Raw genomic sequence first — 70,144 nt, 5'->3', positions numbered from 1 at the left:
AGCCCTCCCTCCTTTTTTTCCCCCCTTCTCTCTCTTCTTCCTCTAAAAGCCTTTGTGCTGAAAGAGCCTCAGTAGGCACGAATCGCCTGTCTCTCACAAGACTGTGTTGCAGCCTTTGCTGACATTGTTCTGTTAGCAGTGGTTTTTACCAGGCCAGCAGATTTCTAGCTACGTATAGGCAATGAATAGTCGATGATACTGACCTGCGAATATGTACTGGTGTCTTTGGGTGGTGAATCTGATTTGGAAGTCGATTGGAGGCTTACCACATTAGTGTGAAGCACAGTACCTGCCGGGGTAGTACTGCCCTTTGGCAGGAGTTGGGCCAAGATGGAGATACATTTCCAATAAAGTCAGCTGTTTTTCCTTACTGGTGCCGGCTCCCATAGATGCGTATAGGTACATAGAAAGTGTTATTCCAGCTCCTGTGGCCTCCTCAAGAGTTTGTGCGGGACACAAATTTCAGAGAAAGTTGGTGTGTCTCGGTTTTCCCTTAAGAGATGCACCATTTGGGTAATGCCGGGGGTCAGAATGGGCAAGGAAAGGTTTCCACGAACAGATTTATTTTTCCCATGTTTCTGTTGAGTAAATTCCGCGTCTCCTCCAACTTTGCTGCTGATGAAAAAATAAGTAAGGGCAGGGCAGGAGGTATAAGGATTTACACTCAAATTCCATCTTTGCCCAGCAAAAGGCCCTCAGAGAGTGTGCGGCGCACTCCTTTGCTTCCAGGTGCTTGTATCATGAACGAAGCTGGAGTTCTGCTTTAGGTTATTGGCTTTTTTCTTTCCTTGGGTTTTTTGTGGGTGGTTTTGTATTTTTTTTTCTCCTCACGGTGGAAAGGAGAGGGTGGAAGCGTGTCTCTGTCGCCCGGCGGAGCGGAGTGCCCGGGGCCGCCGCGGGTTGCGGGGTCACCGCCCCGGGCAGGGGTGGCGGAGGGGCCCCTCGGCGGGAGGTTCGCTGCGACAGCAGCTCGGACGGCGGCGGCCCGGAGCGAGGCGGCCGGGCAGGGAGCGGGGGAAGCCCGGCTTTCCCGGGGAAGGGCTGCTCGGAGGCGCGCCGCGGGGGCGAGCTCGCCGTGTGCCGCGGGGCGCTGCGCAGCTGCAGGCGCGGCTTTCCCCGCTACGGCGGGGTTCCCCCTCGCCTTTCCCGAACGCCAGACCGAGAGCGGAGCTCCACTTGTGCAGGCGTTTCGGCGGGCGTGAGTGCTGACTGGAAACCCCTCTGCGCTGCGGGCGGAGAGCCCCGCGGCGCTCGGCTCCCGCCGACATCGGGCTGGCGGGGCAGCACCCCCCGGCCCGGCCCGGCCCGGCCCGCAGAACCCGCGGGGCAGCGCAGCTCCGCCTGGCCAAGCTCCGGGAACAAGCACGTTTCTGGCCCCGGGGCGGGGGAGGTGGGTAGAGGGTGTTCCTTGTTTCGAGTAAACCAGCTGCAGTAGTTGATGGTAAAGCAGCGAAGGCAGACACAATGCTGCTGTTGTTGGTTTGATCTCTAACTGGGGATTGTTAGTCTGGATTTAACTCTGTGGCGAGGGGGGCGGGGGTTGGTGGGGTGGGGGGAAGGCGAAGGCTGTTTACAGCCAGCGCAAATAATGTGACAGCTGTTGGAGCGCGAAAAGCCCGCGCCTCGCTGGCACTCGCACACAAAAGCTCTCGCCGCGGCCGGAGCGGCTCCGGGGCCGCCCCGCCGCTCCCGGAGGCACCGCCCGGCGCTGCGGGGCCCGGCGGGGCGGCCCGGGGCCCGGCGGCATCCCGGGAGCGGCGGGGCGCCCAGCCGCGCTCCCCCGCCGCCCGCCGCGCCGCTTGGAGCAAACGCCGCTGGCCGGGGAGAAGCGTTCCGCCCCCCGGCCCCTCTTTCCGCCTCCGCTTGATTTACAAGCGCGGGGAGGCAGCTGGAGGAGCGGCCGGCTCCGTGCCCGGCCCCGGGAAATCCCTCCCGGCGGCAGGTTTGCTCCGGCCCCGGTGACTTTGGCGGGAGGTGTCCCGGCAGCCCCGCGGCAGGAGAGGGCAGCCCGGCTGAGAGCCTCGGCCGGCCTGGGGCACGGCGCGGCGGCTGGCAGCGCGTTTCCCTCACAAACACGTGTTGGCAGAGAAGTTATCGCTTGATGAGATGGCAGCGTACGACCCCTGATAACCCGGACGTGCAGGGATCCCTGGTGTAGGTCTTCAGTGGAAAAATCCTCGCGCATAAATTTCCCGAGTGGCTATTTTCTGCTCAAAGCCTCTGCATTTAAGCCCCTCGGTTTGTCTTCTGAGCGTAGGATATAAAATGCTGTCTGTTCTTGAAGTTTGCTCCAGTACCCAGAGTGATCTCCTGGCCCTTTCAGAAGAGCCTCTGGAAAGTCGAGGAAACTTGGAGAACTGGGTTCTGGCCTATATTTGTACCTGACATAATTTCACTACCTACGAGAACTGCTGTGTTTTATATAGCAAGTGACCTCCACGTACTATTGTCTTTTTGACGAGGTGGCTCTGGGGTGGAAAGCAGGTAAGAAGGGGAGATGCTTATTTCTTCCCTCACCCCCCTTTTTAGTCGTTTAGGTCGATGGGTTGTCTTTATCTATTTCTCTCCAGTCAATCTATTACTTTTTTTTCTCTTTTGGCCTTGACTGTCCCCTTGGTCCTTTATGGATTACACTGTGCTATTAGTGGCAAAAGTACACCAGTAGTCATTCAACAATTTTAGCATCAATTCCTATAAACTGGTGTTTTATATGACATGTGCCATTTTTCTGCGAGAATACTGCTTGCGAAACTAGTTTCGCCTTGGAGCAAAGGCGGAAAGATAAACAAGGCTGCATAGCCAAAACACTTCCATAGCCAAAACACTGGCAATTGCTGCCTCCTTCCAAATCTTTTAAAGTCACGGAGCAATATTTTCAGGATTATGCTGTTGCCTCTGACGAGGGAATGTCGGCGGCGTTAAAAAAAAAAAAAAAAAAAAAAAAAAAAAAAAGAAGAAGCTAATGCAAATTAGAGAAAAATAATTTTCTTTCAGCGATATGCAATGTATTAGTCACTTGTTATCATGCTTAGAGGCAGACCTCATTTGCGCGTCTGCCAACTCGTTCACATCTGCTCAGAGCTGTTCAGGGCATTTTAACCTTGGCGGTGTCGTGTCGTAGTCCCACGGATCAAGAACGAGTAATTAAAGCTCTAAGCAGCAGCAAAAAATTCATAGCCGCCCATCTGCATCGCAGTTGATTCGCTGCTTTGTTTCGGTGCGGAGCGCCAAGATGGGAAGGCAGGGCCGGTGGCGGGGCCTGCACGCCGCCTCCTCTCCGCCGGGGCACCGCTGCTACCGGCAACTTTATGCCCTTTTTATTTCCTGTCTTTTTTTTTTTTTTTTCTATTTTTTTATTTTGTATTTTTTTTTTCACGTGTTGTTCCGTTTCCTTTCCTTTGGCCCCGGAGTCTCCCGCACGCCGGGTCGGGCGGTGTTTGGCGCTCGCTGTGCCTGGGCTGGACAGGCTTTTCCTCCAAAGGTGTGCAGAAGGCGCTGGATGTGAGATCGGGACACGTTGCAGAGACGTTTAGTCGAGGTGCTCGTAATGCAGCTTTCGTAACTGAGGGCTCGCCAGCGCTTTCCAGAAGTGCTCGGGAAAGCATTTCCCATTACGGAGAAACGTTAGCGCCATAAACCCGACATAAACTTTGGGGCGAGGCTATTTTTTATGCATTGTTCAGCAGAAACCCAGCTGTTTGTCTGTTTGTTGTTGGGAGGAGGAGGGAATTAAAAAAAAAAAAAAAAAAAAAAAAAAAAAAAAAGGGAAACCCCCCCAACTTCCCAAGCACTTTTTCTTGCATGCGGTCGCCGAAGGTCCCCGTGTCCCGGCTCTGGCCTTGTGGCTGTGCAGACAAAGCCCTGCGGAAAGCGAGAGGCTTCCACGCCGGCCGCGCTAGGTAAAACGAGGGACGGAGGCACCGAAGTTTAATATTTGGCTGTTGTTCGCGGCCATTTGCTGCATGAGGCGCGGAAACACCGTGCCCCGGCGGGGAACGGAGCGGGGGGTTGGAGGAGCGGAGCGAGCCGCTCCCCATCCATCAGCCCCGCGAAGCTGTTGCTCCGTAAATGAGGGAACCACAGGCCCTGTCAGCCGCAGTTATGCAAAATGAAGTCGTCCGTGATCAATATCTCCCAACGTCCCCGACGGATGCCGGGGGGGCCCGCCCCCGCCCAGCGTGCGGCGGCGGCTCCGCGCCGGGGAGCGGTGTGCCGGGGTGGCCGGAGGGAAAGCAAGGGCGTACGGCCCATTAATCACTCCACCCCCCTGCGGGGGTGCGGCGGGGGCCGGGGGAAGGAAACGAGGCCGTGCTCCGGTATTTCTGCAAGGATAACGTTGCGGAAGTGAGCGCAGGCCTTCGCCCAACTCTCGCCGGAGCGCTGGGACTTTTGTATTCAGTGTCGGGGGCTTGCCCCCCACCCTGCCTCCTGAGTTTCCCGAGCTATTGGGGGCAGGGGAGGGCTCGCCGGAGCCCGGCTAATGACGAGCCCGTGGCGCTGCGCTCTCCCAGCCTCCCTCGGACGAACAATGGGGAACGAGCAGGGGGAAGAGGCTGGCTTGGTGATATTTTTCCTTTTTTTTCCTGTCCTCCCCCCAGTTGTTGTTTTTTTTTTTTTCCCTTTCTATTCCCATCCTGGAAAGCAAAAGCCATACGGAATAAAGGCAACAATGAAGGGTTCCCGGGATGCCGAGTGCACGGCGGGTTAATGGGCTGGGGGCTCGCAGGCCTGCGCTTTTCCTTCCCCGCGCCGGGAATGCGGCCTTAAATTACCTGAAATGCACATTTCTGCCTGGCCCCGCGGTGCGTGGGTGTGTGTGCTTGCGTGTGCGTGTGTCCCTCTCTCCCACTGCTGCCGCTGCTCCGCCTGCGCAGCCCGGGCTCGGCTGCTGCCTGTTGTCTCTGGCAGCGGCAGCGGAAACCTCGCTCCCGTGCGCGTGTGTGCGAGTGTGTGTGTGAGTGAGCGTGAGTGTGTGTGTGTCTAAAATGGCGCGGACGGCCCGGGGAGGGAGATGCCGCGCCGGGTGGGCGACGGCAGGGAGCCCGGGCTCTCTCCGGGGGGCCCCGTCTGCGCGGGGGCCCGGGGGTTCCTGCGGCTGAGCCGGTTTGTGGCTCCCTCCTCCGCCGTCGCCTCCTCCAGTAGCCTCGTTTCCCGGAGCGGCGGCAGGAATCCCCCGGTCCCGCCCGGCCGCCACCGCGGCGTGCGCCTGGGGACAGAGGCATCTCCCGAGCCGGGGGAGGGACGGGGGGCCCCGGGGGCGGGCGCCGTAGCGGCGGTGCGGGGCCGCCAGTGCGGCGGATGGGGTCGGTGTTTCCCGCGAATCTCTGGGAAATCCTTCATGCGGCGATGCACGAAGTTGGGTACCAGGCGCCTCACCTCCCCCTGCTGTGTATGGGAGCCCCTTTGCAGCCTCTCTGTTGCACCCCCGCGATGTGCTTTAACCGGAGGGAGGGAAGGGAGGGGAACGTGAGTGCCCCCGCCGTGCGAGTGTCCCGTAACCTTCAGGTATGGGCACCGCGGTGCGGGGAGGCAGCCTTGGCCGCCCGAGGCAGCCTTAGCCTCGGGGAGCGTGTGCATGGGGGTCCGGGTCTTCCCCCGGCGCTCCGCGGCAGGCAGTGCCGTGTGGGCTCCAGGGAAAGGCAGCCAGGGTTATTTGAAGGATCGCCAGCCATTTTAACTTTCCCTCACTGGCCTCCTCGCCCGCCCCCTTCCCCAGTTCCTAGGCTTATCATTAATTGAAAACTTTTTTTTTTTTTTCCTCCCTTTTTGGCTGCCGCCGGCAGCTGAGAGCGATGCAATGATTCGCCTCGCAGCATATGGGAGAGGGGAACGCGCCGCTACCGCGCAGCGCCTGTCTGTGCAGGGTCCAAGGCGTGACGGGCGGCGCGGGGGGGCCCGGGGCCGCCGCTCCCTCGGGCCGCCTGTGCCGGGGGCACCGACCCCGCCGGGGCCCCGCTGCACCGGGGGTGGCTCCGTGGGGCGCAGAGCGGGCCGGGGCGGCGGTGCCCGGGCCGGGGAGGATGCCCCGCTGGCGCTGGGGCGGGGTTGGCGCTGGCTCGGCGGCCCCGGGTGCCCCCGGTCGGCTCCGCCGCGCCGTGTTTACACGGCAGAAAGTCCCGGCCGCTGTTCGACACGTGACGGTGTGGGAGCCGCGGGAGGGGGGAACACGGGGGACACGGCAACGATGGGGGTGGCTGCGGCAAGAGCCTTAAAATAGTCGCCGACCCCCTTGTGCTGCCTGCGCGCTGCCTAAACCGAGATGCACTACTGTCGTGCATGACTCAATATGTATTTTAAATCGGTTTAGCGATCTCGCTGGCGCATTGTGCTTAGCTTTATGGTTAAATGAAATGCCACACGTCCCGGGTAAAGGTCAAACTTCTTCTCTAATCCGCGGATCCGTGCGGCGGCTACTTAGTCTGCAGCTTCCTCCTCTGGTTTACAAAACGTGTCACTAGCGGTGATGTCGTGTAGAGATTGCAAAAAATCACCCACAGTATATTTTATTTTATATATATATATATTTATACACACACACATATATATATAAAACGCAGCCAACCCTGTTCTCTTAACACTTGTCTAATATTAGATCGCTGGCTGCTGCCAGAGCTTTATACGGCGCATTGTAAGCGGTGCAGCAATACGGTGTCTCTGAAGTCTCCTTTCTAGCCGTGGCACAGGTCGTTGTTCCTATAAGTCGTAAATATGTAAGTCGGAGGTACAAGATAAACGAGGTACCTAAACACATTCATAAGCATCAGCCCGTATTTAAGCTTATAAATACCGTGCGAGCGCTGCCCTTTAAATCAAGCTCCAGATGAACGGGGCTGAGGGCTAATCGAAGTAGATCGCTACGAGTCCCCGATTACTTTTCACTTCTTTCTCAGGGATTTTCACAAATCTAGAAATGATCCTTCCTGTGGCCTGGAACCGGGCGGCGAGGGGGCGGGGGGAAGGGGGAGGTGATGGGAGGAGGGATCAGAGGTAATTTATTGCGTGGCTTTTAATATCCGAAAGGCTGGGTTGTTTGCCGAAGCTCCCGGCGCTCCGTCGGTGCCATCGGCTCTCGCCGAGGTTTTTTTTATACCCCGCGTAGCCCTCCCCGCCGGCTGCCGCTGCGCTGCCGCTGCTGCTGCCGGCTCCGTGGCTTGTGCAGTGGAAACTGGCAGGCTGCCAGGCGGAGCTCGGAGGTGGAAAAGAGTAAAGGCGCCAAAAGGGAACTCGTGCGCCGCTGCAATTCTCCTCCCGACCCGCTTCCTGGCTCGCTGCAGCCTCTGGGCTTCCTCCGGGCCACCCCTCCCCGCTGCCCCACGCCCCTCGCTGAGACTTTCACCTCGCAAGCTCGCCGCCAGGCACCCCGGGGGCATGGGGGTGGGGACGGAGGGGGGAGAGGAGGCCGCCCTGTCCCGGGTGGCGATGCCGTCCCCTCCTCTTTCCCCCGGAGGCACGGAGAAGTGGAGTCTTCCTCCTCCTCCTTCTCCCCCTCCCCGCGGGCATCGGGTTTTTCTCGTTTCCACGCCAGGAGCGTGTTAACAAAACTTTGCTGCTGCTGGCGTCAATGGCTGCCAAAAGTCTGTTGACGTTGCGAGGGAGACCCAAACGTTTCCCTTTTTAATCAGCTGCCCGAGCGGTGCGGTGTGTGCCTGTGCCTGCCTCTGCGGCGCGGGGCCGGCGGGGCGCGGGCAGCGCGGGACGTGGGTGGGTGTTCCCGGCTCGGCACGGCTCGGCACGGCTCGGCACGGCTCGGCTCGGCTCGGCACCACGCCGGGAGGCAGGTTAGTGCTCGCAGGCGCTTTTTCACAACTGGTTTCACACGGCGGCATCGCTGCGGAACCGCGTGTGCGTTGCGCGTCTCTCTCTTCCCCCCCCTCCCTCCCCGCGCCTTCCCTCCCTCTCTTCCTCCCTCCCTCCCTCCCTCCCTCCTCCGTGCATCACCGTCTATATTTAGCCGCAAATGGCTTTATCGGCCAGACACCTCCCGGAGGAAATGCCGTGCGCGCTCTGGCTGCCGAGCCCCGCTCCGCGCCCCTCCGCGCAGCGCAGCGGGGGCGGCCGGGGGGCTGCGGCGCCCTGGGGCGCGCTGGCGGTGGCCCGCTGGGTGACAGGAGGAGGGAGGGAGAGACGTGTCCTCGGTTTCCTCCGTGCGCTGGGGCGCTCAGCCCGCCGTCGGGGTTGCATAACGGGAGCGGCTGCGCCCACCCCCGCGGAAGCTGGGTATAAATAGGTGCGGTGCCCCCCACGCCCCCTCCACTGTCCCCCCCTCGTCCCCGCGGTGCAGAGCGCTTGTGGCGCTCCGGCGTTCGGCCGAGCCTCTGTGAGACGGTATCCCCGACAGGCAGCTGCTTGTGGGGACAGAGAGGAGGAGGGGGAGGGACGGGGTGTGCGAAGAGTTAAAAGTCTGCTGCTTGTTGCAATGAAATTATGGCTGGCAGTGGCGCCGCTGCTCGTTCAGCAGACCTCCACTTTTTAAACAGTTCACGAGAAGTTCAGGGCGGCGATGATTATAAGCGCACACACGCGCGCACCCGGGGCGCACGGCGACAAGGGGCGGCTTTGGGGAAGGGGCTGGCAGCCGTCGGGGGCGCGGGCTCTGACCTGCCTGGTGGCCCGGGACGTCCCATCGTGTCCCTGTGACTGGGCGGGTTTTGCCCTCGCTCGGGTGGTGGTGGCGGCGGCTGTGGGACATGGGGCCTCCAGATTACCCGCCTTCGGCTTGGGGAAGCTCTCACTCCCCCCGTGCAACTTCAGCATTTCGCTATCTGCGCGTGTCAGGGGATTGATGAGCTCTAGTTCAGGCACCTCGCCTTATCTTAATGATACATTTCCACCGAGGAAAGCGGGCGGGCGCAGGCAGCCCCTCCGAGGAGCCGTGGCCCCGAAGGGAAGCGGGGCACAGACAGTGGGGCTCTGTGCCGTCGAGGCCCTTCCCCGAGCCAGCGTCTGTCCCTTATAGATGAGGCATCGCATGGGGTGGCTACTAACCTTACGTAAAACCCTAAATCACTCTCTCCATGCTGCTGCTGCCTCTATTGAAAACATTACGAGCGGCGCATCTGGAAACCAGTAAATCTGTCCAGAAAACGTCTTTCCAGTGAAATAACTCCTTTTGAGTGATAGCGCGGTAACTAACCTCCGTGGATTTTTGTTTCCTCGCGGCGATTTGTGCGGACTTCATTAGGAAAAGCTAACCGTCGTGGAGAAAGGAGGGTCAGTGCGCCGTTTCATTAATATACATTTGTTCCAGACGTGGAGTTTTGCACAAAAGGCCTCTCTGAGGGGAGAAAAAGTGTTGGGGAACAAGGCTTTCCTGCCGTTTCAGTTCTTAAACCTCTCTGAACGTGTGTGAAGTATTGTGTTAAAGGCCCAATCTGGGCTTCTTCCCTATTAAATGCCAAAGTGATCATTTGCATATTTTGTAGCCTGACAAAGGAAATGAGTTTGCTGGGGAAGCATGGATGCTTTGGGAGACGTTAGGCATTAAACTCCCAGTGGTCAATCGCCCGTTACTGGCTTGTGTGTGTGTAAAAGGAGTATCATGCCTCCTGCTTAAAGGCTTCTATTTTTGTGAGAGAGGAAGAGCTGAGGGATATCCTGTGCATTAAAGGCTCCCCCTACTTATTAACCCAGCATTTAGCAGCAGGATGCAGGCTGAAGCTCAGTCAAAAGAAACGACTCAACCTCCGAAGAGCAATTAAAATCTTGCACTGGAATAAATCATGCACCGCGATAATCCTGTTAATAAAACGCAGCTTGTCCTGACACTTCGCTCATGCAGCAAACTAGAATTTAATGCGAGCGGAGGTGGCATTAGGCAAGGTAGAGGGGAGGAAAAGCCTTTCCCTCTCTGCTGCTGGACGCGAAAATATGGTTACCTTTCACCTGCCTCTCTGGCTGCGCACGACGCCGATCCTCTTGGACTGCTAATACTTCTCCAGTGAGCCCGCTAATGATTTCTTTCCCTGGAGTGAGCAGGCATCATTGAATTACTGAAAGCACTAGCAGCAGCAGCAGCAGCAGCAGTAGCAGTAGTAGTAGCAGCAGCAGCAGCAGCAGTAGCAGCTCCGATGCAGAAGCCACCAGGGCTCCTCACTTAATCAAATCAAGGGGTGGGGAGCTCGCCAACCCACTTGCTATTTTTAACCCCTTTCTCCAAGTTAGTCATGTGCAGACGCTTAAAAGGGAGGTTTTTATTTAGATGCCTTCTGTAGCAGTGTCTCTTCAGTTTTAAGTCCTCGTGTAAAAGCTTATCAGCAATCAGCGTAGCTAATAGGCGCCGGTATGTGGTTGTTCTTACTACGCTCTCCTGTTCCTGTGTGTTCCTAAAGCAGGGCTTTTGTGAGTGCCTGTGGGTTGTTTAAATGTTCCCCCAGGCTCACAGGGTCTGCCTCCTTGGTTCAGTCTGCCTGAGATGAAGATTTGGGGACAGGTGTATACTTGGCTGGCTGACTCATTTCTTCTGGAAATGAAATGCTGTGGAGAAACTTTTATTTGTCGATAGTCTGGAATGATTCTTAATTTTCTGGATGTGCGCTGGGGAAAAGATCCATCTCCTCTGACCTATAAATGCCCTCAATTTGCTCCTTTATTGCGGGTATCTCCCTTAGCGGTTAACGTAGGCAGCTCACTCCCCGCACCAATCCTGCATTCATTATTAATTACCCAGAGGGAGGCTGGCTGCTCCACTGTGATGTTGCACTTCTCCTAGACAAATCTGCTCAACTTTTATTTTAAATTTTTTTTCTTTTTTTTTCTTCTTTTCTTTTTTTGTTAATAGAATATAGAACCCTGAAGAGAAGCGTTGATTTTTAAGAAGACGTCATGCTTTCTGCAACTCCCCTGTATGGCAATGTTCATAGCTGGATGAGCAATGAAAGGGTCCGCATGTGTGGAATTAATGAAGACAGGTAAATATTTAAGCTTCTGGCAAGTTAAACCACACTGTAATTCTGCAGAGCGAGGTCTCGGAGTTAGCTGGCTTCCCTAATACGGGAGGAGAAAGCTGCCACCTTGCATCGAGATCAGCCCAGCTGGAGGGAGGGCAAAGGGAGAGAGTCAAGACGTGCCTGAGAGCAGTAGAGCAGATGCTGATTTACTATGGAACAGGCAACCTGGGTCAGTGAATTGGGGACGCCCCCAAAGCAGCCTTTGAATGTGCTTTTACAATTAATTTATTGTTTTGCATTTGAAGGGGAATTAAACCAAGTAGTGCACGTTTTCTTGTGGTGACTCTCAGCGGCAGAGGGGCTCGTGCCTGCAACTTGGTGTTCCCTGTCTTTGGACCAGCAGCTTGTCATGTGAAACAGGATCAGTAGTGTCTGTCTCCCACAAGTGGATTTCTCCTCCTCACCACCTTTTTTCCTGCTGAATATAATTCGGTTGATGATCAAAATTGCAGTGTTCCGTGGGTTGACACAGACACTGGCAGGTGTCCCCTTCCTGTAAATCCCAGCTTTTTAAAAAGTAAAATGATGCTGGACAGAAGCTGCAGATCTGCCTCCAGTTCTCTGTGCCAGTTTTGTGTGGTTTTAGTGCTTTTCTCTCTTCTCATTCCCTGTTCTCACTGTTGTGTGAAAAGCCTCTAAAAAGCTGGTGGAAGTTTTTGGTCTTTGAAAGGAATACTATTTGCAAACATGAGCTGAAAGAAAACAGCCAAGCATCTCACTTTGCTTTCTCACCTTCCCTCCCCACTTTCCTCCCAGTTGTTCAGGGATAATAACTGTATGTGCTACTTGCAGGGAAGGTGAATCTTTTCAAAATAAATGGATTAAAATCACATTTCTGCTTTATGGTGATGATACGCCTTTAAGCACTTTGATTGAAAGGAGTTCTTTTGGGTAATGCTGAAACTTTTCCTTCTGCTGCATGTCAGTGATTTTTATCCCTGGGATTTGGAATTTGGCACTAAGGTATATTCTTTATTGGTGATTTCTGTGATAACAAGTCCCAGAGCTGCAGCACTGGTATGGCACAGATGTGCAGCTCCCTCTTTAACATGGAAGAGCTGATGTTCATATGATATTAGCGTGTGTGTTTTAATTTTATTCTCAGCAGTGTTTATGGATGGTATATTAACAGAGTATGTTTAAAATGGGATATCTCCCCCTGGAAAAAGGAAAGGGCAAGGAGCGAAAGCGAAGACCTTGACAAAATCTGCTTGCTTTGGAAGAAGCTGCTCTGAGATTTCTTGGTCTGTTCTTGTTGTCAAAACCCTTTGTACTTATTTTCAAATGGTCCTTGATTTTCAAAGTAGTTGGCATGTGTGGGTACAGAGAAGGATAAGTATGTTGTCTCATGGGACTTCTCTGGGGAAATCAAAATGTGGAGGTGATATGATACTGTAGTGATTTGAGATGTGCAGGATGTTTCCAGATAGTAAACCTATGTTTTTCAATAGGAAAATTCCCGTTAATGATGGTGATGCACCGAAAAGCAGACTGGAGTTGAGGGAGGAAAATCACCTGAATCACAGTGTGGTAAGAAATTACAAGCTTCATGCTGCAGATGAATCCATGCCTGTCCTCCCCACCACGACTCCTGCCCCTGGCTGTTATTATGTGATCCATTTGGAGGAATGATTAAAACACCTTCCTGCTGCAGCCCTAGTGGGCCTGGGCACGTTCAGGTTGTTTCTGTGAGACAGTGAAACTGGGACTCTGTTTATTTATCCCATTAATCTCTTGATGCTTGGTGATATGTGGTGTTGTGTGACGTCAGATTCTTAGTTTTGCCGTTATGAATAATGCCATGTGGAATGCTATGAATAATGCGATGTGAAACAAAAATAGTTTGTGTAAGCATTAAGAACATCAGTGTTCCAGCAAAGTTGGTGGGGTTTTCCTTTCTTTGAGTCTACATTAGGAGCAGCAGGTGGGAAAAAAATTAGACAGCAGACCTTTCTTCAATGCTACATCCTCAGATGACTTGCCCCATGAATCATGTGGGGGTGATGAGCCCCAGAGCAGAGCTGTGGTGGAGGGAGAGGTCCTGGGAGGAGGAGGAGGAGGAGGAGGAGAGGCATTCCATCCTCCTCTTTCTGGTCTCCATGCCACAGCCCATGTCCCTCTTGCTCTGGGAGGGCTGGGGCTGAAGAGCCAGTGGCTGCACAGGAGCAGTGCCTCTGAGCATTGTCTCTGGGCCACTCGTGGCTGGTTTGAGTCCTTGCACCTTTGTTCCTGGCTGTTGGAATTTTGGATTTGGAGAGATTGGTGTTGATGTTGTGGTGTTATACATATTGCTCCGTAGGTTCCTGTTCTCCCATTTTCCAGTGTAATCAGCCTCTGTACGTTTTCACAACAAACAGCATGTTTGCATTGTTACTGTTTCTCATCCAAAATGCTGATCTATCTGTAGCTTGAATGGTGGTCATATTAGTGAGATGTGAAAGTAACACGCTTCTTGTTCTGTAAAGGTGGATGCAACTACAGCACATCGCATCGACAGTCTTGCAGCTCTGAGTATGGACAGGTCTGGGCTCATGCGGGAAGGACTCAGAGTGCCTGGTAGCATTGTCTATTCCAGCTTATGCGGACTTGGCTCGGAAAAATCGCGGGATGCTACGGGTTCGATAGCCAGCCTGGATTTACTCCTGAAAGAAATCCAGAGATACAGTTTAAGTCTAATCCCCCCGAAGCGGTGGAAAGCGCAGCTGTCTCTGGAAAAGCCCCGAACGGCTTCAGTGCTATATACAAACGCCACCTGGAATACAAAAAAACTCAGTCCCGACAGGGGAGACACTGGGTTTGGACCGAGCTGCGGGGGACAGGCAGAGTCCCCTCGGTGTCAATGGTGCTAGTTACCTAAGGCTCCCCTGGGTAAACCCCTACATGGAGGGCGCAACGGCCCACCATATACCCTTTCCTTGACTCACCAAATAAGTATTCGTTGAACATGTACAAGGATTGCTACCTCAGCAGTCCACCTACAGCTTACCGCAGCACCTGGCTACTCGCCCGTATGTACGAACGGTGAACGTTTTTATACCTGCCTCCCTCCCACTACGTCGCCCCTCACATCCCTTCGTCGCTGGCGTCGCCCATGAGGCTCTCGACTGCTTCGGCTTCCCCGGCAATCCCACCTTGGTGCACTGTCCGGATAAGAGCTTGTCATGGAAGATGGGGGGTGAGCCCAGGCAATCCTGTCGACACGCACGCCTACCCCCACATCCAGAGCAGCAAGCAGCCCCGGGTCCCCACCGCCAAGCCGGCCCCTGCCAACTTGCCAGCAGATCCTGCACTCCTGCTGCCGCACTCGCCCCGGCCGTCCCCTCGCTCCCGCTGCCCCCGCCAGGTCGGGGACGCCTACGCCGATTTTCCACCAACCATTTCCCCAGGATCACAACTCTCCCTCCTCTGCTGTTACGCTCCCTAAGCCCTACGTGAACATCGGCAATGAATTTCCACCTGCTCGCCTTCCCAATGGGAAGCTTCCCAAAGGCAGTGATGCTGGGGAGGCACCCCTGCCGTCTGCCCCCCATGCCACGGAAAGCTGGCCACGACGGAAGGACAGCAGGTCTCCCCCACTCCTGGAAAAGCAGACCCCGACCAAAGACGTCACCGACAAACCGCTGGATTGTCAGCGAAAGTGGTTGATGCAGAAAACTGCTGGCAAGTCGGACCACGGTAAGAAATCATGCCGACGGTGCTGGTGCATGGAAGGGCAGGAGGGGGGACGCACTGCCAGGCGGGTGAATCGTTCAGAAAGAAACCATTTCTCCCGGGAACAGCTGCCCCATCTACAGGCCTGAAATTATCAGCACGGCGCCATCCTCCTGGATTGTTCCCGGTCCCAGCCCCAGTGAGGAGGCTGGGAAGAACGTCCAACTGAAAAACAAGGCGTGGACTGGGTTATGCCACAGCACGGAGCTCCTCCTGTCCCAGGATGGGTGGCACGGAGGCAGTGGTCGGCAGCGTTTCGGGACGGTGACAGCGGGAGGGCGGCCAGCGTCAGCGTCACCAGCTCCCCAATGCCAACGTGGATTGCGCCAAGACCGCCCGGAGCTCTGCAGAGAGCACCGCCTCGGTTATCCCAGCACGTCGGGCAGCCCGTCGCCACCCCTGCGAAACACAGCAGTAAGGTGGCCAAGTCCTGTGGTCAGGAAGCCAACTTCAAGGCGGACCGAGACTGCACTGGCCTCCAGCCCCATCTTCCTGCCGCCCAACGAGGCGTTTCGCTCCCCGCCTCTGCCCTACCCCAGGAGCTACCTCCCATACCAGTGCAGGAGGGGATCGCCATCAGCCCTCTCACCCTCCACGGGAAAGGACATGTCTACCCTCACCCTGTCCTGCTGCCCAATGGCAGCCTCTACCCCACCCACCTGGCTCCTAAGCCCGGCCTCCCTTACAGCATGCCAGCCGGGAGGGGGGAGTTCATGACTTACCAGGATGCGCTGGGAGTGGGCATGGTGCACCCCATGCTGTTGCAGCACTCAGCGTTGGAGATCAATAAGGAGGAGGAAGACAGACCGGAGGTCACGGTCTCACGAGAGGGTCCGCTATGAGGACCCGGCTCTGCGGGGCCGATTGCCAGAGCTCCTGGAGGGTGGAGGGAAGATGCATTTCGAAATGCCCGGTGACAAGAGCGTGAAATTGCACCAGAGCTCTGGCCACGGTTAAAAAACTCTGCAAAAGTGACAAACACCTCTTCCCAGATCTGCTGCGAGATGAGCAAGAGGCTAAGCGCGAAGCAAATGTAACGAAAGCCAGCTTTGCTACAGAAAGCAGTAATCAGACTAATGACGCTACAAAGCCACAAGGTAGAGCAGGGTCTCAGCACAGAGATTTTATGTAATGGAGAGAGGAGTTTGGAAGAAGAAATAATGATGTTCACGAACCTATAATTTCAAGCAAGCCCAGAGTTCATCAGTGTTTGGCTTAAGGAAAGAAGATTTATCTGTGAGCCAACCTAAAGAGAGAGTGGCGGTCCAGCCCTTCTCCTGTTTTCTTGGAAAGCACGCACGAGAGCGATGCTCCAGCTCTGGCTTTTGGCAAGGTGCAGGAGGACGCGAAGCCATTCTGCATGGGGACCGCGCCGCCCAGCATCGATGCCAACAGACTTATACCAAAGACGGGGCCGAGGACGCGGAGTCTGCTGATGGCAAAACATGAAACCCAAGCCATCAAACTGGGCCAAGAGGATCGCCAACTCTGCCGGTTACGTAGGTGACCGATTCAAGTGTGTGACCACGGAACTCTACGCCGACTCCAGCCAGCTCAGCCGGGAGCAGCGGGCCTTGCAGGTGAGCCCTCGCGGTCCAACGACCGCCGCGATGTTTGTCGTTATTTCTCTGTTATTTCAAGTCACAGTTGAGTTTTTAAAGTTGAGAGAAGCGACACAAGGCGGGGAGACCAGGGAAATTTTTTTTGTTGTTGGGGCGTACTCGCCGTAAATGGTTTTAAATAGTAAAGTAAGGTTGTTAATGAGATCGAGGCGGTGTTGTAAAGAATAGTATGTGTGGCTTACAGGTATGTATGGGCTAGCAGGCTTTAAAGGGCTTTTACTAAGATCTGGTACAAATGTTAATGCACCTTAATGCAATGTTTGTGCAGTTTCGAGGGGAGTCAGACAGGCATGCATGTTACCTTGGCGCTGGCTGTAATTTCTGGGCTGGCCTGTAGTGCCAGCTAGCACAGCATACCCAGAAGTTGTGATTTGTATGCCAAATGTGCCATTGGATGGTGAGGAGTTGCAGCCATGCATTAGCGGGTCTCAGGCAACGCTGGTGCCAAGCAAGCGCGTAGGGAGATGTAGGAGTGGTATTGAGGTTGATGCTAAGGGATGATAGACAAATATTGTGTAGGAATATTCTTAGGGTGTTTTACTTTTAATGAAGGGATGAGTTAAGCCAAATTGTTTTGCATTGTTAAGAAAAGAATTGGTTTGTGCTTATAAAAATGGATGAAATTATCTAAATGATCCATTGAGTGCCCATTTTAATTACATAGATGGAAGGATTACAAGAGGACAGTATTTTATGTCTACCTGCTGCTTACTGTGAGGTCAGTTCTTCAAATTTTTATTACTAGACTCTTACATAAACCTTTGAGTTAAATTTCATTTCCAAATACACAAAGGGAAGTTTGTGGGCCATGGTCGTCTTTTATTCATTGTACGGTTTTGTGTTGTTGTTTTTTTTGTTTTATTTTATTTTATTTCTTTTTGTTTTTTGTCTCTTTTTACCTCCAAAATGGAATGTTTTTTGTTTATATATAGTATACATTTATATATAATCTTTTATATATATATATTATATATGAAAGAATTGTGTGACTATTTGCTTATAAGATGCTAGAACACTGTTTTACAAGTCAGGTGTGTTAAAATCCTACCCTTAGCTGTCTTATCTGAAACCTGGTTTTGAGTCAATTTTTGTTTGGAAATGCTTTCATATAAGGTAAGGTAAATGAAAGTAGTTTTTATTGCAAGACTTTTTTTTCATATCAATTCTCTTTCTAGCGTGCAATGATGCGCTTCTCAGAGTTGGAGATGAAAGAGAGAGAAGGCCAAACAGCTACCAAAGACTCAGAGGTCTGCAGATTCAGCCAGGCAGACTGGGAAAACTTGAAAGGAAACAGTGAAAAGAAGCCAAAGTCGGTTGCTCTGGAAGATGCCATTGCTGACCAAAATGACAATGACAGATGTAAGCGAATTTAGATGGCTTTCTGAAGCGTGTGTGTGTCTCTTTGCCGTGGTAGCTTGCAGCAAAGCGAGCAAATCTTTGTGTTCTCACTGTGTTGCTGGTGAAAGTCACTGACCTCATCCTCTGCAGGTGCTGAGTTGCCATGGCTGGTACCCTCTGTGCTTGCTTTGGGATTTGCAAGTTTCTGGTTGCCACTGCATCTGTTTTTGAGGAGATAGTTAACTGTCTGAGTTACTGCCTTAGAGAGACCCTCCTTTTAACTGACAGGGTACCACATCAGCCAGTGAAAGCAAAGGTCTAAGGTGATCATGTAAATACAGAAAGGATATGGGAGAGGAGAGGAAAGCAAGAAGGAGTTCAGCTTCCTGAAGTTGCAGGAGCACTGAGATATGCCAGTATTGCAGTCTTCAAAGCAAGGATGGAGGACAGAGGAGTGAAGGGAAGTGGGGAAGGATGTGATCTGGCAGGCTGGCTTATCCATAAAAGCTGGCAGTAACAACTCCAAATGTAAGAAGCTACTTTGTCTGGGTGACTTCTTCTGCAGTGGCTGGGAGGGTGTGTGTGAGGCACAGGTTCTTGCAGGCAGAGTCTGTGAAATTCCCTGTAGGGCTATCTGCTCCCTCTAGGTTATTACAGGGTGTTAGAGGACTGTGGAAATGCAATGTCCTAGAAGATAAAGTTAAAAATAAATAAATGGTATTAGGGGATTTTTTACTGTACGCAAGAAAGGTCGCTTCTTTTTTCTTTGCACTCTTGGTAAGCATATGGCTTCTGTCAGTTTCCACCTTTTGTTTTGTTTTGTTTCATTTTACCTAGGCATTTAAGGAACGGATCAGTTCCTTCTGTTGCTACTTTGTTTTGAAGAACTCGGAAAAAAAGATCTGTGCTGAAAGCATTGCAAAGCAAGAGGAATTGTACTGCAGACTGCACTCGTGTGTGTGTGTGTGTGCAGAGCTGTGTAACTCAGTGGTTAAGTGTGCTCTTTGGTAGGTGGAGATTCATGGGTAGGGCTAGTAGAAAATTTCATTCAGGCAATTTAATAACTTTGAATTATTGTTCTGGTCTTTGGTTGATGCTTTTGGCAGGGAGCATGCTGGTCAATCATACTTGCTCGGTTACTCACCTAAATTCAAGTTACTGTGGCATGGCTATCGCTGAAATGACAGCCTCAACAAAAACTGGCATGGCAAAACGGCGAGGGAACGTTCTAATTGTGGAAGTGGAGAGGGTAGCAGGGTGAGGAGAGGCAGGCTGAGCCTCTGGAGGGTGGGCAGCCTTTTCCTTCTCCAGGCTATATCGAGGTAGCTGCGGGGAGGAAGGCACAGCTGCCTTTGCAGCCCCTGTGCTGAAGCTGAGAGCTGGGCAGGTTGCTGCCCTGGCTGTCCCCATCGCTGACTTCCTTGCCCCAGAGGACGTGGGATGCCCTGGTGATGTCCTCTGTTAGATTCCCCCCTGGGTGGGCAGGGAAGTTAGAAGAGCAGTGGCAGCAGCAGTCCTGCTGTCTTGTTCTGGCTGCAAAGAGGGTTCAGCAAAGGGGGGATGATGGGCTGTGGAGTTGAGGGGAGTGTGCAGGAAACTAACAGAGGGAGGGAAGGCTGGCTTGCTCAGGGACATGGGGTGCTTGTGGAGGGGTGGCAGGGGGCTGGGGAGAGATGAGTGTGTTAGAGCATAATTGTATGCTGAAACACCTCCCCCATCCTTGCAAAAGGCTGATGATAAGGTTTGTCTGTAAATTCACCATTTAGTGAGATCTCTGGCACTTGAATCTGCTGGCTGAAATTTGTTTGAGACTGTTAAATAACTGTTGGAAGCAGGGAAAGTATGTTCAGTCTTATGTTAGTTCATTCCTCTCCTCCGCTAATTAGCTCTGACTTAACAGGCTATTTCAGACTTTGGCCAAATGTCTAAACTCCTAAAAGCACGGATCTGTTCTGCTGAGGGAGCTCCTTTTTTTTTTTTTTGTACGCCCGCCTGGGCAGCAGCAAATACTCACCAGTACAGATTCAGGTCTCAGTAAAAGTTTTTTATCGTGGTGGTTCACCTCCTGCCCCTCGGGATAGCAGCTGATAAATCAGGAAGCCGAGTTTCACACCTCTTGAATGCCTCTACTGTGGTGGCTGGGCTCTGCTGGGGCTTGAGCCACCGGCAGCCTTAAAGCATCTCTCACTGAGCGCCTGGCAGAGGGTGATGAGCTCTGCCTTCTCTTTCCCTTCGGTGAGAGCCGGAGCTGCTTGTCGTTTGCCTTCCCTTTGCTTTCAATTTCTGACCATGCTGCTGGTGTGTTCGGCTTTCAAGCTCCTGAACGGGAATGAGCGGGTGGTTTTGCAGCTTCCTCTGTTTCGTTTCTGCCTCCCGCAAGCGATTCTTGCTGCTTGAAAAGTTGTTTCCTTCAGTTTCGTGTTTGACTGGCGCTAGCTTGAAAGTGAAACAGCCTCGCCTTCACCTGTGTGAGGGAGGAATTCAGGAGTGGAACCAGCGAGCTGTTCTGCCCCCACTGCCAGCCCTTCACCTGCCTGATGTCGGCGGGGAGGAGGGCAACCATCCAAACCCGCGATTGTGGCACGGAGCCAGCTCCCAGGGCTGCCCTGCTGCTGCCTCCACGGTGGCATGTGCTTGGCATGGAGCACCAGAGCCCATCGGGGCCCTGGCAGCTGCCTGCCCCCTTGGCTCCTCTAAACCTACCAGTGCAACAAAAGGCTAGAGAACACGGGCAGGTGATGCTTACAGAGACATTTGATGTGATGGAAACTGCCCTTTTTTTTTTTTTTTTTTTTTTTTAGCTCGTCCTAGGACTTGATGTTTTTCCTAGCTGTGTTGCACATGTATAGACTTTTTTGGAAGCACATGAAGGCACAATATCCGGTTCCTTAAACTTTTCCTGGGGCTTGGCAGTGCGTGTGGCTTTGCTGTACTGGGAGTTTCCTTAAGTATACGAGCATTGAGCCTTCTGGAGAAGGGTAAAAGAAGTGGGCTTCTGTTTTGCTTCGCTTTTTGTTTTACCCTTTTTGTTTTTAAAGGCCCAATTTAAGGCAGATAGCCATGTTAGCTAATTAATGAGCAATTAAAGGCGAGCAGTAAAGTAGAAGTGCTTCAGTTCTCTCCCATCTAGTCTGGGTTTTGCTGGGCATCTGAGACGGGCATCTGAGAGCAGCCGCAAAGCTGCTTTGTTGCCAAGGTGACTTGTAAATGTTGCTGAGGCAATGCTGCTCCGGTGCATTTTCATAGCACAAACATGATAAATTATGGGATGCATATGTCATGAGTCATAGGATTGTTCAGAGATCAAGTGATTTAAGCTATTGGCACGGACACATGCATCAATACGGGCATGTGATGATCGCATGTCGGTTCTTAACAAAGCTCCTCCAGAGGTTCTGAAAATCATACCCTAGTGTGAAAGATTGAATGAATCCTACCAACTGTGAATTTCTAGACTGGGCAGCATGACTTTACCTGTTCATTTAATTTTTTAGGAAGGAAGATACTGCCTGTTTAAGCCTTTGCTGGGCAAAATTACCCCAGTATTACCCCAAGCCTGATCTTAAGGCATGAGATGATTAGGCAAAAGTTAAAGCAGTTGGTATATGTGAAGGTAAATGGTGCAATGTGCCTGAACACATTGCACAATTGATTTTAGCATTGTAGTGAGCTACCAGTGTCCCTCTGCATGCCGATGCCCTGCTTTTCTTTTTTTCTTGTTGGGCTGTGTGTACACTGGAACAAATGAAAGATGGAAGCAGCAAACATGTCCTTTGCCCTGGTCAGTTATTACCTTCCTGCCACAGCACATAGAAGGGAAAAAAATATACAAAGTCTGTGCACTGAGAGTGGTGGTTGCTTGTTTGTGCAGTGTGGTAGGCTTGGGCAGAATGAAACAAACGTGGAAAGCTCCCAAGCAGAGGTACTTGGAGGGAAAACTGAAATCAACTGGGTTTCCTCTGCCCCATGAGATACCCAGAACTGAATTCTTGAGGATGTCTTAGGGAATTTCTTACTGTTGTTGATCTCCCTGCTGAGTACTGGTTCTAGCATTTGGATAGTCATTACTGTTCTTGGATGAATAAAGGGTGCCTTGCATATGAGGGCAGTGAGAGGTTGCTCCAGGGAAGAGGAAGGCTGTTTTTAGCTGCCATGTTATTTGAACAAAAGAATCTTCGGCCTAAACACTAAGATGTGTTTCCTTGTTTGCATTGCATGGGAGGGTCTGGTCTCGTTTGACAGCAGTTGACAGGAACAGGAAGATGGAAAAACGAAAGTTTTTTTGGGTAGCCTGTTTGTGCGTGTCTGTAACTGTTTCTTGTGAGATTGTAACCTGTGCACTAAGAAGATATTGCTTCAGACAGAAACCGGCTGGGAAGAAGCATCTTCTTAATTCTTCCTTGTTTCTGCATTGGTAGGACAGTGAGAAATGGTTTGAATTGTTGGTGCTGGTTGTTACAGCTGGTGTGAGACTGGCAAATACTGGAGGCTTGAGGAAGGAACACATTTAAGAGTTTAATCTCCTTACTCATAGAGGTGTGTTGCTATGAGAACTCAGCATTTATCCTGTGTTTCTGGCTACCTTGCCACTGTTTGAATAATGATGATATGAGAACTCCCAAGATTTTGTTGTTGTTTTCTTCCTCAGGCAGAGAAAAGGATGTTGTAGATACATGGCTTGGGAGGGGGGTGGTGGGAACAAAAACAGATAAATTCTCCTCAGCCTTGTTGGGCACGCACATTATGCTTATATTGCCGTGCTTGTTGACATTTATATCTTAATTTGGGGAGACATTGCATCTGATCCCGGTTGCTTGCAAAACAGTTTGAGGACAGAGTGGAATCCGGTGGTAAAATATTAATAGAGCCTGCGCTCCGTGCAGCAGCCACAGCTGTGCCAGGGGGAAAAAACCTCGGGGCTTTGTGTGACTTGTCGGTGCAGGCTGCGGGGAGAGCCCCACAGCCCCTGGGCTGTCCCCGGCAGGGAGTGACCTTTGTTCCTTGGCACCGAGAATCCAGCTGCGGGAGAGGCGCAGGCAGGGACTCGTCCCGCCCGGCTCCCGCCGGGATGCAGGGTGATTACACAACCGGGATTAGTGTGCGGAGATGCCGCTTCCCTCGTGGCCTTGGCTGCAGCCGGCGGGATGGATCTCGGAGCTGCGTGTGCAGCGGGTGGTCCTTGAGAGGCATTTCTGCCTCGGCAGCTGCGGGTTTGTCTCTGCTTTGCTCCCCCGAGGGTCCCTCTGGGATGTGACCGAGGTGTCACGGAGCTGCTGGCAGCCAGGGCTTTTTGGATCAACGTCAATAGGTGTGTGCTGTTCTTCCCAGCGTGTGGAGCCCTGGAGGAACGCTGACAGTGACAAGCTGTTAGCGAGGTCTCTCCCCCTTCATTTCTCAGCGCAGTCGGAGCGAGCGGCGCTCGGCATCCCCGTGCCAAGTCCTCTTGCAGATAGAGGAGGAATTAATCTGCAGCAGGTTGCTTTCGGTGGTGGCAGGCTGGAATTAGCTTGCTGTTTCCTGCAAGCCGTAAAGATTAAGACCATCACCCCTCCCCTCCCTACAGCCTGCTACTTCCTTTGACCCTGCAAGAGCTTCTCTGGGAATTGGTCAGGATGTGCCTGCCTTTTCTCAGGCCAGACAGTGTTAGGAGCAGGAAAGCTATCCCCGTGTAGTGACTTTTCAGCAGGAACCATGGCGTGTAGCTGTTGGTGCTGCTGGAGATGAGAAAGCTCTAAGACAGCAGGAGTGTGGCTGAGAGTGCCCTTACCTGATCGCTTCAGGGAAACTGACCACAGAAGTATAATGTTTCCTTGTGAAGGGAGGAAAATAGCAGATTGCATTAAAAATGTAAAATGAAATCTGATAAATGCGTTCATTTCTATTGTGATACTTAAAAACGTGGCTGGGCCAGCTGCTTTCATGCTGTGTGAAACAGGGCTGCTGGTGCTTTTGGTGTGGTTATAGGGTACAGCTGTGGGGCGGTGTCCTCCTGCCAGATGTGCGAGCACAGGGTGCTGCCAGATTCATTCTGATCTGGGGGGACTCTGTGATTTAGAGGCACAGTAAGCTGAGATACCTGTTCTCTGGAACTTCTCAGCGTTCTTGGCTGGAAGAAGTGTGACAAAGTGCATTTTAAAGTCTTGGAAGGAGCATGTGTTGGCCAGACGGCCTTGTGGAGAGGAGCATCGCCAAGCAGCGGAACAGCCCGAGCGTCCCACTCGCCTGCAGAAAATCAGCTTTTGTTTTGATTTTTCTTGGCCCATATCTTGTGCTGTTTTACTAGCAGCCCTGCAGGCAGCTTCCCAAGCTGTGTAAAAATTAGGCTGGGGTGTCTTCTGGTGCCCACAAACATTTCCAGAGCCCTTAGTGCTGCTAGGAGCCATTTCCAGATTGTGGTGAAGAGAAAACTCATCAGGGAAGTTTCCCCTCATCATCTCCCCACCCTTCCATTACTGACAACAGGAATTTTGAGGACGATCGTGAAACCAGGAGGAGTTTGCAGAGATGTAGGAAGGTGCTGTCAGGATAAGCTGGGATAGAGTTGGGCTGCCTCCTGATGCTGCCGGTGGTGGGTCCTGGATGGCACAGGAGAGGAGAAGGGGCTGCAGGGGAGCAATGTCAGCCCGGATAAGGGGGAAGAGCAGAAGCTGAAGGCCAGGCTGGACAGGGCAAAAGACTGAGTAAAAGAGAGAGAGAGAATTCCTCTCCCTTTCAGGAAGGAAGGGCAACAGAGCTGCCAGGAGTCCAGGTGGGAAACCAGCCAATATGTTTGCAGGAAGGGGCGAAGTGGGAGAAGGAGGAAGGGCAAGAAGGAGGAAGAGGAAAAGGGGCAGTGGGCCATGGGGAAGTAGGATGGAACATAGAGTTTGCCAGACAGCAGCAGAGGTGTGCAGTAATTGTCGGCCAGGATGGCTAAAACACGTGGGAAGCCCAACTTGTTTGTGGGAATTGTAAATAGGAGCTGATTATCTGTGTTGAAGTCTGTACTGCATCTCTGCCTAACCTTGCCTTTGCTAGTTTGGTTAAACCCAAGAAAATAACGTTATTCAAGATGGTGATTAAGTGTAATTTTAAATCAAGCATCCATTTAAAATTGCACAGGCTGTCTCTGAATTTTGGGGCAAACATTATTGGAGGAAAACTGAAGTTAGTGCAGGCGAGGCAGCTTGGGTGTTTTTGTGGCTAATTTGTCAGACTAGTTTCTAGTAAGCTTTTCAGAGCTCACCCTTTTGCTGTTGCTGGAAATACTCCTTGAAAAAAGTGAGGTCTGTTTTAAAAGGAGGTGACAGATCATGTGAGGTACAGTGCCTGGTTGGTTACTTGAAGTGAGGAAGCCTTTTTATAACCTTGGATTCAAGTAGTGCTTTTTTGCAAAATATCACAGCTATTCTTAGTGGTATTTCTGTGTCCGTGTGTGCGTCTTCTGTAGCCCATTTATATCTCCAGAAGAAGGGATGAATGCTTTTAAGTCAGACTCTGCAATTTGATGGGAGAAGTTAGTGGTAGATTAGGAATTAAGGGAGGACGAATACTTGGTTGTCATCAGAAGGTATTTTGAACTGGATCGTTACTTGCCAGAGTTTAGGGGGTGAGGTTGTCTGAAAAGGGTTTGTGCTTTCAGTATCTAAAGATGTTTCTTTATTTAAAAAAGCATATTGTGATGTTTCTATGGATACAAGTGTAGTGAATATTGTGCCTCTTAGATTAATGTGAAAACAACACAAAGTAGTGTGCATTTGGGGGTTTTGTGCTTCACTGTTGAGAAAACTGCTGCCTTAGGCTGGGCAGAGGAGACTTGTTCCCAAGTACGATTTTGTGTTTATTTGCATGCCCCATGAGCCATAAGTCATGGTGGAGATGACATTGAAGAGATCAGAGAGCAAAGCCTTCTCACAATGAATTGTGTCGTATTTATTAGGTCTTGTGGTATTTGTTTGTTTTTTTATTTTTAGGTAACTTTACTAGTGCAGAAAACAACCGAGGTCACTTTCTTGAAACTCCAGAGGAAAAAGATCTCTCAAATGAGAAATGTTATTTAGAGAGACATTCTGTATATGAAAAGGCAGAAGACCAGCCAACAGAAGATTTTGGCCAACATTCATGTCCACGTCTGGACAGGAAACGTAAACACTCTGGTGAGAGAGTGCAAAATGATGGCAGCCAAAATGAAAGCTTTGTGGATGAACTGCAGGACGAAGTTATATCAAAAGCAAAAAAGAAGAAGAACTCCAAAGGTAAGACAGCATTTTGCTTTGGTCTCTCTCAAGGAATGTCTTGTGAAAGGAACGTCCCTTTGGCTTAATGTGTTTCCATTTTTTGAACTTGCTAGTTACTAATGTGAGCACTGTCATTTCACTTTGAAATTATATATATGTATATATATGTATGTATATATGTATATATAAAAAACTTGGTATATAAGGATAAAGCACTAGTCATTGGACACTGTAGCCACAGCAGTGCAAGTTACTGTAGTGCATGTAACCCTTAATGAGTGAAGCTTTAAAATGCATAGTGTGGTGCTAAAGCTGAGACTATATGCCCCGAAAGTGAAATGTAGCTTTTGTTTTAAGTTGAGGGGGCTTTTTGATTAATTTTTAGTTATTTTTCCATTAGATGACTGGCCTGAGAGGGAAATGACAAACAATTCCTCTAACCACTTAGAAGAGCCCAATTGTAATGAGGTGACCAACCTGAAGGTGTGCATTGAATTAACAGGGCTCCATCCCAAAAAGCAGCGTCACCTGCAGCATCTTAGGGAACTATGGGAGCAGCAGGTGTCACCAGAGAGATCCCCGTCCGGCAAGTTGGGCCGGCAAAGCAGGAAAGATTTAGCTGAGGCTGTTCAGCCAGAGGCCACTGCAAAGGTCAAAGACTTCACAGAAGAAAGGCACACCAAGAAAAGGTCAGAGGCCAAAAGCAATAGAAGTTGGTCTGAAGAGTCCCTCAAAACAAGTGACAATGAACAAGGTATGCAGAGACTACTAGGGAAACCAGCTGGCTTTAGCATTTACAGTGACGCATGCTGCCACCGATGTTAAGGAATTGTCGAGAGTTTTTTCTTCTTTTTGTTTTGTTTTTTTTCTTAATTATATATATTTCTGTAGATGTCCATTTTTTATAAGGACTGACACCTCCTCTTTAAGAATTGCACTGTACCTGATATTTGTCAGACAAGAAAATGTGTTTGTGTATGTGTGTGTAACTATGTGTTTGTGTGTGTGTGTGTGTGACTTTCGGCTTCAAATATTTTTGTATATAATGTGAAGATGAAGTTTATTACTCTAGAGGAGAGCTGGGCAGGGCATAAAATGCAGGCAATGCTTTTGGGTAAGAGAGGGAGCAAATGGGCTGCTAGTTGTGTAAGGGTGTTTAACCACACCTAGGATTTGAGGGGCTGTGAGCTTCTGAAACAGCATCAGCACAGCTATAGCAGCTCTTAATCTCGGGAACCCAACACCTCCAGCACCCTCAGCACTGCTGGCTTCCCTTGCCTTTCCCAGACTGTGTGCTCAAGAGTAAAGCTCATCTCCTCCTAACAAGGATGTTTTGCTGGTTTGTCCTGAGCACATCCTGTAAACCCCTTTCACCCCGCTTCCCGGCCCCTTGGCAGAGGTCTTCCAGCAGCTCTCTCCTAAGGGATTGCTTCCTCAAAGTGTATCAGCTCTCCTTGACTTGTTTTTGGCTTCTTCTTTCCTCCTCACTCCACTTCTTCCTTTAGCCATCCTCCATCCCATTTCTGTCAATTCACTATCCTGGTGGAAAGCCTGTGGATACAATCTGCCAAATTGTCACTGAGGACAGGTCACTTTCCTGTCCTCACTGTCCTCAGCCCCTGGGCACGTTTTTCTGCTCTGATGCTTTTCTCCTTCCCTTCAACATTTTGCTGCTGTAGCTTGGTTGGAGAACTGGTGGGGAATGGAATCATACAGTCCACAGGGCCAGTCCCCTTTTCTCTTCTTTTTCTTTTCCTGCTCTTACCTCTCCTAGCCCTTTGCTTGTTTTTGAGGAAAGACTTTTTGGGAGTGGGAGCTCCATGTATGGCATTTGGGCTCCTTCCTCCTTCGCAAACCTGGGACCTTCATTGGCTGGAAGACATTCACATTCCAGCTGGCCTAACCTGTAGTTTAGCTGAGATCCCCTTAAAAGAGAGAAGGAAGAGGAGAGCGGGTCCTCTTGTCCCATGCCGTGGAAAGGACTAAGTCCAGATCATCCTGTGCCAGTGAGGATTTTCTTTGGTAGCGTCTCTGTAACGTCACAGGCAAAAGTATCAGCTTCCCTTTGGTCCTAACACTCTTCATCTGTCCTCCTCCTTGGCAGGATTATCTGAGGGCAGAAACCCCCAAACTTATTGATGGGGAAGGTTCTCCAGAAGGATTTGTAGAGCAGGAGATCAAAACTTGGTTTGAAAGGAGCTTTGACTCTTACTTCTTTGCTTTATGTGCTGCCTTGGCAAGCATGGTATCGGCTCAAACTCCCCTGCCCCTCATCTTTGTGCTTTCAGAGAGAGATACCTTGTGGAGATTAAACAAGGGTCACTAACAAGGAGCTGTATTGTGGAAGCATGCTCTCACTTTCCCCTGCAATGCCTCCTGTGACAGCGACAGGCTAATGGCCTTGGGAAAGGAAAAGAGGTGGCTCCTAATTTATGCACCATTCCCAAAGGCATTCAGGTTCAGGTGCCCTATGGCCATGAAAAAACTCAGCTTTGGAAGCTGCTATAAAACCATAAACTTGACTGAATTGCACCTCACTGTTCATTGTACAAAGATACTGGATATCATTCCGATAATTTTGCTGGTGCTTCTCCAGCCCTGTTGAAGTGTAAACTTTTGAATCTCCTTGTTCTTAGTTGACTGGAATGAGGACGTTTTCCTCCGTTGTGTGACAGATCATCCTCTGCATGACAGTCACATAGGGATGGAGTCTTCCAGCTTGTCTGTCTTGCTCAGGACTAGTCTCCAAACTTTTCTTAAGCAAGCAGAGACCTGTCAATATGAGAATATATACTGTCACTTGTGGCTTTTTTTTTTTGAAGTTTGGGGCTGGCAACAGCTGTTGTCTGTGCTCAAGCACTGCCTGCAGTTGTGGCAGTCTCCACTGCTGGGCAGCTGGTTGTGTCCCAAGGAGCAGGCTGTAGCAGGACATGAGAGGCCTCTGTACCTCTGAAGCCTCAGTCCAGCATTAGCAGGATGATTTCCCACTCTTGCCTGCGAATCTCTGGGAATGTGGAGGTCCCTGACTTCTGGGCTTGTTATCCTGGTTGTATTTATCCAAAGCAGCGTGGGCAGCAGGTCAAGGAAGGTGATTCTGTCTCTGCTCTGCTGCTTTGGGACCCCCACCTGCAGTGCTGTGTCCAGTTGTTGGGTTCCCAGCATGGGAAGAATGTGGACCTGCTGGAGTGAGTCCAGAGGAGGCCACAAAAAAAAATCGCGGCTGCTCTGAAGACAGGCTGGGTGGGGGTTGGGATTGTTCAGCCTGGAGAAGAGAATGCTCTGGGCAAACCTTACAGCTCCTTCCAGAGCCTAAAGGAGGGCTGTAAGGGAGCTGGAGAGGGACTTTTGACAAGGGCACGGCAACCTGATCCAATGGAATGTGTCCCTGCCCATGTCAGGGACATGGAACTGGATAATCTTCAAGGCATGATCTCCCTTCCGCCCCTAAACCGTGTTATGATCCTGTGAGCCTGTTGCAAAGTGAGGTTGCCGTGCTGGGTCTCCAGAGCGCATCGGGGCCATGAGCATGGGGACACTGCTGCCTCAGGGCATCACACTGCTTGCCCAGCCCCGTGACCAAGGCAGAAGCCAGGGGCTGTGCTGTGGTCCCAGCTGAGCGATAACCCTGTGCTGCTGGCAGGGCCGTGCCAGCTCTCCCGATGCTCCCCGGGCAGCCGCAGCCACGAGGAGAAAACCCCGACAGCGCGGAAACAAAAGCCCTGAGGAGAGGAGCCAGGAGGATCTCGCCCACCGGGAAGCCAGTGCCAGCCCTGGGAGCTGCCTCGGGCTGCAGGCAGTGCGGGGGCCACGGGCTTGGCAGCAGGAGGAGGCAGCTGCTGGGGTGGGAGCTGAGCAAGCGAGCGTTCAGGTGACGCGGCAGCAGCTGCTTTTCCGCGCGGACCTCTCGGCACCCCGCTCCTGCGGGAAGGGAGACAGGTCCTGCTCTGAGCTCTGAGTCAGACTCGCCACAACCCACATCAGTCAGAGGCCTGAGTTTTTTAAGGTTTTGGTTTGGGTTTTCTTTTTGTTGTTGTTTTTTTTTTTTTTCCCCATGGATATTTAGGTGTATTCCTGCTCATCTTGTTGTTCTTCTCTCTTCACCTGGTCAGAAAGATGAGGTGGGATTCCGGGATTAAGCACTTGCTGCTTTTCTGCCTCTGTTTTGCATTTCCCAGGCTGATGCTTGGCTTTTTCTGTGTAGTGCTGGTGTCTTGCAATGTTATTGACCCTGAAGCTGCTGGGCACAGAGCACAGCTGCTGTCCATCTCTTAGCTCTGGTGCACGTTTAGCCTGGTGCCTGCTGTCACCACTGTGGAGGGTCAGAGTGAAGCACAAAGTTGATGTGGAGTTTGCAGGCAGGAGTACACATTTTTTGTGGTGATTAAACTTCTGCTTTCAATGCCTCGGCATGTCTGCATGGGAAAGCATGCAGTTCTTTGAGATGAGCTTCCTGTGTGTTTTTTTTCCTCCATCCTTTCAGTATTTCTGTCCTTCTCCAGACCTGTGAGTTTCTCATTCTATTGTAGTTTTTCTGCATGCAGCTGTTTGTTCCATTTGCACTCACCAGAGCTCCTCACTGTTGCTTTCCATCTTTCCATCTTCTTTTTTTTTTTTTTTTTTTTTTTTTTTTCTTTAGCAAGTGATTAAGTAGGTAATGATGGTACTTCTGTACTGGAATTGGGCTTTTCACATACTACTCAATTAGGTTAGTTGGGAACATGAGAATTAAACACTCTTTACCTCGTGCTGTCTACAGAGTTAGAAAGACAGTCTTGCATCCATAGGCTCAGCCTATGACTAGGTGCCTTCCTTCAGTATTGCAAAGCCTGAAAAACTTAAATGATTTTTGCTGAACAATCTGCACATCATGTGTCCCATAAATTCCCTGACATCTGCTTGGCAAGCCATGATATGTATCTTTTTCTAGAAAGTGGCTCAAAAGAACTGAGGGATTTCTGTTTTCATCCTTAATCTAGAAAGCCTTCTGTGAGTTGCTTTCACAGATCTATTTAAAGGAAGACTAAAGTGTGAAACTGCCCACCAAAGAGGATTCTGGATTTTATTTTCTTTTTACCAACTGATTCCGGACCGAATCTCTTTAAGTAAGGGTGTCTCTCCTCTAGGCACCTGCTTATTTGTTGCTGCCATCTCTCCTGTTCTGAAAGTAGCATCACTTCAGAGACTTCTCAGAGCAAGGGAGCCTCTTTCAAGTTCTCAAAGTTTTTTCCACACCTTCCCTTAGTTGTGTGGTATTGTTTGGCTGAGGTGTCCCTTCCTTTCCAGCAACCTTTAATTTTTCTGCAGAGGAGTTGGTTCTGAGGTCACCTCAATTCTCCTCCCAAGGGAAATTCAGACTATAAAAAGTCAACTTTCCTGTCCTTGTTTTGTTGTAAGCCTGCTTGCACTCTGAAAAAAAACCCCAAACTAACCATGCTTTTTGCATGTGGCCCAGATTGTGGTATCCAGCTTGTTGGAACTAACCCCCAGAGAAAACCCAGCCCTGCCAGTATCCTGCCACAGACAGCAAGCACTGGCCTTAGTGTCCCAATGTCCCAGAACGACTCACTTCTGAATGGAGTTCTGCGGGAAAAAACTATCTGATTGCTCTTCCTGCAAAATCCCTGTGCTTTCTGACAGAGAGCTTGCACAGACCTCCTGTAGGGACGGCTCCTTGAGCAGTCTTTCTTCTCTTGGCTTGTGTCTGAAGTCAAAATGCTGCTGAGGGGGTGTTCCCTGTCTTAGAGCTGTACTGGGGCTAACCTCAGCATTCCCACCTGTCCCATTAAAATCTGATCCATGCTCCCACCTTTCTCCCTTCCCCTCACCATCCCTGTGTCTGCCCTTCCACCCCACTGAGACAAGCTGGGATGAGGCCCAGGCTGCTGGAGGAGTTGGTTCCCCTTCAGATCAGTCCTAGGTAAGGAGGGAGTTTTTCCCTGCAGCTGTTCCGCTCTGCCCGTGGTGGCCGGGCTGTGGCACTGCCAAGCCGGCCTGGCACACATCCCCACGGCGCTGGCGCTGCCCGGCACCTGCGGGGCATTTCATTCAGGGGTTTTTATTAGAGCCCGAGAGCCGTCAACGGGCGAGATGCTATTTACAGTTTGGATGTGGATCGCTTAAAATATTAATGATTTGAAAATGTAATTGTAGATCTCTTAAGCAGTGGAGGAGCTTGTGTTAAGTGCTAGCAATGCATTTTCCGTTTAACGCACCGTGCGATGTGTAATGCCTTTCCTTCCCATTTAGGCTTGCCCGTATTCCCGGTGTCTCCGCACATGAAGAGCCTTTCATCCACCAATGCAAACAGCAAAAGGCAGGCTCAGCCAAGCTGTACTCCAGCCTCGAGGTTGGCTGCCAAACAGCAGAAAATTAAAGAAAGCCGGAAGACAGATGGGCTGTACACAGACGAAGAGGAGGATTTCCAACATGCATCTCTGCTGCCGAAATACAGCGAGTGCGAGAAGCCATCAGGGAAACGTCAGTGTAAAACAAAACACTTGGCACTGCAGGAGAGGAGAAGGAGGTCATCTCTGACAGGGGATGACACCACAGATATCGAAAATGCTGAAGATAAGGTATCTTTATTTAGTCTTAATTGTCCACCGGCCCCTGAGAAGGCAGAGCCAGCTTGCTTAAAACTTAACGCACTGTCGTGCATGCAGGGTAGTGGGGATTGCGTTCAGATTTGTCTGTGGGTGCTTGGCACATTTTGTCTTTGCTTTTCTTAACCTTAGTTGAAGGCACTGTTGCAGGGGTGAAGCACCTTGCGTTTAAAAGCTCTAGCGGGTCTTTCTTTAAAAATTTAAATGCAAGTAGAAAAGCGTAATTCCTTGCTGCCAAAACACAGTCCCATCACTGTACAGTGCAGACAAAGATTAAAACCCCCCCGCCGTAATGCTTTTGGCAGGTAACGGTGACGAGGAAAGTCAGGAAGCGGCTGGAGCCAACTTCAGACTGCGACTCCTCGCCAGCCAAGGCGTACGAGCAGCAGAAGCCGTACGAGCGCCTGCAGCAGACGCAGCCCTCGCTGCTGCCGGTCCCGCAGCCTCTGCCCCTGGGCAGCCCGGCCCCGGACACTGCCCTGAGCCGGCTGGACACGGCCCCGAGCCGGCCCACGGACACCGCCCCGAGCCGGCCCATGCCGCCCGAGGCGCGGCGCCTCATCGTCAACAAGAACGCGGGGGAGACGCTGCTGCAGCGGGCGGCACGCCTGGGCTATGAGGTAAGGCTCCCTCGGGATGATGGGTTTGGGTTTTTCTTTAATAATTTCAAAAGTTGAAATCTTCTTCTGAGAACGGCTGAGGCGTCTGTGGTCCGACCCGGATTGCCGCAGTCGTCCCAGAGAGAGAGGTCTGGCTATAGACAGCCTTCCAGGGGTCTGGGCAGTCCTCTGGCTGCTGGGTAGCCTCAGCAAGGCTCAGCCTGTGGCTGCAAGTGATCAGCTCTTAGCAGCGATTTCAGCTCTGCCTTCCGAGGGTATCCCAGGCCGATGCAGAGACAGACAGGATAGCCTTTATTGTCCAGCACTTTGCCAAAGGGGCCAGGGACAGCAGCTCCCTGCTGAACAGGGCAAGAGCTGGGCTGTTTATGGGGGAGAGCAAGGGTGGTACCAAAGGGGAAAAACCAGTGGGGTAGAAAGAATCTACATGGTTATATCGGAGCATTATGGGAACTCGCCATGACCAGGGAGAACAGCCTCATGTAAAGGTTATCTCTCCCGGGGAGGGTTGGGATGAGCTTATCACATTCCATTCAAGGGACATCCCTCCAGGGCAGAGGCTTGGCAGGCTCATCTGCCTCCACACTCTTCCCAGTTTTATAGATGGAAATTGGTGAATTGGCAGCTTTGGGTTGGTTCGTTGGTATCCTCCTGTTCCCCTGCTGCTTTCCCTTCCCCTGATGTGTGGGGTTTGGAGGCAGGTTGCTGTGGGAATGACTCCCCCCACTGCTGGGTCAGCTGGCAGGGGTGCAGGGTGAGCAGCATCCCACAAGAATGAGCAAAGGGTAAAGTTTTATTGGTAACCCTCACTTCCCTTTAAATATAAACCATCTGCAAACAGAACTAATGTCTTTTTTTTTTTCTTTTTTCTTCCTCCCAAGTAATCTTTATGGTGATTTAATGAGCTGTATGTTTTCTGCTTTTGTTGTTTGTGAAGAGCGCGTCGTTTAGAAGGGTTTTATTTTTGTTCTTCTCTCCAAGGAGTATCTGGTATGTGACACAGGATGTAGCACTTGGAGTGTCCTCTTGCATGATCAGATGCATCATAGGAGCACTCTGCATGCTTTATCCTCGGCGTCTGGAGCTGCTTGGTGTAGCTGGAACAATGTTGTCTAATGAAAGGGGCCCCCTGTTGCTACAAAAATCAGAAACCGATGAATCCCTTAAGTTCTGCCGTTTTGAAGCAGGCTTTTATTGGGGAAATATGGGCATTGTAGGTATGAGCGCCGTTGCTCGATTTCAGATCTGGTGCAGAGGTGTTTCATTGCAGAGAGAGTGGCTGCTGCCCTCGTGTGGCTGCAGGGTTTGCTGTGCTGCTGAGAGGGCTGCTTGCACCTTGGAGCTGGGAGTGAGCCTCACGTGGGAAGGTGGCATCAGCCCAGGTGCAGGTGGGGCCTGCCCAGCCTTGGGGATTTGCTGAAACTTCGAAATGCCCTTTGTATAGCTGGAGAGAGCTTTGTGGGGAGCAAGGCCTTGTCCAGCTCTGGAAGGCAGGGTTTATTGTAGATGTTTTGTTTACCTTAGACAAAGGCTTCTTCTAACCCAGGGCACTTCAGCTCTAGCTGGGAGAGGTGGTTGTTACAACAGTGCTATGGTATTCTCATAATTCAGATGGTTTAATTTTCTGTGTGTCCGAAATCAAAATGTGTTGTAACGTGCTCCAAGCTAGCAGTGTGTATTTTCTTCCTGCATGGGGTCTGTCAGGGTGGGTATGCTTGGGCACTTGGCTTTCTGTGCCTGGCACCTCTGCTGAGCGCAGCTCGGTGGGAGCAGCTCCCAAACTTAGTGATGGGCTGATGTCTTGCTCAAGCAGAGGCTCAGAGCTCTCCATTTGCTTTGATAGCAGGAGCTCTCTGCTATCAATTTGGCTGGTTGCAGAAAGCTGGGGGATACCCAGGCTTGCCAGGGTGTGGGTAACGTTGTGTGCCACCATGCCTTCCCATTATCAGCTGGTTGGTGATTTCCATTTTTTGGTTTGAATTCGCCCAAAAGTTCAAGTCAACACCGTGTTTTTAGTAGGCTTAAGGGTTCAGCTCATTTGATTTGATTGTTCAGGTGGTGTTGACCGTGCAGCAGTTGGTTCTGTTGCTGGTGGAATGCAGGGCAGGGAAAGAGCCCACTCCATGCACCCAAACTGCTGCCAGAATCCAACAGTGTCTGTTTTTCAGGGCTCAGAGTGATGGGTGGCTGTGCCACCCTGCCAGAGCGGTGTTTGGCCCATGGTGAGCTGTGACAGTTTGATCATCTGTGGAAGCTCCATCCATAGCTGGGGGTTTTTTCTTGACAGTGATGAGACTACTGCAGCTAGTAGAAAACTGAATTTCCTCTGTCTGCACAAAGAATGAGAATGGTCAAGAAGTAAGAAAGTCCTCTATGTGGGGAGGGAAAAAAAAAGGAAGAAAAATCTGGATGAGTCGAGGTGATATGCTGGTCTGTGACCTCTGGGAAGCACACAGGCCAGTTTTCTGCCACCCCTGTTAGCAAGGCAGCAACCTCTGGTGGGCACAGCTTCCCTGGCTGCTGTGGTGGCAGCCCGGTGGCCCTGTGCCAGCCCAGTGGCAGGGGAGGACAGACAAGTTTGCATCATCAGGGCCACGGCTCGCAGAGGGAGCCGAGTGCTGATTCAGGGCTGGGAGCTGGAAGCGGCTGGCACCGCAGGGCACCACGGAGCCCTGGCAGGAATGCTGGATTGCCCTGAGACCGGATGAGCTCGTGCCTGCCCTTGGCAGCCTGCCTGCCTTTGCAGCAGGGATGCCCTGAGGCTGTGCAGAGATCCCACTCCAAACCCTTCAGCACGCAGAGGTGCTGGCGAGCTGTGTGTATCACTGCTGGACTCACGGGGAGCCCAAAAGCTGCGAGGCCATGAGCCTCTGTCCTGCATCAGCCCCAGGGTGCAGATGTGCCCCAGATCACTGCAGGAAGCAGGACACAATCAGATGTGATTCTGTGTGGAGGTTGACCCGAGTGTGAAATGTCAAAGGGCAAGTGTGGCTTGTGTCTGGTCAGATAAATTGCAGGGCTGCAGCCAGCAAGGCTACTTAAAGTGCAGCAAATGGTCTTCAGCCCTGGAAATCTCTGATGAAACTGGTGGGAAGCTTTGCCTTTCCCTCCCTAGGTTTCTGTGCCAGCCCATGCTTCAGCAGGATGTTACCAACCCATCACAATGTATGGCCACTCTCGAATCCATTCTGCTTTCCCCATTTGAAACAAATGGCTTGAGATAATGGTAGTCTTAAAACTGTAATTTACTTTTTGTGAAGAGGGAATTACAGGGAGCGTAGAGTCTTTTTTGGAAAAAAATTACAGAAGGCTTGTGTAATGAATTTGATGTGAGAGGAAACACTGGCTGTCTTTCTGCCTGATGCTTCTTTTTGCTGTGTGTCTGGATGTGCTGGTTTTGGCTGGGGTAGGGTTAATTTTCTTCCCAGTGGCTGCTATGGGGCAGTGTTTGGATTTGTGCTGAAGAGAGTGATGATAATACAGGGATGTTTTTGTTACTGCTGAGCAGGGCTTGCACAGAACCAAGGACTTTTCTGCTTTTCCTGCTGCCACACTGGTGAGGAGGCTGGTGTGCCTGGGAGGCTGGGAGGAGACACAGCCAGGACAGGTGACCCAAACTGACCAAAGGCATATTCCAGGGCATGTGACATCATGGCTCAGTGTATAAATTTGGGGTGGAAGAGAGGAGACTTTGGAGTGATGTTGTTTTTTCCCCAAGTCACTGATAAGTGGGATGGGGCCCTGCTCTCCTGGACATGGCTGAACACCTGCCCAACCATGGGAAGCAGTGAATGAATTCCTTGTTTTGCTTTGCTTGTGTGCGTGGCTTTTCCTTTCCCTATTAAACTGTCTTTATCTCAGCCCACCAGCTCTCCACCTTTGACCCCTGTGATTCCCTGATTGTCCCCCTGGTCCTGGTGGTGGGGCAGTGAGTGAGTTGGCTGCCTGGGGCTTGGCTGCTGGCTTGGGTGAAACCATGACAGTGCACTTGGAAAGTTCCCTCATCAGTTTGTTATTAAATCCTTCCTGGGAAGGCAGTGACATTAGCAGAGGTTGCACTGTGTGATGGAGTTTTTAAACACATGTGAAGGCAGGGCTTATCCAGACACCGGGAGTTCCCAGTGTCCCTGCCACAGGAGCAGGAGCTCCAGAGCCATCTTGCCCCTGCACAGCTCCCGTAGGGCTCCTGCATCCAGCCAGGAATCAGGACATCACTTCAGGGCTTTGGTGTGATGCTGGGGGGAAGTGTTAAGGCTCAGCATACAATGCCTGACCCCAGGGCTGTGTTCTGAGGTTGGCTGTGGGGGAATAGTGCTCCTTGGGGCCCGGGAGGTGCTGACCTCTTCCCCTGGAAAAGGGCATCTCCCCGCACATGAGGATGGACCATGTGTATGTGCATAATTTGATGTTGCTGTGCGCAGTTTGACTAAGAAGCTGCAAGCAGAGGTGGAGGTGTCTGGTAATGTTCTAGTTTGACTCTTTGGATTAACTGTGAGTGATTTTCAGGATGCTGGTTTAAACAGAGCACCTGAACAGACAGTAAACTGCCCTGTGGCACTCTCACAGCCTTCCCCAAACCTCAGCGAGAAATGCTTAGGAAACCAAAAGTGTGTTTGTGGCACCACATGTTCCTGTATTTGGCAGTGGTGGCTAATTTTTTTGTAAATTGAATAAATCATGTTAAAAAAAGTTAATGAGGCATTTAATTAATTAACAATGTAGAGTTTTATGGTCTTTATGGTTACATTTTGTGGTTAATGGCATTGTTCTTATAGCCTCTTAACACAGAATTGCCCAACAAAATTAGCTTTTTTGTCCAGTAGTAAGTATTCCACCCTAGGACGAGCCTTTCCTTTTTACAAAAATAGATGAAACATCTTTTATTTTGAGTTGAAAAGTCTATTTTAAATGGTAACTGCATGCTAAAAGTGGTGCTGAATACAGCAACTGCTTCGGCTACCTATCCATCTGCTAATTTGCCTGGCAGGGTGGTCTGGTTTTGAAGGAAAATTCATACCTCCGGAGTATAATTTTGCACAGCCCTTCTTACGGGCTTGAGCATGTGCAGGGTAAAGAGCATCTGTTCTGGACTGCTTTTTGGCCTTTGGGCTGTTCAGCAGGAGCACTCAGAGCCCCTGTTTGGTGAGAGGTGGGACTGTGGGGCTCCCGGGTTAAACGGGTGTGTGCATTGGGGTATGTGGCCGGTGGAGGGGATGCTCTGGAGCCTGGGACAGGCAGTTCCTTGGCTCTCAAGCTCTAGCCTGGTTGGTGAGGGCCTGCTAAAAGAGCAGCTTCATGCTGTATCCTGGATACCAGCTCTCGAGTCAGGTGTACCCAGAGCACAGATTGTTGCGGGCTTTCCGGGTTTATTTTGAAATGGGAAGAGCGAATGCGCTGCGCCCGACGTCGTTTTATTCTTGTTTTGGCAAAACAAGCACTCGCCCCCTCCGTGCCGTATCTGGCTTTGCAAGGATGTCACTCAAAAGCAAAATTCATGGTTTTCCACTAATCTGGGAACGGGGGCTGTTTCATGCATTGAACATTTCTTAGAAATGCGTTTGTTTTGTTTTGCCTTCTTCTGCATCCGACACAAGTCGAGGAAGACTTGCACCGTCCTAAATTTTTGGTTGAGTGATGGAGCAGTCATTGTTCCAAGGCTGCACGGCAGCGCAGAGCTGAGTCTGGCCCAGGCTCTGGAGCGTGGTGTATTTGACTGCAAGATGAATCGCGTTAAATTCACATGGCTTCCTGCAGCGCCGGGCTCGTTATTGGAACCTGGCGCCTGGCTTTACTTCTGCATGCAGAAAACCGGGGTGGGTGAAAATGGGATTTCCCTGATCTCGATAGAGCCAGGCCCGTTTTTGTTTGCTGATAGCAAACCATCCTTTGTGTGCCTTAAGTGTGTTTTGTTTCGGGTCATGCACTTTTTCTTTTTAGAATCAAACCGACGTTGGCTGTGCTGCTGTTGCAGTCGCAGAATTTACAGTTAAAAAAATGTTGATGTAAGAGTAACAGCCTTCCCACTGGCTTTACGTGTAGAAGTTCTCAGAAGTGGAACATTGTGAGTTTTGTCTGTGAAATTTTTATGTTCTCCCTCTGTGACAATTCCTGATGTTGGGGGTTACAGGGTCATGCAGGGCATGGAGCCCTCAGTGTCACTTTGCCCAAATTAGTCTGCTCAGGGAAGTCTTGCTCACTGCAATGTCTCCTGAACAGACAGGGCTGTCAACAGCTCCTTTTTGTCTTCCTTTTGACCGACCCATCTCATAGAGGGTAACTCAGCATACCACAGGGATTTTGTCTTTAGCCTCTTTCCCCCCATCCTTCACCTTCAAGCAGAGAAACGCTCACATTTACACAGCCAGGAACAACTCGATGCTCATCTTGTTTTCCTTCCTGTTTCCAGGAAGTGGTTCTGTATTGTTTGGAAAGCAAGGCGTGTGATGTGAACCATCGTGACAACGCGGGTTACTGTGCCCTGCACGAGGCCTGTGCCAGGGGCTGGCTGAGCATCGTGCGGCATCTCCTCGAGTACGGCGCCGACGTCAACTGCAGCGCCCAGGATGGAACCAGGTCAGCAGCACCAGCACCGGGTCGTCTCTGCCTCCTTCCCCTCTCTGTGCCTCTCCTTTTTCCTGCCCTTGTCCTGTCCTCCCCAGCCTGAAGCGCTCGGAGCAGGTAACCCTGCCTTGTTGCTGGTCCTCGGGCAGGACCGTGTGACCTCCTCTGCTCTCCGGTTAGTAAAGCGGTGGGGACACGCTTCTGTTGTGACTCGAGTTCAGGGTAATTTCTTTCTTCTTCTGGGAATTTTAATAAGCTGTGCTTTGGTTGGTTTTTGTTAGTCGGTGGAATTGCCAGCTGCAGGGCAGGAAGGAGTGATACTTGAGCTGCAGCCCTGCTCATGTGCCCTCCAGGTCCTTTGAGCTGTGCCAAAAGAGTGGAGTTTGCCTTGTTAGCAGGGTTACTTTTGAGAGCACTTCAGGCTTTTGTGGCGATCGGGTGTGCGAGTCCTGTATATGCTGTATAAAAATGTTGTTTGCTGAACTGTTAAATTATCTGCTCATTCGATATTTTGGATTTACTTTTTCTTTTTTTTTAATCCCGAATTAGCCTTTTTTTTTTTCTTAGTTTCCTTCACAGAGTAGTAGGGGTGCTTTAGTTCCTGTGCTGGCAGAATAGATAGCGAGCTTTTCTTTTTAGCTTTGAAGAGGAAAAAAACGCTGCTCCGGACCTTTTATTTTTTTTTTTTTTAAGCTTCTTGTGTATCTCCTAAAGCACCTCTTTGACCACCTCTGTGAGGCTGACCTTGGGGTAACTCGTCCTGAGCATATGCAGAGCGTTATTCAGTCTGTGCATTTTGGGGACAGGTCGCTTTGTATTCTTCGAATCTCCTGCAGCTTGTTATCTTAAATGGTTTATCGCCTTCCCTATCACCATCCAAATAGCCAGGGAGGTAAAATTAGCGTAACTAAGAGCCTGCTTCTTTTGTTTTTAAGCTCTTTATTTATTAACTTGGGAAGGGAGGAGCCAGGAAAACAAAAAGAAGTCTGGTTAGGATGGTCCATTAAAAAGTTCATGATGGCCCATTGTTCCCGGCCCATCACCAGCCCATCACAGCCCAAAGGAAAGCCTTTTGCAGAAACATTAAAACGCCGAGTGGATTGTCAGATTCCTCCTCTGTCGCCCACGTCTTTGTGAGAGTTCTGAGCTCTCCAGGCTGACAAACAGCCTCGCATTTTCTGCTGCCTTCAGCTTTAATATGTGACCTGTGCAACAGCGGCGAGGTTCCGTAAAAAGAATCCTAAATTATTTTGTCTCACTCGCTAGAATAACCTATATAGAAAATTATCGCTGGGAAGTGTCTGAGCAGTCTTAATCACCCGCCAGTTCAGAGTCCACCTTTGATTTCCAGTCACAGACGGAGCTGATTTTCAAGAAAGAAACTTGGCCAGTGTACCCTGAAAAGTTGTTTTTGGGAAAATGGATTTTAGAAATTAACATAATGATGATCTGATCATAGATGGCAATGTCAGAACTCAGCGTGCTGTTGCCTCTTTTCTGAGGGCAGACTTACTTTTCATTTGGAAAGCTGCCCAACAGACAGCAAGAATCCAAAACACAACTAATATACAGAGGGAGGATGGTCTGAGTGGGGCAGGACAGAGAGCAGAAGCTTCTGTAAGGAACTTTGGATCTGTGTAATGCACTGCCTTTTGGAAGGTCAGACTTCTCTGTCTCTGTAGAGTAAGTCGGGACATTCCTAAGACAAATCCCACTTCTCTCTTGAAAGTTTTTCTCCTTTAACTTTTAGGAGGAAAGCTGTATCGGTCTTCCTCAGCTGTGTCGCTTTTAAAATGAAATTCCCTGTTCAACCCTTAGAAATACAGTAAAGTCTTTAAAAGAACAACAAAAAGACCCCACAACAAAACCCCAAAAACGCACCATCAAAGACTTGTCCTTCACTGCTGCTTCCTTAATGACTCTGAATAAGCTTTTTATTTTTCTCTCTGCCACCTCACTTGTCCAAAGGTACTTCTGGTCGAGCTGTAGAAGCTCTGCAGCCTGCAGACAGCGGCAGTGGGTGTGTGTAGCTCTGTTCAGCCCGTTGGTGTGAAGCAGCACAGAGGAGTGATGTAGCTGTGATGCAGCTGTGATGCAGCTGTGTGTGCTGTGTGAGCACAGCTGTGGTGGGTGAGGCAGCCTGGGGGGTCACCTGGAGCTCTGGGCTCTGTTCCTTGCTGCCTCTGCCGTCGGGTTTTTGGGGGACACTCTGAGAAGTTGTGGCTGGTGAGGACATGGCTTTGGTCTGTACAGGGTGTCCGTGTGGATGTGAAGGATGCAGGGCAGTTCTGTGCAGTCTGTGCGTCTCTGAAGTGCTGGGGTGCTCTGATCGCCGTGCTGGCTTTGCCATGTGTGTGTTTTGGGATGAGGCAGGCGTTCAGCCTCTGGTTCCTGATAGTACTGGACAGTGCTTCACTACGGTGAAGCCAGAGACAAACAAAGCGCCAGACTGGTGTAGGGGCAAGGAGGACACAGTGTTTGGGGGTGTGGGAATGGTGCAGTCCTTCCTTCACCCCAGCTCGGCACAGGATGTCCCTCCCTGCCCTATTCACAGCACATCTGGCCAGGCTAAGTGTGGTAGGTCTTGGATGTTTTTCCCCTTAAACTCTATGCTGATAGACCACATGCAGTGCCTGCAGACCCTGAATACACAAGCACTCTGCTGCTCAATTAGTGCCTAATCAAAGATTATTGTAGAACCCGGAGATCTTTAAGACCTGTCTCCGAGGTGCTGCAGTCACTGAGGGCTCTTAATCGTCTTACCTATAAATAATAATAGACCGTGCTTAAGAGGTGAGAGCTTCCCTTCCCTGACAGGACCCCAGTAGCTCGGCTCGGGGTGTTGGAGCTGACATGAGCAAGGCTGTTTGCCGCGTGTAGTTGGCCTTATCTCGCTGTTCTTCTCCTCTTACCTCTGCAGCTGAACCCGTGCCATTATAGAAACACAGCCACATGCCAAAAATACAGACGTCTCCTGCCTGTTAGCGAGGGCTCCACGTCGCTTCGCTCGCTAGATTCTCTCTCTGCAGCCAGTTTCGCTGGATCCTTCCCGCTGGCAGCTGATGAGCTCAGCCTTATTTATTTATATTTTTTTTTTTCCCCCTGCGAGGACCATGCCAAGATGGCTCTCCTCCTGTGTCCTTTCAGCTGGTCTTGGCAGGGCCGTACCTTCCAGCAGCTAATTGCGGTACAGAAGAGTCAGAGTAGCTGTCCTCCTGCAACTCGTGCCTTGCCTCATCCGTGGGGCAGCCTTGCGCAACCGGGAGGGTGGAAACAAAAACAAAATGCCAAAGCATGGCATTGCTCGGCGAGTTGCAGGACCTCTGGCAGCAGTGAGGGGAGTTCTGGCGGTGCCTGAAAGGCTGAGAGCGAACCCTAACTGGTCTAAATGGTTTATAGTTTTGGTGGTGGAATGATAAACCCCCCCAGGGAAATGTTTTCCTAACTTCTCGTGGCAGTAAAATAGTAGGAAAGATTCGGCAGTACACAAGAGAGGGTTGAGATGTGTGTCTTTTGTAGGATATTGCAGCTCTCGAATGTCCCCAGATCCTTCTGGGGCCTTTTGAAGGGTTTGTTTTAGAAACGAGCTATGCTACGTTTACTGTACCGTTAGGGATAAGGAGTGTTTATTTCCACGATGCTCAGGGTGGAAGAGATTGTATGGCAAAGCAGCCCAGGGAGGACTCCCAGGGATCTTCTTTTATTTTCACATCTGAAAAAGTTGCCTGTTCCAGTAGTTGCTTTTGCATCCTACAAAGAGGATGGTTAAACTCTGCCAAGACTGAAGAATACTCCCTCCTCTGCTGGCCCTGCTGGGAGAAGCAACAAATAGCTGTGCCTTTGCATGGTTCCGCTCTTGAGCTTGCCAAGAAGCTGTTCTAGCCAGTAAAAGAATCTGTCAGTGCTCTGTTTTAGCCTTTTCTCCCTTAACTTATCTATGGGGAATCTCCTTCTCCCCCCCACCCCCCATCCCAGCCAGTGTTTTCTTTCCTTCCTTCTATTTATTGTTCTTCCTTCTTCCGCAGTGCTTTACTACGCCTTTCCTTCCCCGTGCCTCTATAAATTCCCCTCTCATGCCCAGGCAGCCTCCCTGTGTACTCTGAGATGACGAATCGGTTCTGCCTGCCCCGCTGCCTCTGTCTGCAGCACCACGTTGGCCTTGGTGACATGTAAAACGGCAGAAGGAGGCTCCATCACAGGGTTACAGCCCATGTGCTGCAATTTTTCCTTCCTGGGGAATGCCCAGGCACCCTTTAATAAACTCGTCTGAGTGTCGTTAAATCAATTGAAACACTGGGCGGTGATTTAGATGCTGTTTTTAATACGTTAAGGGATCATCTTGAATTCATTACAGCTTCAAAAGCCACTTAGGTAAGTCAGTTTAAAAAAAAACCCAAACACAAACAAGAAAACCCACAAACCAGTAATCCCACAACACTCCTCAACCTCCTCTCAAAACCAGAAAATCGTAATTCTGAAATAAAATTTAAAAAGAGTTCAAAATTAAAGGTTCCAGCGAAGAGAGTGGGGGAGAAGGAGCATTCCCAGCACTTGGCAACAGCCGTAACGCTGATCTGCTCCTGGTGCCTGTTGCCAGACTTTCAGCCGGGATGCTTCGTGCCCAGGGGGACAGGAGGGTTTGCAGCAAGGCTGACCTTTCCTGCTGTAGATGCTCAGAGTGCCATGACCCAGCAGCTCAGCCCTCAGATGCTCGCTGACAGCGAGAACACCTGACACTTCTGCAGCCTCCGTGTCAGCACCTCTGTTATTTGTTGCCTCCTGCTTGGTGTCACCTGGGCTGTGACACTGTGATGTAGCACTGACCGGGTCCTGGATGTGATGCTTCCCTGTGGGAAGCACTGAGTCAGTAGGTGGAGGTGGGAGGGTGAGACTTGCAGGGAATCCCGGGAATCCTGGCTCCTCCAACACTCTCTGTGTCAAAGGCATCAGTTCCAGAGACTATTTTTTTGGAGACATTCCCTCAGAAACAGAGAAGGGATTATCCTGACCCTTGGCCAGTGATCCTCATGGACCTCTCTGGTCTTAAGATGTCAAGGTGGCTTTCCAAAGAGCAGTATGTTGGGCTTTGAAGGTTGTGCTCTCTGCTGCCGGGGGTCTGAGGATTGGCATAAGCTGGATGGAGCACTGTGCTCAGCAGCTCGAGGACCACCTGCTTCTTCACTCTGTTGGTGGCATGGGGTGTGTGGGAGGCAGGCAGCATGGGATAGGCCCTCTTCCCATGGGGAACAAACCACCAACTCCCCCAGTGCACCTCCCCGAGTCAGTACATTGTGCACATGTCAAAAACGATACGACATGCAGCTTTGCAGCAAGATGGGTGCGAGCAAGAACCCTTCACATATAGCAGATGTTAAGTCGCCCTAAGTTATGGCTTACTGGAAGGTACTTAGAGTAAATACATCTGGAATGTCTTTTTGAGACCTATCAGGGTCACCCTCCTCCCCTCCTACCAGCATGCTGTGTGGTAGATGAGAAAACGGTGGTGTGCCATCCTCTTCTGGCTGATTTGATCCTCCCCTCCTCTGTCCTGAGCTTTCGTGGCTGTTATGCCATGCCAGAGCCATGGTGACATCCAGGGGACGTTGCCCTGTGATGGCAGGAGTGTCAGGAGTGCTGGGATGTGACCTCCTGGCAGGAGGGAGCTGAAGGCCTGGTTGTGAGCCGAGCGCTGCTTGGCAGATTGGGAGACGGAGCGGAGAGGTTCACTTGGCTGTGCTGCCAGATGGCTTCCCGTGGTAACATCACTGTGGAAGCTTTCCAGGAAGGCAGGTGTGATCCTGGTTAAAGTCCTTGCATTTTTGTACAATCTCCCTGAGAGCTTGAAAGCCTCGTTGGGGGCAGCAGTGTTGACAGCCCAGAGGAGGAGTGTTGTGCTGAGTTGGACTGCCATGATCACTGCCCACGCATTGGACTCTGCTTTTACTTCCCTGCTCTTGCTGTCTAAGGAAAGATGGGATTTTAACACATCTTCATTAGTCTGAAGGGTAATATGTCTACTTCCAGACAACTCCCCGTTACGTATAATCAATTTTAAAGGCAAAAGTTAATGCGATTTATAATTAGCGATAAGGAATTCTAAACCTGGAATTGCAGACCTGTGTATTAATGAATAATCCTTCTGAAGGCTCACCAAATCTATGTCTGAGCTTGTATAGATTGCTCACACCGCATGAAATGCGTTAATTTCTGGGTGGACCACACTTAAAATGTTTTAACACTTTAAACACTTAACATGTTTTGCTATTCTCTGATTAGAAGGGTCGAATTGTGCTGCAAATATATTCACAAGTACTGTTTAAAGAGGATGTTCTGCGTGGAAGTTTAATTCCTAGCAAATTTTCATAACTTATTTCTGTGTACATAATTTAGGAGCTTCGGGTAGCTGATTTCTGTGCTTGCCCAGAGGCAGGCTGAATGAGCCTTGCTCCACAACACGCTGTTAAATTGGCAGAGATTTGGAACGGTAGAGTGACTTGCAGCCAAATGATGTTTGTGAGGCTTCACACAAACTCCTGCTTTCTGTTACAGCGGTGTAATTATTTTACTGTCCCTCGAAAATGTGTACAGCAAGGAGTAGATGTAACAGAAATTTGTGCCCTGAGCAGTCTGACTGAAGACAGGAGGGAGGGGGATGATGTGCAAGTAAAACCGACAATAGATGATAGGCAGCTGTATTAATAGAGTTACTTTCTATAAATAACTTTGATCTGCAGTCAGAAGTTTCTCGTCGGAAACATTTGCATAATACTGTGGAGTGAAAATGTAACGCCGTGATTTCTCTTTTGCCTCACGCCAGACCGATCCACGACGCGGTGGAAAACGACCACTTGGAAATCGTCCGCCTGTTACTGTCCTATGGTGCTGATCCAACACTTGCAACCTACTCTGGGAGGACCATTGTGAAAATGACCCACAGTGAGCTCATGGAGACCTTCCTCACAGGTGTGTGCCCACGCTGCATGGGGCTTTCTGGTCCTGGCAGATGGGGACTTGTTGCCTGTCCCCCAAAGTCCCTCCTGAATGCCAAGGAGCCGTGGGGGGCTGGGCTTGGGCTGCAGCACCCTCTTTGCCTGCAAACGCCCAGAGGTTGCATGTGGGAAGCACAGCCATGCTGGGGGCTCTTTCTAATTGAAACTCTTAATAAGTCATAAGGATTATTCCACTGTCAGATTTGATAGGTGGGTAGGAGGTCAGCGGGCTGTTTCAGTGCCTTCAGTTTTCTACCTGAAATGAAAACAAGAAACTTGCCAATTCACATGGCTGTTTGTTAAACATACTTACGTTTTTCCCATGGTCTTGCTTTTTTATCTTAGACTATTTTGGTTTTGCCACTTCTGCCTTGTTTTGTGTCTGAAATACTGTTAAAATACGTTAAAGGCTCTTGCCTTTAAACATACCCGTGTTGTAACATGGCTTTAGGTTTTTCTTTTTCCCTCTTAGTTTTGGATGAAGACACTTGCATCCCCTAATAACTTTCCTCTGAGCGTGTTTGCAGTGTTCATAGTCCACGAGTTTAAGTGCTCATCTGTTTACCTGTTTAAATGGTGCAATATAGATGGCACACAGATGTTTCAGGACTCCAGTAAAGTCCGGTATCTTTGACTTCCTAGCATCCTGAGAATCCCAGTATCTTTTCACCAGTTCAGCTTGAAATCTCCCAAGTATATCTGTAGAAGAGAACCACATCTTTCTGAACATACCTCTGTGGAAAAACCTTTCCATCAGTTTATTTGGAGCCACAGTTTCACCCTCAAGTTGGTGTCCAGAATAATTGTGAAGACCAAAAAATGTGATACACCCTATCTTCACAAAAATAAGATACTGCTCTCAGTACCTGAAGCTTAAGGTTGGGTCTGTCCCTTTTAGACCTTAGGTGATTATTTGATGGGGTGGGTTATTATTTGATGTAGAGGAATGGTGCATATATGCTTGTTTGTAGCATGAGTGCCAGGAATACGGTGTGGGATTTTTTGATGGAAGGTGTGGAGGCTCTGTGACGCGTAGTCTCCCAACTTGCCAGATTTTCGTTCTCATCAGTATGTTTTTGTTGTTGTTTTTTCCTCTCCAGAGTATTTAACTGACCTGCAAGGTCGAAGTGTTGATGACCCTGGTTTGTACTGGGATTTCTATGGCAGCTCTGTGTGCGGTGAGCAAATGTTGCCCTTTATTTCTTTGTATGCAGAGACTTTGCAAACAGGGGGGTGGGGGCTGGTTTGTTGTGGTGGTGGAGGAAGCTAGGAAGGAAGCAAACTGATTTTGTTTACAGATCACGTTATTGGGGGAAAAAAAAGCAAGATCTGCAACAGTCTTTTCACTGCTGACTTAGCACCTTTATTCAATTTTATTTAGATCCAAAAGATGAATCTGGATTTGATGTCTTGGCAAATCCTCCTGGCCCAGGTGATGAAGATGAAGATGGCTTTAGCGACGTGTTTGAATTTGAATTTTTGGATGAGCCTCCCTTACCATGTTACAACATTCAAGTGTGTCTCTCTCAGGGGTAAGAACAAATACTAATTTTGGGGTGAAAACAGCTGGGATGATCTGCTTGGGTTGGTGGCAGTTTGTGTTGGTGGGGAAAAGTGTTTGTATTTATGTAACGTAATTGAGAGATCAGTACTGTAATTGCTAGGGGTTTTTTTTTTGGAAATAAACTAATAGGAAGTAAGAGAGGAAAAGGCTGTTTGTCAGGATTGAGTTTTTACTGCCATGTTCCTGAGCAGGAAAAGTGACATTTGAACACAAATTCCTTTCCTCATCCCAGATGGGTATCTTGTTTATAACCTTCCAAAATAGAAATGCTTCTAGCACTTAAATTTGGGTATCATGTTTGTAAGGTATTTAATTGTATTTCATGGGCTTTTTTGTTCTACTGCTGTGTGGACATGCTTTTGTGGATGACAAAATGACACCATCACTGCCTTTCTAGACTTTGTAGCAAAACTGGTTTAAAGCTCTGAATTGGAACAAACAAATAAGTATCTTAGGGAAGATCATATGATACTTGAAAATAAGCAAATACCTGGGAAGTTGTATTATCTATTATATTCAAGTTATAAATCAGATTTGTAAATTATTGTTGTTTACCATTTGCACCAATTTGGATGACAGCTAGTTTTAAATATTGATCATGGAGGAGTGTGGGTTTTAGTGTGTTTTTGTTACATGGGTGATCTAAATTCCCTGAAGTGGACAAATACGAAGATTGAATTTTAAAACTGTGTGGTTTATCTGACAAAAGACCTACTTACTGTCGACATCTATTGAGTATTGGCATCTCTGGGAGGCAGGGGTGCTGAATTTTGTGGTTGTAACTATAAGCCATCTCCTTATTTGAGAAATGAAAGTTGGGATCAGGTGAGGTAACCTTTAGGTTGGGATCCCGAGTTGGGATGGCTGCTGGCCCACATGGGCACTGAGGAGCCCGGTTTTACAGGTCCCAGTGGCCCTGCATGCCTGGATCCTTCCTTCCCAAAGCTGCAGGCAGCAGTACTCTGAATAAATGCATACACACCTGCTCATCTGTTCCATTGGACCCCTGAGTGACAGCCTGGATTTCAGAGGGATTGTTCGTGGGTGTCACACAGCGATGTGGGGAAGAGTCAGGAATCCTGGGGAAGGGTCAGGAATCCTGTCCCTTACTGTCAGTTGTTGGAGCCTCTTTCTCCTTTGCTTCCACAGACCACGGAACTGGCTTCTGCTCTCGGACGTGGTGAAGAGGCTAAAAATGTCATCTCGCATCTTCCGCTGCAACTTCCCCAACCTGGAGGTGGTCACCATCACGGAGGCAGAGTTTTACAAACAGACTTCCCTCAGCCAGTTGTTCTCTTGTGCTACGGACCTTGAGGCTTTTAACCCGGAGAGCAAAGAGCTCTTGGACTTGGTGGAGTTCACAAGCGAGCTCAAGACTCTGCTCGGCTCCGAGCTTCACTGGTTACATCCACACGAGGACCCTCCCTTCGACATCCTCTGGTGAACCATCAGGCCATTTAATGTACAGTGCTCTATACAGCTACTTCTTTATGTATATGTGTTCAAATGAAATCGTTTCTGTAAAGAAAGGACACTATTAAATATGAAAATATCTTTTCCTTTATATAAGAGATCTGAATTCCAGTTGGATGGATTTTGGAAGAATTTTTTTTAAACTTCAATCAGTTTTTACAAAAAAAAAAAATTGTTATATAATGTTTCTTTAAATGCACACAGGCTTTGGGATAAGTTTGTTATTACTCGGAACACATTTTTTTTTAAAGAACACACCCCCACACATTGACTTTGTTTCATACAAAGCACTGATTACACAGAACATACTTTTTCTAGGTGATGTGATCAAAGTCGTGTGGCTTGTTTGGGAGATAGAATTCGGTAAGGCACTTGGTGATATTATTTTCGTTTTTTTTTGTTTACAGAATTACCTGCTTTGGCCAGGTAAGCACTATTGAATATAATTCAATAGTTTGTAATATAAATTAAACCATATCCATACGCATCAACTAATTGTAAGAACTTTTATATCCTAATTTAAAAGCTGTGAAATTTAGTTTCACACATCAAACCGGATTGTTTATATATGTTTAAACATTTTATGCTCTTTATTTAAAGAAGACTTTGAACTATTTTTTCTGTACCTTGTAAAATATTGAAAAACTAACATATGTTGAAGTTGCTTGAAACTGTACATAAACTAAATTTTCTGAATTGTGTGTTTATGTTTGAGATCTGTGTTTTAACTTTGTAAGTAAATCTTCTGCCTTTGTATTTATATTTTACAAAATTTTCTTAAAGGCAATAAAACTGTTGAGAAATGAAGAGGCTAAAGTGACTCCCCTTAACTCTGTGCCTCCTTGTGACATGAGCTTCATCTCATTAATGTTTATGAAAGGAGGGTGTACTTTCCAAAGGGGGCTGGTAAGGGGTGCAGGCAAGAGCTGATGAAATATGGGGTACAGTCTCGATTTGCTTTCTAAATTCCATGTTGAAAGAAAGCATCAGGTGAGTGCTGTTGGTGGGACAAGGGTTTGAAAGTGGTGTTCACAATACCTTCTGCACCATCTTTTAGTTAAAAAATTGTGGGTAGGTTCAATCATTTTCCCTCCTTTGACATCCTTTTAATTTTAATTGGCTGAATTCTTTTTTCAATGGAGTCTGCAGAGTGGAGGAAAATACTACCAGGGGAAATGCTTTAGTTTTAATGTGGGGCATTAAACCTATGAGCACATTTTGGGAGGATTTAAAGGGACAGTGACCAGAATGTCACTTCTGCACAGCTCTGAAATTTGTATCTAAGAGGCTGGGCTCCCTGAGCTTGGGGAGTGTTGGGAAAGCTGAGATAGGAAAAGCCTACAAATATGATTGCCTGGCAAGAGATACTAAAACCACGGATGTTCCTATAGGGCAGACCCTTTCTGCCTTCCCCTTGTGGGAGGAAATTCTTGCTGTGAACTCCTGAGTTTTAATCTGAGGCTGTTACTAAGAGTAGAATGTCTTATGATAGCCAATTGCCACTGAGGTTTAAACTGAGCTGCTCTTCTGATGGGGGCCAGGACCCCACCCAAAGGGTCTTGAGCAGAGCACCTGGGAAGAAGTTTTCCCATTGTCCTGAAGGCTGAAGGTAAGGGAGAACAGTGTCTCATTTCTGAAGGTGCCTTGGAAGGGAAGACTCAGAGCTGCTGCCTCTGGTGGTGTGCTGCCCCTGAGTCTTCTGGCAAACATTTGTACTGTGTGTGGCTTTACAGTGGGGCTGTTCCTGTGGGTGAGGTGGTTTTGTAGCCGAGCCAAGAGGTGAGAGAAGGGTCCAAAAGCTGTCTGCTGCTGGGCACCAAAGTCTCATTTCTGCACAGGACAGGGAATTTTTAGTCCTAACACATCTACCGACCTCCTTTGACCGGTTGCGGTAAGGAGGATGATGGTCTCTCCTGCACAGCTTTTATGTACATGCTGGATTTCCTTTCCAAACAGTCTCTAGCTTTTCAAGGAACTGAAACAGACACTCCTACTCTCCAGTGCCATCTGCTTTCACCCCCTGATTTTCCCAGAAAGAAGAGGGCCAGAATATGTAAGGCAAGGGAGAACTCTTAAAGCAGTTGTTGGGGACACCTTTATCTGATCAGCTGTGTGAATGCTTGGATGCCATGAGCTGGCTATGGATCAGCTTGCTGCCACTTCCCGGGGTGTGTGGCAGACATCTCATTTCTCCCTGAGCCCCTCGGGCAAACAAAAGATTGACAGGGCTTCCTCTTTTGGCCAGCTCCTCCTCAAAGCATCCCCAGCACGTGTTCCCCGAGCATCTCTGCTTAGTCAGCTTTCCCTGCCTCCACCGGGTACAGTTTGGACCTTCCCCGTGCTGGCTCCTGCCTGCTGCTCAAATCCAGAAACAGCCTCATGCTGCTGTAATGCGGGTGTGTGTGCCTTCCCCAGGCGCCTGGGCTCTAAAAATAGGGTCATGGCAGGGAGCACCTGATCCCAGCGCTGCCCCTCGGCATAACACAGCCCTTCCAGGCTCTGGGATGTGCTTTTTTTAAAGGGACGTGGCTGTGCCAGGGTGCTTCAGGGAGAACAGAGGGTTCAGCCAAGCAGGAAGGGGCATGAGCCTGGCTTGGCTGTCCCTGTGCTGGCTGGTTTGGGAGAGATGGTCACAGGAGAGGCTGGATGGATGCAGGTGTAATTTTGCAGGAGGCAAGCCCAGGGGAGAGTTGCCTTGGGAGATGAGAGATGGCAGCATGCCAGGGCTGAATGTGGTGACAGGGAGTGAAACTCTGGCCAGCTCCTGACTGTCTGGATCCTGCAGGACACAGAGCAGGGACTGGGCGAGCTCCAGCCACTGTGGGGCTGTGTTCAGCAGTTCAATTCCTGATCTCACACTGCTCTGTCCTTTAAAGCGCTTTCCTGTGCATCCTCCGTAGGCCAAACATGCTTGCTTCACACTGCTGGCTTTGCTCCAGGTTAATAAAAAAATGAGGAAATGGAAACGCAGCCTTTGGGGATGGTAAAACCTTGCTGATCCTGTTTCTTGCTTTCTGCAAGGTGAAAGCCTGGTGTTGATGCTGTTGGGGGCAAAGCCAAGGTGTTTCCTTGAATTTCCCCTGCTTACCACTTGGAATTGCCTGGCTGGGAGTCTGTGCTGCCCTGTGGAGGTGTCGAACAACCATTGGTGCAATAGGGAAAAACCCTATTTCCAGCTAGAGCAGGAAGATGAGCCTCGCTTCAAAGAGGTTCCTTTGCCAAACTTTTACTTATTGCTGGCTGGGAAATCCCAGGGAATACCCAGTGCCAGGCTGGCTGCCTGGCAGGGAGGCCAAGGGGGAGCCACAGCACAGGCGGTGCTGGGAAGTTTCCGCTGAGGACCAAAATACTGAACCCCTCCTCTGCCTTCCTGCCTTACCCAAAAGTCCTGCAGAGTGGGGTCAGCCCCGGGAGTTTCCTGTTTGGGTCATTTCTCCCTCCAGCCACTCTTCTCATTTCTTCTGCTTTGCTGTGGTGGCTGAGCTGGAGTCTTGTGCAGACACTGATGCAGTGAGTGGCAAGCCAGGGTCAGAGGAAGAGTAGATGTGGTGCTTGGGCACATGGCTTAGTGCTGGACTTAACAGTGCTGGGTTAACACTTGATGATCTTGGAGGTCTTTTCCAACCTTAATGATTCTATGATTTTAGTTAGCAGGAGCAGAATGGAAATTATTTCAAAAACTGTTCCCAGGGGCCAAGCTCACTCCATGAATCAAAAGAGTTTGAAGCTGACTCCTCCCTTCATTTCTGTGCTCAATAATGAAACTAGATGAGACCCATCATTTGAGCATTGATGTATCAGGGAGTGGTAAGTGCAGGCAGCTGCCATTCCCAGGCTCTGTGGAGCTGCTGGTAAACATTCAGCATCCTCAGTTAGCACAGGGAAAAGGCACACAGTATTGCTTTAAACGTGCACAGATCCAAGGAAAATGGAAAAATAGCATTTTATCTCCTTAAATTTTTCCAGAATATATTTTCATTTCAGTATGAGGCCAGTGGTGATATGAGAGAGCTTGGCACTACCACACAAGGCAGAAGGTTGAATACCATCACTGTGAAGACATAGATCTTTTCTCAGTGTGCTCATTCACCATTGCATTTCTGCTAGAAGGAGGAGCAGAAGAAGGTGACAGGAATCCAAGTTTCCCTTGGAGCGGTGTCAGGTGCAAAAAAAATCTCCAAAGAGCACCGAAGAAGACGAATTTTTAGGTATCCCACCATGATACCTGCATCAGTCTTGCTGCATCCGTCTTGCTAGCTCTGCATGTCACCCATTAGTGTGGTTTGCATGGGTTCCCCTGATTGCATGGTGAAGAGACTGTTTTCCTGCAAGTGAAGTGTGGTGGATCCTTAGCAGCAGCACCTGCTGCCCTTGGGGTGAAGAGAGCCCTGCTTGTTTCTGGTTTGCCAGTCCTGAAGAAAACCCCGTCCACGCCATGTGCACATTTTCCTCCAGCAGACTGACGTGACTGTAGATGGTTGCTCTCTTGAGCCAGGTAGGAACCACAAATCTGTCACTAAATAGATTTTCCTTTTGTTGTCACATTAATTTGCAACTCATTAATAGTGACAGCAGTGAGGTACTGCACGGATGCAGATTTGCATATTCATGGTTAACTTATTATTAAACAAATAAGATTTCCCTAGCTTAGGGAAAGTACCAGAGTAATGCCACATTGTGCATTATAACAGCCTGAATGTTTTATTTTCTTTTTAATATGTTAATAGATGCAAGGGGAGCTTTTTTTTTTTTTTTTTTTTTAAATAAATGTGCATCTATAAAATAACGTGTAATTTAAAATATCACAATTGTTTAAATAATAATCTATTAACAAACCTGCCAATAATTGAGCACAAATACCTATTTAACGTACGAATCAATTAATCAATTCTAAATGCTGGCTTTGTTGCCTGATGACCGTAACACAGGCAGTACCAGCCAAGCACAACCAAGCACTGTGCTGGCGAGGTGACCCAGAGGTGGAGAGCTGATCCCGTCTTTTATGGTTCATTACAGTCAAATTGGTTGGTTTTCACAGTGGCTTTTGTTTCTTGTCCCCCGAGGAGTGGTGGAGAGAAAGGGAAGACTGAGCTTGCTGTGGTACCCACTGCCACCCTCTTACCCTACTGGGCATGGCTGAGGAAAACGTGGCCAGCTCGGCTCTGCAGGGACCTCCCTGCTCCCTATCTTCTCTGCCAGCATCCTCCTGGAGGTACCACCTGGAACCCAGCTTTGGCTCAGCCCTGGGGAAGAGGAGGGCAGAGCTCTGCCCCCAGCATGGCAGTGGGCAGCAAACTCCCCTGGCACAGTGGGTTTCTTCCCCTGTGCTGGAGTAATCATGGGGAAAAGCCCTTGGAATTCAACAGGCACTCAAAATCTGCAGGTGAGAGGAATGGGAGAAGTGGAGCATGTGGCTGTCCTGCAGGCAGGTGCTTTAATTCATTTGCTGGTAACAGCAAAAGTCCTTTTCCCTCAAAGTACACAACTTTTTCTACTGGGCTATTCAAGACTATCCAGTATGCATAGCAACCCCCTCTTCAGATCCCTGCTACCACATCCATATCTTTCATTCCTTTCTGTTTCTTTGAAAAATTTGTAGGGTAGTGGGCATAATTACATGTGAGGAAACCAGGTGGTTATTGCAGTTCCCTTCAGTCCTGAAGTGAGGTTTTTTCCTAACCTGACTTTCCAGAGTCCTTTGACGGTGTTGCCTAACCACAAAATGTGGTTCTTACCCCATCCTGCTGTTTCCTTGTGAGTCACAAGCCACCCGCTTTGAACCACTGGCCTGTGCTCCCAGCCTCCCCAGGCTCTGGAGCTCCTGTTTTCTGGCTAATTGCAAAGTGTGTATGGCCCTGAAGAGACACAGATAAAACCAAGGATGCTGAAATGTAACCATAAGTCACCCCAAAGACTATATCCCTGAAGGTGCAAAGCAGAGTGAGGCTGTTTTTAAAACCTGTGTACAGCAAGTTCAGAGTGCCCTTCTCCAACAGGGAATAATTTCATTTTCTGATGTGGGATCTGCTTTTATCTTCATCTCCTGGCTTGGGTCTTTCCTTGGCAGGGTGAAGTGTGCCGGTGGGATTGCAGCCCAGTTTCTACTGCTCTGTGGCTGCAGGCTTTTCCACACACTGAGGATGTAGAGGGTTAGGCAACACATGTGGCAGACGCTCATGATGTCAGAGACAGTGTTTAGTATTTGTAGCTGTCGAAATTTCAAGGAAAAGGCTACATAATGAAAACCCTTTTCAAATATGCCATGAAACTCCTGTTTAAGTAAAGGCAAGTCCTGACAGGCCTCCTGAAATGAAAAGGGCAGATTATTTAACAGCTGATGAACACTAATAACCCTTGGCCAATACAGTATGCAAATTCAGAGCTGGAGCCAGCCTGTGCCGAAGGGACTCTTCTGTGACAGCCTGGCTTGGCTGCTCTCAAAGTGCTGCTGGTAACCACAGAGCCCAGCACTGGGAGGGGACACCTGGGCTGCCACTGCCACGTGTCATCCCCGTGGTCTGTGGGTGCTTGCTGGGGAGAAGTTCCTCCACCACCACCACCACAGGAATTTAATGGGAATTTGGTGTCAGAGCACTCAGTGGGGCCCAGCTTGGGCTCCCTTGCTGAGGTGCTGGAACTGATGGCATTAAGCACGGAGGGAAATAACTAGTTTGAAGCTGGGTACCTTGTCTCCCCACCTCAGAACATCTTAGGGTAAATATCACTTTTAAGTATCTTTGTGACCTGCCAGTCTACACAAGTGTAATTCCTCTTTCTGAATTGGACCAACCCATGGGCAGTTATCAAGGGATGGAGTTGGATTTCCAGAGTGAGTTTACCCTTCTGTCCCCAAGCTCCACGTCATGAGGGTGGCTTTGTATCTGTCTGGCTGCCCTGCACGACTCAGCTTCCCCAGCCCAGGGACCCGACCTGTGCTACCCGCTGTGAGCATCTGGGGACTGAGCCACCTCCCTGCAGGGCCAGCTCAGCACATGGCAGTGCTTGGGAATGTCCCCACAGGGGCCGGATCCACTCACTAAACCAGCAGAGGACAGACCCAGAAGCCGCTCGGGCGGGTGGGAGACCACCATCCCCCTGCAAGGGAAGGAGGCAGTGCTGCCTGGGTCTGGGAGCGGGGTGAGGGGTCAGGGAGAGCCAGGGAAGCGTTGCCCTTTTGGTGGCAGTGTGGCATTACCTTGGCTCAGAAGGTTGGGTAAACCTGTGCCTCCGAGACCCGGACGCTGCGCCCATCCATCCTGGTGCTCCCGGCTCTGCCCTGCGCATCCCGGTGACCAAACCCGCCCTGTCCCCAAGGGGCTACCTCCCCTGAAATGGCTGCCACGCCCAAAGAGATGGAGGTGTCTTTGAGTACCGCTGTTTTCAAAGGCTCAGGAGCGAGCTTGATTAGCAAAATCAACAGAGATGCAAATACACCGCAGCAAAAAGGTGCTGTGTAAGTGTGGGATCGGGCCCTGGGCAGCGGGAGGCAGCGGCTCCGTGCGCTGGAAGCCCTGGAGAAGGAGGGTGTGTTATCCCGGGGAAGGCAGCGCCTCAGACCAGCTCTGAGCACACAAAGCAGCGTCTCTCTGCCTTCAAGGTTATTTAATAGTAAACAAGAGCTGTCAGGAGGGAAGGAACCCGCTGCCGCCCAGCCCAGAACTCTCAGGATATCTTGTGAGCGCAGCAGATGTGGCACAGGCAGCGCAGGCTGGGGGAATCCAGAGACTCCTTGCCCAGGCTTATTTCTGCAGCTGCAGATCAGCTCAAAACTAGCCTCACGCTCAGCCCACGTTTGACTTGCCGGGGCTTCAAACAGCCCAGCAAGTTTGTACCGAGGTGAAAGCCTTTCCCGCTCAGTGTTTGCTTTCACGTCACCTGCGGTAACTCTCGCTGCTCCATGGGGCCCTCAGCTTTGCTTTAGAGGCAGAACAGGGTGAGTCAGCGCCATCCCTCACCCAGCCAGCGCTGGAGGAGGAGGAGGAGGATGAGGATGTGGAGGAGGAGGATTAGCAGAGCTGGTCTGCTCAGCAGCTGGTGCTGAATCACAGCAAGACAGCCCCAAGGACAGTCCCTGTTCTGCTGCCAGTGTTTCCCAAGTACATGGAAGGCAGTATCCTAGGCAGTCTGTTTGTGAAGGCGTGAGGCGGTTTTTAGAATACACAACAGAGACTTCTGCGGGGTTTGGTCCTTTATAAAGTAAATGCATTTGGCAGGTTTATTTCTTTATCAAGTATTTGTCTAACCCCGTGACACTGAGAGGCCTGATTTCCTGGTACAGATGTTAAAATGTAAACTCCCAGAGTGTGGGACTGTCACAACCAGTGCCCAAAATATTGTTACTCCAGTTCCTTGTTGAGTGTCCTGGCGTGACAGCAGGAGACTCCAGGGATGCTGGATAACCCGTGCTATGATCACATCAGGAAAAGAGCCTTAGTAAGAGGAGAGGAGACAGGCTGGCCTGTCCTGGCTGAGTGGCTGGTGGATTCAGGGGTTAAAACAAGCCTTTTGCAAGCACTGCTCCCTCCAACAGGATGGAGAGATTAGAAACACCTAAAGTGCCTGAAGGTTTGCAGCACCACTGACTGATCAAATAAAAATATGTGAATCATAAATCAACGTAATTTAAAGCAGACTTACTTAGAAATTGAGATTGGGCACTAAGGGACTTATTCAAATCACTGGCTTGTCATTAGCCATCCCCTGCAACTCCGTGTCCTCTCTGGGGTAGGTGAGCCGGGGGTGCAGATGTGCTGCCCCCCGTTTAAATCAGAGCTGGGGAGGTGCCGGGCTGGGTGGAGGAGGGACTCGGCTGCCTGGCCCTGCTGGCCAGCGACAGATGACGGCCAGACGGCAGGAGGCTGCATGAGGTGTCAAGGCAGCCCAGCGTGTCAGGGACCACAGGCAGTCCCAGCAGACACAGACGCTCCGGCGAGTGCCTTCCCTGGCTCACTTGGCTGAACAGACAGCTTTGGCTGTGCTCCTGCCATCATTTGCCACCTCCCCTCCTCGGCAGGCAGCAGTCCTGAGCATCTGAGGAGGGGCACGCTGTGCAGTCCCTGTTTGTTGTGTGTGTGTGTGTGTGTGTGTGCAGGGGGTGGTGGCTGCTTGTCCCCAGCCCCAGCTGTGCAGGAGATCCTATTACCCGACCCCGAGCAGCAGCCAGGAGGGGGAAGGTTGGCTCTTGGCTCCCTCTTCCCATCAGGCTTGCAGCCACCCTGCAAACACATTAGCTTTCCTAAAACGGCACCAGAGAGCCTGAACAGCAATACCACTGTGGCATTTATTAATTTTTTAGCATAGCTCTTCCCCCACCTCCACTGTGATTTGCATACCTGTTAATCCTCTTCCTGCTGCAATAATTCTGTGAAGGATAGGGAAATGATATCTGAGCAATAACTCCTTGACTCTGAAGCTGTGGAGCCCTGTGTGCCATCCTGATTAGAGCAGAGACTTCCAGTGAGTGCAGGCAGGAGGTTTAACCTCCTAAGAGATGCATCTCACCTACAGACCCAAGGAAAGCCAGCCGTCCTAAGTATGTGGAACTCAACTCTGCCATTCCCAAATGGCTCTGCTCCCATCTTCCTCCAGGAAAGCCCCTGCCCTTGGCAATATTTTGCCTTCACAAAATTACTGTTCCCTACTGACAGTGTCCCCCCTGCAGCAAAGTTGCTTCACGTGGGTTGGAGAAGGAAAGCTGTGAGTTCTGGAGGTTTCATCACTTCTTCCAGCCCTGCCTGGGGAGCTGTGAACATCACCAGCCTCCTGCACATGCTGGGATTGATCATCCCATGGCAGGACTGTGCTGCAAGGCAAGCTCTGACCCAAGCACTTCAGATGGTTTCTGGTGAGGTTTGGGACAGTTTTGACCAGCAAGAAGCTGCAGACCCCAGCAACTTCATTCATCACTTTTCTCACTGCTGTCTTTATCCTCTTCCTCTCAGCTTTTATTTCATTGGATTTGTGGGTGCCTAACACCTTTTCCAGTAAAAATGCTAAAGATGAGTCAGCCAGGTCCAGGTCCAGGTCCAGGTCCAGTTTGAGAGAACAAATTCCTCCAGAAATCCCTGGAAAGGTCGGGCCAGTTTTTCTTATCATCCCACTTCCTCTGTGACCAGGAGGGGACAGGGCAAGTAGGCAGGGGAGGAAGGACAGCAGGGTGATGAGTAGGTGGTGGAGAGCTCTAGGGAACTCTCTGCCCTATTTGGAGCCAGCAGAGTGGGTGGACAACAGAGGGAAGCACAGGAGAAGAGCAGGAAACTAGTTTGAGGAGGACGCTTGTATCACATGATGATAAGTCCCCAGAAAGCATCTCTCGGTGAGGGAGTGACTAAAACCCCAGTTTGCTGCAGCTTTGTTAGAATTGTGCTATGCCCTGGCTCTGCTGGAAAAATAAATAATTCTTAAGGTCTGAAAGATGGATCTTTGAGGTCTGGCATCTTGTGTGCTCTATGTGCCCGTGTGTCCATGTATAGACTCAGTGTGCAGTGCTGAGGGAGGTGAGGGAACTCACACTGAATCCCAGAATCACTGGGTTGGGAGAGACCTTCAAGATCATCGAGTCCAACCCATGCCCCAAACACCTCAACCATGGCCCCGAGTGCCACATCCAGTGTTTGTTTAAACACATCCAGGGATGGTGACTCCACCACCTCCCCAGGCAGACAATTCCAGTCCTTTATCACTCTTTCCAGGAAAAACTTTTCCTAATATCTAACCTTTATTTCCTTTGGTGCAGCTTAAGGCTGTGTCCTCTCCTTCTGTCAGTTGCTGTCTGGAGAAAGAGACCAACCCCACCTGCCTACAGGCACCTTTCAGGGAGTTGTAGAGTGACAAGGTCACCTCTGAGTCTGCTTTTCTCCAGGCTGAACACCCCCAGCTCACCATCACCTCTGTCCTGTGGCCATGAGAAACTGCCCCTGCTGCTTTTTGCCAGGCACAGGCAGGGAGAATCAGAGGCATGAGGACAGCAAGCCCAGGTGTGAGCCAGGGTGAAGAAAAGCTGCACCAGTGTCCTGTAGGGCCAGCAGGGAGTGTCCCTTTCTCTCTAGGGACAGAGGCTGGTGCCACAGGCAGTGGGGCTGGGAGGGTGAGCAGGGCACACCAGGAGCAGCAGATCAGCACAAGCAGGCTGGGTGTCCATGCTCACACCATGCACAGCCACTGGGGCAGTGGTTCAGCAGGAACCCCAGCCCTGCTGGCAATGTTTGCTCCAGCAGGCACTGGCAGAGGTCTGGGAGGTTCCTCTTTCTGGGCTATATTAAGGCAACACAAGGGCTCAAGAGTGGGGTGAGAGGACAGCAAGGAGTTGTGAAAGAGCAGCACGCCGGAGCCTGCGAGTAGCTGAGGCCTTTTGGCAGCGTTTCAGAAAATGGGGTGGTCCAGTTAGGGAGCTCAGGAAATTGTCTGAGTTAGATTAAACACTTTCTAAAACCTTCTGGGTTGCTTGAGAGCTGACTTGAAAGTTGGCAAAGCTAAATAAAACAAAAGTTAACGCATTCCCCTCAAATTATTCTGTTACAGGTCTAGTATAAAATCAGTTTATTTTTCATTAGTTTCAACATCTCCTTCCATCTGAAGGCAGGAGTGAAATGCTGGGATGCTTGCACAGCCTTGCAGGGGGCCGCATGAGACATGTAAGAGCTTCAGAACACATTCCAAAGGCCATAAACCACATAACTTTTAGGCAGAAAACTGGATTTCTCTCTAGTTGAAGCCTGAGTGTAAAAGAGTCTCTGTGGGTCTGAGGCTCACTGGAGTCTTCCTTCAGCACCAAACCCCTGGAGTGCCCAGCAGCAGAGAGCTTGCTCTGGACATGCTGCTTGCTCTCCAGTAGCTGCACTTTGTCCCTCAGGAGACAAGACTGCCACAGTTTGGGCAGGAGAAGCATCATCTCTCTCATCATCAGCCCTGCACAACAGCAACAATGGAAGCAACAGTGTGAGTTTTCTCTGGAGAGGATGGGAAATGCGTGATGCCTGAGCAAAACAAGAGCTCCTCTGCCCTCATGCCCTCTGAGAAGACTGACTTCAAGCTGGGTTTCTCCCCTCTCCTTTGGAGAGCAGGTGGAGTTGGAGCTGCCTGAAGCAAAGGGTTTTCCCTGCTCAGGCAGGCTGTGTGCAGCCAGGAGATGCAGAGCACACCCACACCCTGCACCCATCCATCTCCCTGCTGCAAAGCCCTGATTCAAAACCCCCACCGGCTTGGGAAACTACTCGCTCCTGGTCTCTCGGGAAAAGTTTCTACTCGTGGACTGGGAAGTGGTATCAGGCACAGAGCAGATGTTAGCAGCTTCCTCGCGCCGTGGAAATACGGAAGTAGGAAGCCCATTTAGACAAACAGTTCCACATAAATCTTGGCCTGATGTTTCTTGCCTGTGCGATCTCTGCAAAGGGTAAATTGAACTCTGCTTCATTGACGAAGCCCAGTGCTATTAGTTATACCTGTCTTTACTGCAGAGCTGCTTTGGGTGAGAAAAGAAAAGCGGCGTGGCCCCAGGAGAGAGAAAGAAATCAGAACATAAATGCAGGTATCAAAGCAGAAAAATGCAGAGAGTGGTATTAGCCCAGGGTATGCTGGAGAAGAAAACAAACTCTTATCACAGCAAGAGCAGAGGAAACCATCCCACTGAAGGGAGGAGACAAGGAGGACAGCCGACATCCTGTGGAGAGGGAATCTAAGGTCTGGGGGAGGGAGAGCACAACCCCAAAGGCATGGCATTGGGAAGGGATGTGGCTGTTAAAGACACAGCCACCTGTACAGCCCTGCTGAGGGGCAGGCAGAGCCAGGCTGCCAAAGGAGCAGCTCCCAGGTGGCCGGGGAGGCTCAGGACACGGCTGGGAGCACCCGTGCTTCCAAACGATGGGGCTCACAGCCTCCACAAAGACCCCGGAGAAAGCGAGAGCCTAAACACCCACCTGGAACCTGGTCAGATGAAAATGAATTATTAAAAGAAGCGAAGATTTATCGCCTTTAAAAATTTATTAAGAGGACAAGGAGAACAACTTTCTGCAGGAGCAATGTCGGGAGGCAGCAGCAGGAAACGGAGTTTTGCCTTTGAAGGTGACCATCTCCAGGGAGGAGCTGGTGGCTGCTCTCTGACCAGGGCGTCAAAAAGGGGTCAAAAGCACCCCAGCTCCCACCCAGTGCCCAGTCCTTTTTGGCAGATGTTGATCATCCAAAGGAAAATGCAGTGGCACCAAACAGGAATGGTAAGATCCCCTTTCAGTGTTCAAAACTCCCGAGGGATGGGCACCTTGGCTAAACCCTGCAAGAGCCACAGAAGCCTGTCTGCTCTGCTTTTGGAAGGAGCAGTCACCAGACTGCCCTCAGGCATTGGATTTCCAAGATATCCCTTTTTTTAGAGCTAGGAATGGAGAAGTGATTCCTGCTCTGACCTCTAGCAGAGGAGGAGTGACGCTGTGGGGATGAGAAAAGGAGGAATGATCCAGGGAGGATTCCCAGCAGTGAGTCACAGGGGAAAGAGACTGAGGTGGAACTGGTAAAATAGTTCGGGGAACAGGGACAAGTCCTAAAAGAAAAGAGTCTTTGTGCAAAGAGGATAATAAAATCAGAAAGGGCCGGAGCAGCACCACAAAGATAGAGATGAAACTGAGGACCAGGAAGAAAAGGCAGGAGGGGAACACAGAGAGGTTCCCGTCAGTCCTTGCAGTCAAATTTTAAGACCATTGTAACATTTTGTAACATTATAGCACAAAACGAAGATTTTAACCCCAGGTATTATTGGAGGCCTTGCTATTTCCAGCATCTGGCAGCGCTGTCTGCCCTGTCAGGGGAAGTGAAGACACTTTCCCGGTGACTTCAGCTTCTGATTGTGTCCTTTATGTCCAAAGGGTGGTACTCGAGGCAGAACAGCTAAAGGAAGACCCTGATTGTCCACTCCTGATTTCAGTCACACCCTGGTAAAGTATTTTCCGGTGAATCCACCTCATGTTGGAGTTGGTAAGGAGTAAAAATCCCTCCTGGTGCTCCTACCCACTGAAATAGTACTTTGACAGCAACTCTGCCAGTTCAGATTCCATCCCTCAGTGCCCAAACCTATGAAAATGAATGCAGCCATTTGTCCTGTCACTTCTCTTCTTCTCCAGGGGTTCTGTCACACAAGCCAACTACAATTACAGTGGAAGGGACCAAACCCAGCGTGCTCTTGGACTTCCCACAGGTCCATCCCTGCCCTTCACCTGCTGTCCATCCTCTTCTGTGGGCCTTGCTCTACCTCATGGATTTTCTTTTGAATTTTTATTTCTCCTGCCTGCGGTTGAAAGTCCTTCCACGCACACACCATTTGATTTGTGTAAGTAGAAGTTGGCCACACCAGTGTTCTCTATGCAACAGAAGCAATTTGCTCACGTTGATTTACTTTTTTAGAGCTCCTTGCATTTGTTGACTGCGATGTGAACTCTTGCTCATTCCTATTGAAGCACACAAAGCTCAGAGCTGTGACCCAGTCCAGAGGAAACATCTTGGAGCTCTGACAAAAGCGCAAGGGAAGTCCCCCTCTGATCCCTGGGCTGTGGTTTACAAACCAGATGGTAACTTTTATGTACGTATGGCCTTTTCTAACCACACTAAGACACTTATTTGCAGAAGACCTGCCCTGATGATAGAGGCCTTGTGTTTGCAAACAAAAAACATGTCAAGATAAAACAAAGTTCTGCTTTCAAGTGTGTTTCACTGGAAACAATAGCAAACCCAACTCCAGCCTTATATTCAAAAGGAAGCAAACTCTCCCCCGAGCCCCATATCTTGGAAATCCCATTATCTCAGCAACAAAGACTATCAGGGACCGAGCTCTGTGTCAGAGCTGTCCTCTTAGAGCTGAGTCACATGGTGTCTGCACCAGGGTGTTTTGTAGGTGGGGGAATACCACTCTTCTGTACTGGCAAAGGCTTCTCCGTGGAACACAGACGTAGCAGCAAAGCTGGCTGGATAAAACTACAAAAAACAGCCCTGCCGAAGAGAAAAGAGATAGCTCCAGCAGCTGCCAAGCTGACTGTGCCTGGTAGCTTGATGTGAGGGTGCCTGCATGAGGCAGGATCACAGGGATGCTCACAGCTGGCCTGGCTGTGGTGGCAGAACACACCTGGTGCACAGCCACCTACATTACCAGAGCCCTTTTGTGTTATATTGTTCCTTGCCACGGTGTGTACAAATGCTTATTCATAAAGTCCAAACTCTGTGGTGACTCCTGCACACTGATGTGAAAAGAGAAAATGGGATTTTGTTGTATTAAAAAAAAAAAAAAATAGGACTCATCAATATTTTTATTGTGCTAGTTAACCTACCTCAAACAGCTACACAACAAGGCCAAGCAATTGTGGAATGTGTTGAGCTGAGAAAGAAAAAGGGGAAAAAAAAAGAGGAAAAAGTTCTCTAAAGGAAAGTTCAGATACATTTCAAAGCACTACAGCTCCAAAAACACCAAAGGAGTTTTATCAAACTTCCCAGCAAAACTTTCCTCTGAGAGGAAATAGGGCAAGTGAGATTTCAAAGGGAGACATCTGAGATGATGACTGAAAAATCCTCCAACCCTGAGCCTCCTGAACGTGCATTGTCCTGAGCTGTATGTAGCATGGCTACTGTCAGGCTGTAATTAAGATGAGAATATGCACTAAGCTCATTGACTAAAGTTCTGGATAATCTGGCTATAGTTGAGACCTTAGATTCACCCAAATCACCTGAGTTATCACAAGCACTGATTCACCAACCCTTAAAAAGTGTGCAGCCTTTTAAAAAAATTATTATTAATTTCTCTTCTAATTAACAGCAGGTAGTGAATAGGAAAGGGTTTATCCTCCCCCCCCACCTCAGCTCACTACCCTGCTGTGTTATGACAGATGGAATGTTAATTAACGTGACCTGGCATAGAATATTTAATTCAAGACAGAGTATCATGGAAACATCTGACTGCCTCAGGGCTGGTCACCTACCAGGCACACCCGGGAAAAACCCTCCTGTGCACTGTCCCATGGGCACCCACGGTTTTTAGCTGAGCTAATCCAAGGAAAAGGTGAAAGGCTGTGCCAACAGGAGGTTTCTGGGGGCTCTGGGGGGCTGAAGACACACGCTGAGAAGAAGAGGTTCCTCAGGAAGGAGAGGTTTGTGAACTGCCTCAAGACAATCCATCCCTGGGTGACCTTTCCATTCAGCAGCCAGGCAGCTGTGCAGTGGGAATGCTGTGTCCCTGCTCCCTGACCTGTGTGCCCGGCCTCCTCTCCCTCCGTGCAATGCAGCTCCCCTCTCCCTTCACTGGGTGTTTCACTAACTCTGCTCACTCCCCAGTGTGCCCACCCAGTACACCCAGTGCGCTCACCCAGTACACCCAGTGTGCCCAGTACACCCAGTGTGCCCAGCCAGTCATCCAGTGTGCCCACCCAGTACACCCAGTGTGCCCACTATACCCAGTGTGCCCAGCCAGTCATCCAGTGTGCCTACCCAGTACACCCAGTGTGCCCACCCAGTACAACCAACATGCCCAGTACACCCAGTGTGCCCACCCACTACACCCAGTGTGCTCACCCACTACACCAGTGTGCCCAGCCAGTACACCAGTGTGCCCACTATACCCAGTTTGCCCAGTACACCCAGTGTGCCCACCCAGTACAACCAACATGCCCAGTACACCAGTGTGCCCACCCAGTACACCCAGTGTGCCCAGTACACCAGTGTGCCCACCCAGTACACCCAGTGTGCCAAATATACCCAGTGTGCCCACTCAGTCACCCAGTGTGCCCACTACACCCAGTATGCTGACCCTGTACACCCAGTATGCCCAGTACACCCAGCATGCCCAGCCACAGCCAGCCTGGAGGCAGAGGTGAGGACTCCAGCTGGCCCCAGCAGCTGCCAGGGGACATGACCCTGAGCCCTGCCCTTGCAGACCTCCCTCCTCCCAGACAGGCTGTCCCCCAGCACATGCCTGAGGTCTCCTCCGACAGAAACTGCAGGGAGTATTTAAAGAGAAACCACATGGAGCATGACTTCACAAATCCTCAGACTAAATGCATCCACGTGGTTGCAGAGTAAAGCAACAAACAAACAAACAGTCGGCGGAGGCTTTTTAAAGGTCTGTGTTGCTATAGAAGGATTCAAAAGGGGATATGACTGAAAACTTGACGTGAAGAAAAGCACTTGACTCCACTATTATCAGCCCAGTGAAAGCAAGGAGCAGGCAAGTGCTGAATTACAGATTATCCTGTTATTTTTGTCGTAATTGGTGTGAGGTTATAAACATGAGTAAAAGAAGAAACTTGTTGCCTAGGCCTGATTTGGGCACCAGGACAGCAGCTGCTTGGAGACTGAGGGGTGCTGAGCCCCTTTGTGTCCTCAACATGCTGAGCTCAGGGGGAGCTGGGCACACAACACCCGGGAAGTCACACAGTTTTTATACCAGTGTCAAAATGTGACCACCTTAAGGTGAGATGTTGAGTCTGAGCAACTCAGCTGTGATTTTTAAACTGAGGATATTCCTTTAAAACAGTTCTGTTCCTTTGCAAATACAGGAAGATCCTGACACGGTGAAGAGTCATTGCCAAGCTGCCCCCAGCCCTGTAAGTGAAAGATCGAACTTTCTGTTATCTTTGAAAATACTAATTTAACAGATGAGTTACCAGATATTCTCTCTTAAGAGATTTGGGACAGTGATTTCTAATAACTCTAACAAATATAACCAGCATCATGCATGCAAGCACACACAAACACATCTTGAAATGTAGGAATCAAAAAGCATCTCTAGCTGCAAAATACTACATACTGTTATTGCCAGGAGCAGCCTTCCTGACCACGGATATCTGAAAGACAGAGTGGTCTTTGGGTACTATTTAGTTCCAAAGGGGCTATAAAAGGCAGATGGTCTCATTAGAAACAATTTATGCATATATATTTCTAGGAGTTGTACACTGCCAGAATAGGTTTAGCTCTTTCACCATACCGAGGAAAATATCACCACTTGCAAATGTTTCCAGTTTGCAAAATAATGACCTATCCAAAGTAGCTAAGCAACTAATTACTCAAATACTAGAAGGTTATATGCCAATATTATCACATTGTTGGTCTCCTGGGCAAACAACTTCACATTCCTCAAACTGCCATACAGTGTCATTAGATCGTGCAGGAAAGTCCTTTCTGAACAGTGCAGCAACAGCAGCCCCAATGCCCCTGTGCTTATGCCATCATTTCAACTATTATTTCCAATCTCCAAGTCAAATCACTTATTAATTAGAGAGGCAACTCTAGCAAACCCAATTACCTGCAGGCAGTTTCTTCCAGATGTGAAGCCCTTCTTGGAGATGGACCACGATGACAGCTGCTGGGGAATGTTTGTGATTTTTTCTCTCCAACGTATCAACTTTTACACTCAGCTCTGGCAATACTTCTCGTGGCCCCTGCCTGTGACGTGTTGGCTGGATACATTCCTCCCTCAAGCTCCAAATCCTGGAGAATCCAGCCCATACAGCCTCAGGATGTGTAGAGACAGCCATGCACAGGCATGTGTGCTCTAAAGGCCTGTACTCAATGTCTTGAATGTTTCTCGGGGTAGAGCAGGCAGAGCACAAAGCAAGCAGTGATGAATTGTGCAGAGAAGTGGGGTTGGCTCAGGAAATTGCAAAAGACAGCAGTTTGAAGACTTGGTTTCTGGATTCACTTAAAACAAATAAATACTTTTGAGGATGGATTTTGACCAAAAAGGCAGAGAGAAGGTCTGTTTTGGAAGGGGGAGGGGAGACAGTGCATGCATACAAGTGCTGGAAGATTGGATGTGGTTAATAAAATAATAAAATAAATAATAAAATAATAAATACTTGGAACTGTGTAAATAAGGTTGCATATGGAATATGAGGAAGGAGGATGGGATTAGGAGGAGGTACCTGTTTTCTTAGATAACCTTCTCCTGATATTGTATCTTCAGGATGGCTGAGTTCCAGTTCAGACACTCCCTCAGGAGACAGCCACTGGCACTCATTATGCCCATAGAAAACAGAAGTGTGCTTGAGACATGAAACTATAGAAAAAAATCTGTGTCAGCATGAGCAGTTGCAAATTATGGTCTAGTTTCCTGAAAATAGCCTTGCCTTTGCCAGGCACTTGTGTGGAGCCCATCCCCGCAGCAGCCTCAGTTTGTAGTGTATGTCTGCACCACCCCAAAACTGTAACTAAATATTTTCCATCTCTTTCTCCTCCACACTCATTCCAGTCACCTTCTGCTTACCTGCTGCTGTGGGCCAGCAGATTCCTTGTGAAGAAGCTGGGATTACTCAGCTGAGGCCATGCACCTTCTTTCTTCTCACATTGCCCTGAGAGACAGCGGGATGCTATTTTGCAGTCTGTGAACTCGAGCACAGAGGCCAGTGGCCATATTTGAGGATATTTACGCATCAGAGTCACGTGGAAAATCTGCAGCAAGCAGATACTCAAATCCATATCTCCTAAATCCAAGGTTAGTAGATTAATCATTTCCTTTCAGAGATCTGTCCAACAGCAAAGTATTGCTGAATTGGTATTGGATTTCTCCAGGAGGAATTAACCACTGACAAACTTTTACCTTACAAGTGATACAAAACCACAAAACAAAAAAAAAAACAACAAAAACAAAAAAAAAAAAAAACAACACCAAAACAACCAAAACAAAAAAAAAAAAAAAAAAAGGAAAAAAAGAGAAGAGAGTAATTACATCATAAATATGTATAGCTCAAACCCTTGGCTTAACCTGAGCTCTTCAGGACTGATCCTCAGTTTGCTGCAAGTTATATTTCCTAACAGAAAACAAAACCTATGGCACCACTGAAAATAAGCAACTAACTTAGAAAAAAGTTACTTTTGCCAAACAATACAGGAAAGTACAAGAAAAAAGGGACCTAGGTTGGAACTCCTGTGTGTCAATGGAAGAGCCTAGCAGATTTCTGTGAGCGGTTCCCAGCGGCAGAGCAGCCCTGCAGAGGTGCAGGATGGAGCACCCGGGGTATGTGTGTGCACTGGTTGGTGCTCCCACCCGTGAGCGGAGATCCCCATGGCAACCTGCTGCCACGGCCGTCCGGAGCCTCCAAAGGTCAGCCGGGAAAACAACAACAGTATTTCACAAAATCTCTAAAACAAATACGATTCTGTTTCAGTGACAGGGAAATGAAACACGCTCTAAATTCTGCCAGGCCGAGGATGTGTTCAGGCCTCCTTTCAAAGCGTGGCAGGGAAAGCTCCCCAGCCTTTCTGCACGATGGAGAATCCACCTGACACAACCTGTGAGTCAAAATTTCTGATAAAAACAGAACTGGGCAGAGCATAACTGAGCACAGAGCATTCTTGCTGCAGGTCTATCTTTTACAGCCCATCATACTTGATGAAATAAAAGGATCATGCAGAAGGCCTTCACCTGTAGTTCCGCAAAGCAAATGCTACTGATCCAGAGGAAGGCCAGCAAAAGTGTAGCTTGCAACCATACCAATCCTCCCTCACACTGAGCACGTGAAGGAACACACAGAATCCTTATTTAAA

General features: G+C 49.8%; 1 protein-coding gene across 1 annotated transcript; it reads left to right on the top strand.

The window, feature by feature from the left end:
* Positions 1 to 10,729: 10,729 nt before the first annotated feature.
* Positions 10,730 to 50,446, top strand: BCOR (BCL6 corepressor). Its single transcript, XM_066314044.1, is given in 34 exon segments — positions 10,730 to 10,907; positions 12,398 to 12,476; positions 13,412 to 13,574; positions 13,577 to 13,687; positions 13,690 to 13,841; positions 13,843 to 13,897; positions 13,900 to 13,937; positions 13,940 to 13,976; positions 13,979 to 14,077; positions 14,080 to 14,117; positions 14,119 to 14,310; positions 14,312 to 14,627; positions 14,630 to 14,691; positions 14,694 to 14,835; positions 14,838 to 14,855; positions 14,858 to 15,027; positions 15,029 to 15,118; positions 15,120 to 15,207; positions 15,210 to 15,454; positions 15,456 to 15,611; positions 15,613 to 16,048; positions 16,051 to 16,098; positions 16,101 to 16,237; positions 16,944 to 16,997; positions 17,455 to 17,638; positions 25,570 to 25,851; positions 26,234 to 26,587; positions 32,080 to 32,408; positions 32,741 to 33,055; positions 39,459 to 39,625; positions 46,431 to 46,576; positions 47,703 to 47,780; positions 47,984 to 48,134; positions 49,316 to 50,446. Coding segments are annotated over 34 exon segments (5,313 nt in total). The 5' UTR covers positions 10,730 to 10,821; the 3' UTR covers positions 49,611 to 50,446.
* The last annotated feature ends 19,698 nt before the right edge of the window (positions 50,447 to 70,144 follow it).

The sequence above is a fragment of the Sylvia atricapilla genome, chromosome 2, assembly GCF_009819655.1.
Source record: "Sylvia atricapilla isolate bSylAtr1 chromosome 2, bSylAtr1.pri, whole genome shotgun sequence".
Lineage (NCBI taxonomy): Eukaryota > Metazoa > Chordata > Aves > Passeriformes > Sylviidae > Sylvia > Sylvia atricapilla.
This window is presented reverse-complemented; position numbering and strand designations above follow the sequence as displayed.